Below are 65,918 nucleotides of genomic sequence, written 5' to 3'. Positions count from 1 at the left end.
TGTTAATATAATTGGACAAGTGGTGAACAAAATAAAACTAGCCGGTCAGTTCGCTTTGCAGCTGGATGAAATGACAGACGTGAGTGGAGAAGCGCAGCTCCTGTCCTTCGTGCGTTACAAAGATGCGTCGGACATAAACGAGCATATTTTATTTTGCAAAACGCTGCCAGGAAAGACAACTGGGGAAGAATTGTTCCAGGTTATCGACAGCTTCGTCAGAGAACATCATCTGCAGTGGAAAACCTGCAGCCACATCTGTACTGATGGAGCAGCTGCGATGACGGGGCGTGTAAAAGGACTTTTTGGGCACGTAAGAAAGGTAAATCCCGACATTAAATGGATGCATTGTATTATTCATCGTGAAGCACTAGCTAGCAAGAGGATGAGCCCTGATTTAAGTGCTGTTATGGATGATGCTGTGAAGATGATAAACTTCATCCAATCTCGGCCATTGAATCACAGGCTGTTTGAAACTCTTTGTCATGAGAACGGCACAGAGCACGATCAGCTATTGCTTCACACAGACGTGCGCTGGCTGTCTCGTGGGAAAACGCTACTGAGACTTTATGAACTTCGCAATGAAGTTTTTGTGTTCTTGAGGGAGCATCTGCATCCTCTTGCTGTGCAGCTTGAGGATGACAAGTGGGTGGCGCTCATGGCATATCTTGCTGATGTGTTTACCAAACTCAACGAGCTCAACCTATCACTTCAGGGCAAGCAGTCACATATCCTGAAATTGTATGACAAAGTTCAAGGATTCACCAAAAAGCTCAAACTATGGGAGAGGAAATGTGATGAGGGAGACGGCATACTTGCCAACCTTTAGACCTCAGAAATCGGGAGCATTTCAAAATGCAAATGTGTGGGGGGGGGGTGCTAGTGGCTCACCGGAGCTGTTAGATTAACATAACATGCTTATTGTAGTTGTAAGTGCACTGCCTTCTTGCGGCCTGTACACCGTCCTTGATGGAGCATATGTGTGGGCTGGACCTGTATTTTACAGGAAAGGAGTGAAAATTGGGAGGGTTGACAAGTATGGGGAGACGTGAGCTGTTTCCCACTACTCAATGCCCATCTTGCCACAACTGCTGTTGCCAGGGGTCCAGTGGTCAAACTAACTCTGCACTGATTTCAGCCATTATTTTCAGGACATTGAAAATAAGTCAGAAAGACTGGATTGGGTGAGGAACCCATTCATTGTGAGTGAGAGCAGCAACAGCCTTCCAGCAATGCTGCAGGAGCCTCTGATGGAATTATCATCTGACCGTGGTCTGAAGATGGCATGCTGAGAAGTCATTGACTGAGTTTTGGTGTGATGTGGAGGAGGAATATCCTGAACTGGGAAAACATGCACTGATTGAACTTTTGCCGTTTGGTTCTACTTATTTGGAGCCTCCATGGGACCCCGGAAGCGGAAAATTATACATTGAAGTCAATGGAGAGAGAAAAGTTATCTTTTGATCCCGTTTGAATTGTGCCACGAATGACACATAGGATGTTTGTCAATCTTAAACAATCATTTCCATGTAAAAAAAAGTCACAGTTTGTCGTAAAACTGTTGAAATATAAGACTATGAAAAATACGCAACTAGAAAGACTACAAATCCCAAATGCATTCTGGGTCGCGTAAGTGATGTCATAGGCGATAAGGCTCCAAGACTGGTTGCGACCTCTGTCGAGCTCATTGCTTTTTGCGGCTCTCTGGGAGACTGAGTAGACGGAGATAGGAGTGAACGTTGAAGTGAGTGCGAGATTGAGAGCAGCTGGTGGAATGGCGTCTTTGAGTCCTGGAGAGGAGGATATGGAAACTGCATTTGAAGGAGGATGGAATGAAGTAAGGAAAAAGACTTCAAGAAAGAAGATAGACATGTCAAGTGACAGTCTTAGTGAATCTGATTCACAGAATGAATTGAAGAAAGTAAAGAAAAGGATTGAGAATGAAGAATGGAAAGTGATTGTGGAGTTTGGTGAGCAATCCGCAGCTAAGCTACATCCAGTGGCCCTGACTAAAGCAATTCACAAAGAAATTGGATCGATAAAACAAGCAAGATTTCTGAGCAACGGACGGATGTTGGTTGAGTTGATTAATGCAAAACAACAGGAAAAGTTACTGAAAAATGAAGACCCTGAATGAAGTTCGAATTAAATGCCATGTTCCTGGAGCAAATCGGAAAATACTTGGAGTTATCAGTGGAGTTCCCATAGAAATGGGCATAGAAGAACTCAAAAAGGAAATTAAAGGGGGGAAAGTGACTGTAGTAAAGCGTCTTCCTACTAGGTATCAAGGTAAGATAGTGGATAGTTTGTCTGTTCTTCTTCAATTTGAAGAAATAATACAACAGAAGATAATGATCGGTTGCATGAGCTTTCCAGTAAGAGAATTCATCCCTAAACCTCTGCGGTGCTTTAAGTGCCAAAGGTTTGGGCATGTGGCAGACAAGTGCAAAGCAACTAAGCCCAGGTGTCCAACATGTGCGGCGGAACATGAATATGGTAGTTGTACTGCAGGTGCTAAGGTGAAATGTTGTAACTGTGGTGGGGAACATAGTGCTGCGTATCAGGGCTGTGAAGTGCAGAAAAAGGCCAAGGAGGTGCAGAGATACAAAGTGCAAAATAAAGTCTCATATGCTGAAGCAACAGAAAAGGTTTCACTAAACATAGCTAGGAAATCCCAAGTAGCATCAAGTATGTTCTCTTCAAAAGATTTTCCCAAACTCCCACAGGCAAAGGAAAGCCCCACAAAGTGTTCACATAAGTGTGTGATAGGAGAGGATGCATTGATTGTTAATAAGTACAAATTTGTGGCCTTTATTGGAAAAGTGGTGAATGTTGCTTTACAACAAACAAAAAAGAGGTCAAGACTGAAAACAATAGTGGAAGCAGCAGGTGAATTTTTGGGGATAAAGGATATAACCGTTGAAATGATACATGAAATGCTAGCCACCAATAATGATGATTCACAGATTGAGTAGATGAATGTTTTTTCTCATTCTGCAATGGAATGCTAGAAGCCTTATTGCAAATGGACAAGAATTCAAGACCTATATATATCAGTTAAAAGAAAAACCAGACGTTATTTGTATTCAAGAAACATGGCTGAAGACTCATTTGGACTTCATAATTGGGGGATATACTGCTATAAGACAAGATAGAAATGATGGCCAGGGAGGGGGATGTGCAATCTTTATCAGAGAAGTCATGTCTTATAGTAAGCTAACATTTAAGAACAGTCATGATTTAGAAATAGTGGGTGTAGAAGTTTGGATTAATAAAAGGAAAATTAGTGTCCTGAATTGTTATAATCCATGTAATAAACTCAAAATAGAGGAATTAGACAGTCAAGGAATTAGACAGTCAAGGAACCATATTATTTCATTTCAAGGAAATGAAATAATATGGTGTGGTGATTTTAATGCACATAATACAATGTGGGGAGGGAGATCAACAGATTACAACGGACAGGTGGTGGAGGACTTAATGGAGGCAAAGGAATTAGTTTGTTTAAATAATGGGCAAGGTACAAGGATACATTTTAGAGATGGAACAGAGTCTGCGATCGACCTAACTCTTGAATTAGCTTCTGGTAGCAGTTGGGAAGTATTGGCAAATAACAGTATTGGGAGTGATCATCTTCCGATTATAATCAAGTTTGATATAAATCATGTGGTTGAGCTAGACGGTATCATGAGATGGAATTTTTCTAAAGCAAATTGGGAGATGTTTGCTAAATTGTGCGATAATGAATTGGATCAGATTGATATGGCAGAAAGTATTGATGAAATAAATGAGCAATTTACTTCAAATATAATTAAAAGCACTAATCAAACTATTGGGAATAAAACTGGGAAACTTAGTAAATGTGTTAAGATGGTACCGTGGTGGAACAAAGAATGTAATGATGCAATCCGAAACAAAATCAGGCTGTTTGGAAAGCTAAGAAAGACACATTCATTAAATAATTTATTAGAATATAAAAAGGCACAGGCTCAGGTAAGGAACATTGTTAAAAGAGCAAAAAGGGAGTGTTGGAGAGGATTCTGTTCAAGTATTGGGAGAACTACACCATTAGATAAAGTATGGGGAATGATTAAGAAGATGAGGAGAATAAGACAGCAGAGTAACCTGCCAGTATTAGAGATTGGAGGGGAAGTTGCCACTGGTGCTTTGGAGAAGGCTGAAATTCTAGCTAAAATGTTTGTCAAAGTTCATTCTTTGGAAAATTTGACAGAAGAAGGTAAGATCAGGAGGCAGGAAGTGTTAGATGAACATCCTAATGTATATGAAGAAAGACATTCGTCGCAGAGTGTTGTAAATATACAGGACTGTCTCAGAAAATTAGAATATTGTGATAAAGTTCTTTATTTTCTGTAATGCAATTAAAAAAACAAAAATGTCATACATTCTGGATTCATTACAAATCAACTGAAATATTGCAAGCCTTTTATTATTTTAATATTGCTGATTATGGCATACAGCTTAAGAAAACTCAAATATCCTATCTCTAAATATTAGAATATCATGAAAAAGTATACTAGTAGGGTGTTCAACGAATCACTTGAATCGTCTAATTAACTCGAAACACCTGCAAGGGTTTCCTGAGCCTTGAAAAACACTCAGCTTGGTTCAGTAAACTAAATCACAAGTATGGGGAAGACTGCTGATCTGACTGCTGTCCAGAGGACCGTCATTGACACCCTCCATCAGGAGGGTAAGACACAAAAAGAAATTTCTCAAAGAGCAAGCTGTTCACAGAGTGCAGTTTCAAAGCACATCCACAAAAAGTATGTTGGAAGGGGGAAATGTGGCAGGAAACGCTGCACAACCAAGAGAGATGACCGCAGCCTTAACAGCATTGTGAAGAAGAGTCGCTTCCAGAATTTGGGGGAGCTTCAAAGACAGTGGACTGAAGCTGGAGTCCAGGTATCAAAAGTCACTGTTCACAGACGTGTCCGGGAAATGGGCTACAATAGCCGTATTCCCATGGTCAAGCCACTTCTGAACTCAAGACAACGGAAGAGGCGTCTGACTTGGGCTAAGGAAAAGAAGCACTGGACAGTTGCACAGTGGTCCAAAGTCCTCTTTTCAGACGAAAGCAAGTTTTGTATTTCATTTGGAAGTCAAGGCGCCAGAGTCTGGAGAAAGGCTGGAGAGGAGCAAAATCCAAGTTGCTTGAAATCCAGTGTGAAGTTCCCACAGTCAGCGATGGTTTGGGGAGCCATGTCAGCTGCTGGTGTTGGTCCACTGTGTTTCATCAAGCCCAGAGTAAATGCAGCTGTGTACCAAGAGATTTTAGAGCACTACATGCTTCCGTCTGCTGAAAAGCTCTATGGAGATGAGGAATTCATTTTCCAGCATGATCTGGCACCTGCCCACAGTGCCAAAACCACCAGTAACTGGTGTACTGACCATGGCATTACTGTCATCGATTGGCCTGCAAATTCCCCTGACCTGAACCCCATAGAGAATATGTGGGGTATTGTGAAGAAGAAGCTGAAAGACACCAGACCCAACAATGCTAATGAGCTAAAGGCCGCTATTGAAGCATCCTGGGCATCCATAACACCTCAGCAATGCCACAGGCTGATTGCCTCCATGCCACGCCGCATTGATGCAGTAATCCGTGCAAAAGGATTCCCAACCAAGTACTGAGTGCATTAATGGACATTTTCAAATGTTTGATTGTGTTTTGCTGTTATAAATCTTTTTTTTTTACTTGGTCTGAGGAACTATTCTAATTTTTTGAGATAGGATTTTTGAGTTTTCTTAAGCTGTATGCCATAATCAGCAATATTAAAATAATAAAAGGCTTGCAATATTTCAGTTGATTTGTAATGAATCCAGAATGTATGACATTTTTGTTTTTTTAATTGCATTACAGAAAATAAAGAACTTTATCACAATATTCTAATTTTCTGAGACAGTCCTGTACCCTTTCTCTATTCAAGAGTTGAGAAGAGCATTAAGTAAGTGTAAAATGACTGCTCCTGGGAAAGATAATGTATGTTATATAATGTTGACCAAATTAAGTGATTTTGCATTAGGAAAGCTGCTGGAGATTTACAATAAGATCTGGGAGAAAGGGAAGCTGCCAATAATATGGAAAGAGTCTGTCATTATTCCTATTAGGAAACCTGGGAAAGATCCAACCAGTCCAGGCAGTTATAGACCTATAGCTCTGACATCACACTTGTGTAAAGTTATGGAAAGAATGATAACAGAAAGGCTGACATACTACATTGAGAAAAATTAACTAATGACTCCTTATCAGAGTGGGTTTAGAAGAGGGCGGAGTACTTTAGATCCACTGCTGTGCCTGGAGTTTTTTTTGCAGATGATGGAGCTATTTGGAAAAGGGGCAGAAATGTAAAATATATTGTAGCTAAGATTCAGGAAGCCATTAGGGAAATTGAAAGCTGGTCTCTGACATGGGGGTTTAGATTGTCGGTGGAAAAAACTGAAACTTTATTTTTTACGAGGAAAAGGATAGGTGAGGAGGTTAGGTTAAAACTTTATGGACAAGATCTAAAGAAAGTGAAGACATTTAAATTTCTGGGAATATGGTTGGACGAGAGAGTCACATGGAGTACTCACATTGATAAAGTCGTAGATAAATGTAAAAGGGTTTTAAATGTTATGAGGTGCTTGGCAGGCACTAAGTGGGGGTCTGATAAAGCTGCTTTGAGGAACGTATACACGGCCTTAATTAGATCAGCCATAGAATACGGACTAATAGTGTATGGGTCAGCTGCATACTCTTCTCTTCAAAAATTAGATAGAGTCCAGGCACAAGCACTAAGGATATGCTGTGGGGCAGTAAGATCTACACCAGTGTCGGCACTTCAGGTAGAGGTCGGAGAAGTACCTATTTCTTTGAGGAGAAAGCAGTTAATTGTTAATTACTGGGCAAATCTACAGGGTCATAAAGATACTCACCCTACTAAACAAACTGTACAAACAAGTTGGGAAAGTAACAAAATAAAAAAAGAAAGTTTTTGTTTTTGTGTTTCGGAAATATGTAAGGAATTCAAAGTTAAGGAATAGAATATTAGTCTGACGGTGTTGTTATCAGCTGTTCCACCATGGTTGCTACCTCAACCTATAGTAGATTTATCACTATTGAAACGGGTACATTCAATGAAAAACAAATTCAATGTATAGGCTTATGTGAACACTGTTCTACATGAACAATATTTGCACTTTATAAAAATATTTACTGATGGATCCAAAAATCCAGAAAATGGTCTAACGAGTTGTGCATTTTATGTTCCTGAGTTAAAAGTCAAAGTGGGAAAGCGTACAAGTGATCACATTGCAGTATATACAGTAGAGATGATGGCTATCTCTCTAGCACTTCAGTGGGTAGAGGAAATACAGCCAATGCGAGTGGTCATTTGCTCTGACTCCAGTGCAGCTCTGGAGAGTATAAACAACTTCTCTTCAGAATGTCGTCAGGATATTTTACATGAAATTTTACAAAGCATGTTTAGGTTAGTTCATCTGGGAATTGTTGTTCAATTTGTGTGGGTTCCAGCGCAAGTGGGTATTAGAGGGAATTAAGTAGTGGATCAACTGGCAAAATGTGGTTTGAAAGCAAGCCAGATTGATATTATGGTACCCATCAGTAGAGCAGAAGTCAAATCTTTTACAAAAGTGGTTATCAAGCAACAATGGCAAAAACTATGGGACAGTAACACCAAAGGAAGACATTTATATCAGATACAAAGGGAAGTAGGAACAGGAAGCACTTGGGGGAGTAGTAGAAGAGAACAGAGCATTAACAGCAGGATAAAATTGGGACACTCTGGACTAAACTCATCACTGCATCTGATTGGAAAACATCCAAATGGCAATTGTGATGGTTGCCAACAACCAGAGACAATACATCATGTATTTTTTAGCTACCCGGATTATAACAGACAAAGATTCATTCTGAAAACTGCACTGGAACAACTCAACATGAAGGACATGAATTTCAAGGCAATATATGAAAGTAAATCAAGAAATGAAGCAAACAAGCTGATCTTCAAATTCCTCAAAAGCACTGGTCTGAGGACAAGGATTTAATATGAACATTTAATAACTCAACAGTAGGTGGCGATATATGCTCCAAGTGGAAGCGATTCGCCATTAAAAAGAAGAAGAAGAAGAAGAAGACTGGTTGCGACTCGCAAAGCAAAGAGGAAGAAGAAGACTGATTTATTCCCTCCAATAGAGCTCCTGCGGTCACGTGACTTTTGGTTATCAGCCACCATTTTGGCAGTAAACATGACGACCGGCGCCAGCGTTTTCCTACCGTGCGAGTATACATCTCATTTTAATTCAAGTGAAATTCGGCTTTATAGTACAAAATTAGAAAGATTAAATATAAGCGACCCATATAATGCACCCGGTGTGCTTTTCAAGAGCATAACCTCCTGCTCTGAAGACGATGTACCCGACTTGCGCTACGCGGACATCCACAGCTATCTTGTAAGCTTTCCATCAGTGTACTCAGGAGACTCCCTCAGAGCTTACAAAAGCTTGGAGGCTTACAAATGGTGTCAGTCCGGCTTCGTAAACAACATTCAACTGTGGAGTCTTACATCCAAAAACTTCGGCATCATCACTGCAAGGGTAAGTATTAAATTATTCCAGTTTGATAGGCAGTGTCACGTTAGCATTGTTTGTTTATTAGCTTGTCTAGCTACGGCAGTGTCACGTTAGCATGTTTGTTTATTAGCTTGGATAGCTACTGCAGTGCGTCTGAAACTAGTTTGTATTTTTGAACGTACTCAACCAAAGTGGCTGGCGTTTTTAACCTTTATTTATCTATTTTTGAATTTCATATATAGGTTAATCACTCCCAAAGGCTTAATGAAAGTCAACTAAAGCCATGGGTGGTGGTCAGGAACGACGGTGTTGTGCTGGGAGCCCACTGCAACTGCACAGCGGGACTCGGGGAGAGCTGCTCTCCCCGAGTCCCGAGGAATATTTTCAACACGGGTTTGTTTACCACTAGCTTGCTACAAGCTAACTGGCTAGGCTGCACCAGAGCCACACTTGTTGAGTTAAAAAGGGACATCACAGAGTCCGTTAGCTATAATAACTGGGTGCTAGATTCTACTTCGGTAAAAATTAAACTGACCAGAAACTTTTTGTAGCATTGTAATGTATTCCTTCACCCACCTGATATGAAGTGATCACTGCATAAGCGAAAGCAAACGGCCGGGGGGTCCCATCTTTCAGTCTTGTTCAGACGGCTCCTGGCTCTTTTAATCGCTGCGATCCACTTTTCCCTCCTCTCCGCGTCTTTTGGAATGCGATAATAAGATACACCTTTCTTCTTCCCACGCCTATTTGTGCAACCTGGTGCACAGCAGTTATCCACCATCCTCGACAGTCTGCCAGTGCCTGCCAATGAATTTACTAACGCGATTACTGCCAAAATGGCTGCCCCCTTCGTTTCTCGTCACGTGACCAGCATATGTGACATCATCCGCAGGAGCTCTATAAATATAAGATTGCTCCAATAAATTCACTTTTACAAGATGCCTGTGTACTTTGTACCAGGTTGTAATCACAGAAGAGATCATACCACTTGCTCGTTCTATCGCTTCCCGTCTGATGAAAGGACCAGGAGTCGTTGGACCAAACATATCAGATAATATACATGTTTTGCATGGAACAGTCAAGTTAGCTACCTAGCTAGTAGCGAGCATGTTAGTTAGCATTACATTACATTACTTAGCCTTGTCATTTGTATTAGCCTTAACATGAAGTAAACCAAAATGTTAAACAGTAAGAGTAGTCATGATGGTAAGTATTTTGTTAAACATTTGAAGGGTAGCCTATCGCCCCCTCCACCAGGTGCTAAGGGGGCGGGAGGTAGGCTCACGCCACATTAGCATATTTTCTACTTAATGCTATCTGCACAAATGGTTAACATTGAACATTAAAAGATCAGGCAGTTCAGGGAGAGTCGAAGGAAGGAAGGAAGGAAGGAAGGCAGGCAGCTTTGCATGACATTCTTCTGGACGTGTTTCATTGGGATGATAGTGAGAGTGAGTCAATCTGTTTGTTGGAAAGACAGTAGTTGAGTGATTACTGAGAGAAAATTATTAAAAGAGATAATTATAATTCAGTGTTGTTACTTTAGTGTTGTTACTGACCTTTTTCTCTTTTATTTTTCTTTACCTCACCTGTAACTGCTGAGACCCTGAAGAACATGCACACTGGACTGACCTGCTCTGGCAACCTGATTTCCACTGTACGTAATAGTATTTGGTTATGGTGTATTATTTATATACATCAGAGGCACAATGCACCCCCCAGAGACACACATGTATTGAGTGTGATATTTTGCATTGGTCATGTGAAATCATCTTTACATACTAGAAAACTGTAGGAGCGGCAACTTGTTTTGAAATTGAATTTTTAATATCCGATAATAAAGTTGATCTGTTTTCTTTATTCTTCTCTCTTCCCAGCTCCATCCATCACCATTCTCTGTTCCTGCAGGTCCTGCTTGCTAATCAATATTCATATATTTTTACACAATTACAAATAAAGTCAATGTATTGTATGACATGAAGTTGTGCTTCATTCTGAGTCAATAATAAATTCATTCTGCCTTCAACTGCAAAATTATTGTGGACTGCACCGACATCCATGTAGCTGCCCCCCAGTAAGATGAACCAAGCAAAGTTGACATACTCAACATACAGCTGTGCTCTTAAGTTTACATGAAGAATTGGTGAAATATTGGTAATAACAGGTTTAAATGATTAGTAATTAATTATATAATTGTCTCATTGTAGACGAGCAGACAGGGAGCCAGATGAGAAAAGCAGAATATGCAGCTGCCATTTTCCACATGGAAAAGAGAAAGGGCCAAGTGTATTTGAGTGGACAAAAGAGAAATCCCAATTACGAAAAATAAAATTATACAATTTACATATACACATACATACATACATATATATATATATATAACAATTAATTTGTTAATATGTAGCTATTTAATTGTTGTTTTTTTCCTGTCCTTATATTGTAATCATTTTTATATATGATATATATATATATATAGTTTATTTAAATGTACTCCTCTCTACTGGCCAACACAGGGAGCATATGCTGGGTGTAGAATTGTTCCAGGAGGAGGAGATTTCCATGCCATGCAGGGTCTTTGGGGATGGGGATGATAATCGCCTCCTTTGTGGTCCACAGTAGCAGAGACTCCGGTCTGTGATGTGCAGCTGTTATATAATATACAATACATTTTTTAAAAACATTTGTTCAACAAAAAAGGATTTGGTCAGGATCTAGAGTCAGTGTGTAGTTTATTAATTAATCAATGCTCTCTACATTAGGAAAACACATACCAGTGTACCAGAGGGAGTCACACACAGCTGTGCCTCGATAACCAAACAAATTGACAACAGGGATGCAAACTCATCAGGTATGAAAAAGGTGACAAGGATCCGAGCCCCCTGACCCCACAGAATATCGGCTTTAAAATGAGGAATAACAGAGGATTTTAGCAGTCAGAACAACTAAAGCAGCAGTGTTAATAATAAAAGAAACACCATAGAGTCACATCTAATAGAAATATATAAAAAGCATTTATTTTAATTGTGTAGCAGTCAGTTTATAATTTTGGCAGCACTGTTGAGCATTTTGAAAATGTATTTTCATGCCTCTGTGCAAGGCTTAGTCTTTCTATCTTTATAGCCACTGGTGTAAAGTAACTAAGTTCATAAACTCAACAAGTAATATAATTGGGCACAATTTTGAGATACTTGTACTTTACTTAAGTATTTCAATGTTTTGCTACTTTGTACTTCTACTCCACTACAGTTCAGAGGTAAATGGTGTACTTTTACTCCACTACATGTATTTAATCCCTTTAGTTACTTTACAGATGTGGATGAATGATGTGAAATATAATCAAGTGTTAAATCAGACTTTAGTTCCACCTGGAGTAAATCCACAAGCTACCCTGCAGTATACAAAGTCATTCAAACTAGCTGCACCTTTACCCGCTTTGATAACACTTTAATGATCAATCATTATAAAACATATCATATTATTCTGAAATGGACCAATCTGCAAAATGACTACTTTTACTGTCGCTACTTTCACTATATTTTGATAATAATACTATTCTACTTTTACTTGAGGAACATTTGGAATGCAGGACTTTTACTGTAACAGAGTATTCCTACACTCTGGTACTTCTACTTTTACTCAAGTACAAGATCTGAGTACTTCTACTTTTACTCAAGTAGCCTACACGATCTGAGTAGGCTACTTCTACTTTTACTCAAGTACAAGAACTGAGTACTTCTACTTTTAATCAAGTACAAGATATATACGTATACCACCTCTGTTTATAGCCTATGAGAAAGACGATTAGAAAACGAAGGCTAAAGCTAACGTTAGCAGATAGTGACAATGTATGCTAGTTAGCTAGCTCAACGATAATATTGCGACGGGAAAAAAAAACTTTTCAATGCACATCACGCTCTGCCGCTCCGACAGGGAGCTCTACTCTGAACACCCGAACGGCCCGTTCTAACAGCTGTTCACCAGCGGTCCAGTCTGTGCCACAGTGACTCCGGACGCACAGTTAACTACCAACGCACCGTAGGTAATGTAGGTAATGTAGCTGCTGAAGATAGACCATCATCGCCGAGCAGCAGAGGCTTATTATACATCATGAGCAGAGCCGACAGGCAGGAAGACTCGAGCACACAGCTCGCGCTTCATTATAATATATAAAAAAAGCTCGCGGCCGCACATTAATCCGGGTCCCAGACCCCAAAATATTTTTATTACAGATCTACATGAATCACACAAACGACCTATTTTGGATTCAAAACGTAGAATTTCGCCGAAAGGTGACAAGTTTGCATCCCTGGACAAGATAACCAAAATCCTTGAATCTACACACAGCAAATAAACTCAAATGACACAACGAGATGTAAAAAGGAGATCACACATATAGTCGATATAAAACTGGCCGCTTCAATCTGAAGAGCAACTAAAACAAAACACGGGAGTGTATCTTGTTCTTGTGAACACTAATGTTATCCACAGCATACACAGACACCACGAAGTTCTTAAGGAGAAAACTAGTTGCTAAAACAAAACACGTTAGTGTACCTTGTTAGCTAGCTGACATTAACCTTAAACATTGCACTCATATTACTCACTGAAATCAATCAATGTTTATTTATATAGCCCAATATCACAAATGTTACATTTGTCTCAGTGGACTTCACAGTTTGTACAGAATATCAGTATGACAATACGACACCCTCTGTCCTTAGACCCTCACATCGTACAAGGAAAAGCTTCCAGAGAAAACCCACAGTTTAAAGGGAAAAATGGGAGAAACCTCAGGGAGAGCAACAGAGGAGGGATCCCTCTCCCAAGACGGACAGATGTGCAATAGATGCCGTGTGTAAATTGAAAAGATAATACATTTGCAACATAGGTAGTCCAAATGTATGGAAATGCATGTGTGTATAATAGGAAGATGAATCCACGAGTATATCCATCCAGGACTTATGATCCAGGACCACAGCCACGACTCGCGATCCAGGGCTCGCGATCCAGGACACAGGACCGCAGGATCATCCATGACTCCGGATCCCGGTGTATATAGACACCAAAAAGAAAGAAATTTGGGGAAGCTGGGTTAATCGGAACATGAGAGTACACAGGTATAGACAGAGAGAAGGAAGAAGTAAGAAAACCTGAAACCTTGTAAAGCCGGTCCCGCATGCTGGCTCTTACAGAACCGCTCCCTTTCGTGTATGTACAGCTCTCAACATGCCCAGACTTGTAGTGATTTTCACCTCGTTTTATACTTTTTCGCCTCATTCTGAAAGAAACAGGTGAAATTTGCTAACGTGACAGCCATCTTTGTGATGGTGACGCGTATTGTGCGAGCCCAGAGACCTGTAGTTCACTGAGCGGTTTCACACAAAAATTGTAACTTCACAGTTTTACGACACATTTTTATTTTTTTGACTTGCAAAATGTTCTTTTAATTTGACAAACATCATATGTGTCATTCGTGGCACAATTCAAACGGGATCGAAAGATGACTTTTCTCTCTCCATTGACGTCAATGTATAATTTTCCGCTTCCGGGGTCCCATGGGTCGGAAGTAGATGGGCGGGACTTCGCCTCTCTATACCACCAGGCCTACAACTACGCAGCTATTTAGAGGGAAAAATCAACCTGACTTTACCTACCTTGAGGAGGATACTCAGGTCCCATTACCAAGAAAAAGGAGCTACAGAACTGTACAAACTGATCTCAGAGGTCCAAAATAACAAGGAGACTCCACAAAACTTCCTGATCCGCACTCTGGATTTAAGACAGAACATTCTGTTTGCTTCACAGGGGGCAGAATCTGGTCTAAGATATGATCCTGTCCTCGTACAGAGTATGTTTCTCCACACTGTTCTCACAGGCCTGCAAAATGACAGCATTAGAAGTGATCTTCAGCCGTATCTGCAACAGACAACATCAAGTGATGAGGTGCTCCTCGAAAAAGTTAACATTGCTTGTGCCAACGAAGCAGAGAGACAAAATAAAAATAAACTACTTACCCAGCAGTGGCCAACCGCAGTGAAAAAACGAACAGAAATTCAGAAAATGTGCATTGTGTAAAGAAGACTGCTCTAAAACCTGTCAAACTGAACATTGGCCAAAACATTACAAAAAATGCAAGCAGCCCCCTCACACACATGTTAATCAGTGCTCTCAACCAAGTGCAAGCACAGCCCACACCAGAAAAGAGGAAAGCCATTCTTGTCTTGTGGCGTTGGTAGGAAAAAGGTGTATAGTTGAGTGCTACATCCAAGACTGTAAAACTAAAGCTTTGTGGGATACAGGCTCCCAAGTCTGCATTGTTGATGAAAAATGGAAAAAGAGACATTTGCCACATGAGAAGCTAAGAGATGTTTCAGAGTTACTGGATGCACCGGATAATTTGAACATCACTGCTGCTAGCGGAGAGAGCATGCCTTACACAAACTTTTGGATTAGCTGCAGAAGGAGCTGATCCCAAAGAACTTATTGTCCCCATGCTAGTGATGAAAGGCAGATCTCTCTCAAAGCCTATTCTAGGCTACAATGTCATTGAGCGAATAGTGAAAACCAGCACTTCAGAACAGATGGATGTTAGAAGAAGAGAGCAGTTGCATGAGACTTTAACAGCAGCTATTCCCAGTCTTGAGAAAAATAATGTCACAGCCTTCATTGACCTAGTGACTACAGAACAGTCATGTGACTATATGGTAAAAACCACAAAAGGTAAAGTCATGGTTCCTAAACACTCTTCTGTTGAAATTGACTGTAAAGTAAAGACACAGCCACTGAAGAAAGACACTACACTCATCTTCGAGCCTGACATAAATCCTCAGTGGGCTGAAGGCCTTGAGTTTTGTGATACATTGGTGATGCTTAAAAGTGGTGCTTCATCTTACATTATTCTCGATGTGCAAAACCCCACCGATCACGATATTGAGTTGGCAGGAAGAACTGTTGTGGGCAGAGTGCAGCAAGTCCAGGCTGTGTATCCCACTACAGTGTTAGAGAAATCAAATCAGCATCCTCCAGTGTCAGTCAATCAAGTGAATGCAAAGAGTGAACATGATGCTGACATTCCATGGGATCCACCAATTAATCTGATTCATCTAAGTGAAACCGAGAAAGTAATGGTGCAAGACATGAGGAATGTTCATCTTTTTCAAAGTCAGATGATATTGGATGTATTGAGAAGCTGAAGTTGAGCATATCCCTTACAGACACAGATCCTGTAGCACGAACGTACGCGTCTGTTCCAAAGCCACTATATAAGGAGATGAAAAACTATCTACATAACCTTATTGCACAAGGATGGGTAAAGAAATCCAGCTCACCATATGCCTCACCTGTTGTCTGTGTAAGAAAAAAAGATGGCAGCTTACGTCTTTGCATAGATTACAGAGAGTTAAACAAAAAGACACACCCTGACAGACAACAGATACCCCGAGTGCAGGGCATCCTTGACAGTCTTGGCGGTCATACTTGGTTTTCATTGTTAGACCAAGTGAAGGCCTACCATCAGAGTTTTATAGATAAAGACAGCAGACCTTTAACTGCATTTGTGATGCCGTGGGGCCTGTATGAATGGATAAGAATTCAATTTGGGCTGATGAATGCACCAGCAGCCTTTCAGCGGTGCATGGAAGAGTGTTTAGAAGAAGTGCGAGACAACATCTGCATCCCCTATTTGGATGACACACTTGTGTACAGTCAATCGTTTGAGGACCATGTGAACCATTTCAGAAAAGTGCTACAGCTGTTGAGAGGATATGGAATCAAATTGAAGCCCAGCAAGTGTGAACTTTTGAAGCGTGAGGTTCGATATCTGGGAAGAGTTGTTTCTGCCGAAGGTAGCAAAATCGATCAAGATGACACCATCGCTGTGAGAATATTGAAAGATAAGAGACCGAAAAATGTGGGTCCTGCCCATGATAGCTTCGAGCTATCATGGGCTTGCTAAGCTACTACAGACAATACATACAGAACTTTTCCCGAATTGCTGGACCACTTTATGACTTGTTGAAAGGTACAGCAGAAGACAGCAATGTCACAGAAAGCAGGAGAAAAACAAGACGAGTCACAGAAAAAAAGAAAGGAGTGACATTCCAGTTTATGAAATCAGACGTGAGCAGGGAAGAGGAAGATCGAGAATAATGCATCGCAATCTGTCGCTACCTTGTGATCACTTACCTCTGGAAATTCAGCCAAAGACAGTGTCCAAGCAAAATAATGAAAGAAGGATGACAGAGACAGCTGCTGAAGACACAGCTCAAGAACAAGAATATGACGAAGAGGAATTTGAGTACTACTACAAGCCAGTAGAACATTCTCAAATGCCCTTTATTGATGTAACCATGGAGCAGTCTAACTCACAAGATGGTGCTGAACAGAACACACCAGTGTTGAGTACAGATGAGCCTGAGGTTAAAGAGATGCCCATAACAAACGCACAAGAGTCTGATACACAGCAAGAAGATATGCTGCCAGAGGAAAATTGTGAGTGTGGAGATGTTCAACCTGTTGAGGAAGCACAGAATGAGAACCCAACATCCCCATACTCAGATTCAGGTGGAGATGAAAGGGAGCAAAGAGATGATCTACCAAGGTGGGAAGGGCGAGCCCTTAGATTCTTCACTTATGATCAACTTGGGACTCCAACATGCTATTGCGCAGCACATGCTAATGGAATGCTTTGCCAGTATCAACCAAGTTTATTTAGGGAAGGTCAACTAGTGACAATGTGGACAAATCCATTTCAAGTTTCCCTACCATATGTGCAGGGATACTAGGCATAAAACAGACATGGACAGTGTATTATAGAGAATGGTAGGACTGAGACCATTTGACACAAACAGAAACAGTAGATTTATTGTGTTCATGCCAAAATTGATCACTTTATTGACACACCTCAAGACCAAATTGAACATTTCAGGTTTAAAATCTTTAGTTTATAGATTTGGAGATGTCGGGGCGACATCAAATTTAACAGGGGAGTGTGTAATAGATTGTTTTCGTAATATTGACAGTATTTAAACTGTTACCTTTGACCTTTGTTAATGTATTTGAATTTTAGGATGTTTGGAAAGGATGAGAAGGTATTCTGTCTGTGATTGTTTGTGTTCGTTTTGGAGACGTGTGATCTGTTAAACTGTGATCGACTAGATGGCCTTGATCTGGGAGACGGAGATTGATTGCTCTTGTCTCCGCCCACATATCTGGGGGGTTTCGTGGCACTTTCCTCACTCGAGTAAAGTATCGGAGAATGAAACCTAACTTCTTCCCTTTTATCAGGGGCGTAACACTTACAGTGTATGCTCCATCTCGCTGGCTGTTGACTAGCTCCCAAGGTTCCAGTACCTTGGATGCATTTGTCCCAATGAGTAGGTCAATGCCAGAGTCAATTGATTGAACATTGTTGTCTTTCAAGTAAGGCCTATGTGTCAGGTCCTCTTGAACAGGAATGGTGTGCTTGGAAATGGTATGGGCATGGTCTTGTGTGTGAACACACCAGGTTGTTGGTTGAAAGTCTTCTGCCCTGGAATAGAGGTTTGGGTTTGATGAGGTAAGTATTCAGTTGAATGTGGATTGAATCTTGCTGTTGTGTTTCTGAAGTAAGAGTTCATCCCATCTGATACTCTGGAGGTGTTTCTTGAACCCATCCTGAGCACATTTATCCTGGCATTGGCTGCTGCCAGTTCAGTTTGTAATTCCAGTTGCTTTTTCTTTCGTTTTAACTGTTATTGGCTTTGTTTTAACTGTTCCAGTTGGGCATCCAGTTCATGTTGCATATTCAGTGCTGCAGCCCTTTTGATTAAAGCAGCTCTTTCTGCCTGAGCTTTAATTCGAGCAGAGGATATAGATGATGCATGTGATGAATATATAGTTTTGTGCTTTGAAACACTGTTATCAGGTCCGATGTTATCCAAGTTAACACTTTATTTTATGGCACTTCCCATAATAGAGTGTGTGTTTGACTGTCCACCTTTAGATAACCACACATTTACATCTTGTATGAATGCATCAAATATTTGCATCTTTTGTTGCAGCCACTGCTTTTGCTTTTCCATTTCTTCATGCAGTGGAAGGTTCACCAAAGACTCGTGACTTTCCTTTAATTCATCACAGAACTTAATCAATGCATCCAGTTTTAACTGTATTTCCTTTGCATTGTCCTTTTAATTCATAAGCTCTTTCAGTCTTTCCATTAACTTATTAGCTTGTTTGCATTTTAAGTTTCTTCCTTTTTCAGAGTTTACAATAAACAATTTCCATCTCTTGGCCAATCCTTTTTTCCATTACCGATCCCATTCCAACACCGCCATCTGTTGACGTAACGTCAGAATTGACAGGCATAATGTTCACTGTGTGTTATGAACCGAGACACAGGACGCAGGACCCAAAAGCAGGACTCGAAGACAGTTGTCCAAAAATAGAATGTTCTTTAATAATAAAAACTAATTTCAAAAAATAGAAAGCAGTTAAATAACCAAAGCTAAGTTGTACAGCAACACAAAAACTCACTTGGCAAAAGGTCTAAATCTCAAGGTAGGTATCAGGAGTAAAAAAGGCCCAGGTTCTCACGACATGAAACATAACAAACTTACAAAGGAACGCCAGGGCTATATATAGGTGAGGGGGATGGGCACAGGTGAAAACTATCAGGGCAGGAATCTCACGGGCGGGAAACACACAAAGGCAGGAAATGTGGGATCTGGAATGAGAGGAAAGATTACTTTCAAAATAAAAACAGGAAGTGACAAGAACCAAACACAAAACTAGAGTAAAAACATAACTAACATAACCTAACCTAACATATCTGTCGAGTCACAACACTGTGTAGTGGTTGACATAATTCACTCATGGAACTACGGGTTGGGGGTATTGTTCCGCACGGACACATGTTGTTGACTGTACTTACTGTGTGCGCTCCTTTCTTCTCTACCCTTCTCTTCCCGGGCTTCAAGCTGACTACAGGTGTGTTTCCGATGCTCAATAAACCTAACTTTATACCTTCGTTACACCGACTCCGACTCCCGTGGCTCCACTGGCTCTCCGACTCCCGTTTCTCGGCACTACATTGGTGACCCTCACATAAGTCTGGCAGAAGTATCCGAGACTGAACCGAACATGGCAAAAAACGCAGTTTTTCTCAAACTGCCGGAGATTTTTGGAGACGCCTGCGGCTGCATCGTTCACATGGACTGAGGCTCGGTTCGCAAGCCTTCTAACCACATGGAGATGATGCACGACCTGCTAGGTACGGAAGAACCCAACTTCTTGTTCATGGAACTGTTTATTTGGGACATGCGGCCGCATGACCAGCCAGCGCTCGCTAACACGGCTAGTGTTGAGCCCCACGCTTTAGCCGAAGAAGCTGACCAGTTCTTCCTGGCCGCCCGGTGTTTTACCCCTGAGGTGCTGGCCCTGACACGCAGTGGCACCTTCCCTGGTAGAGGCACCCCACCTAGCAGAGGCTCTGGGGCCGACGACAGCGACAGCTAAGAGCTTACAGCTAATGGCTAACGACGACGACTAACAGCTAACGGCTAGCAGCCAACGGCTAACGAGTCTTTGTTGAACCTGTCCACCCTTCCCCTGAGGTTCGCAGCCTGGGCGTCACTCTGGACTCAAACCTCACCTTCAACTCCCACATCAGGTCGACGGTCAAAACTGCGTTCTTCCACCTTCGAAACATCTCCGGACTCCGGCCCTCTCTCCCCGACCCCGTTGCAGAAACATTCATTCATACATTCATCTCCTCACGCCTGGACTACTGCAATGGAGTCCTGTTCGGGGTCACCAGCAAAGCCCTGGACAGGCTCCAGTACGTCCAGACCTCTGCAGCCAGGCTCCTCACCCACACTAAGCCCTGGCAACACATTACCCCCACCCTCATCCACCTTCACTGGCTCCCGGTCAAGTCACGCATCCAGAACAAACTCCTCCTGCTAACTTACAAATCTCTCCACTCCCTAGCCCCTGCTTATATCTCTGACCTCCTTCAGCCCTACACCCCCTCTCGTCAACTGCGGTCCTCCGACAACGGGCTGCTCTCCATCCAGCGCTCCAAGCTGAAAACCTTTGGCAACAGGGCTTTCAGTGTCGCAGATCCCACCCTCTGGAATGCTCTCCCCTCTGCTATCAGGAATGCCGACCCTCTGGACACTTTCAAAAAACAACTCAAACACCATCTGTTCACCCTGGCCTTTGGCCTCAGCTAAAATGCAGTACCCAGCAACCGGTTATTTTTATTTTTTTTATTTTTTTTATAACCTGTGTATCCTTGTGACTATTATTATTTTGTTGTTTTGTTTCCCATTGTAAAGCATCCTTGGGTCTCTTGAAAAGCGCTATAAAAATTGAAATTATTATTAACAACAACGACTAACAGCTAACGGCTAGCAGCTAACGGGTGACGACATCCATCTGTTAACATCCATTTGTTAACCCTTTTTTTTGTGGTGCCGGAGAGGAGGTTTGGCCATGTCTGGTCGAGCTCGTGTGGAGTCTCTCACAATTTCACCTACCTGTTTTTGATCGTGGACGGGACGACCCTTTTGAGCTTGTTCCGGTGCCTGAGAGGAGGTTCGGCCATGTTTAGGCTGGCCTCGTGTGGACCCTCTCACTGTTTCAGCACCTCGATGGCGGTTTCGGACGTCGGCCACGCTTTCGTCGGCGCCTGGGTGGCACGCTTCGGGACCCCGTTTCCCCTCGCCTCAAAGGTTTCGGACGTCGCCCATTCTTCCATCGGCCTGTGGGTGGCACGCTTCGGGACCCTGTCTGGCCTCTTCCCTCGCCTCGACGGTTTCGGACGTCGCCCATGCTTTCGTCGGCCCGTGGGTGGCGCGCTTTGGGACCCTGTCTGGCCTCTCCTCTAACCGTGGCTCACGGTTTGCCTCGACGGCGGCTTCCGACGTCGCCCACGCTGTCATCGGCGCCTGGGTGGCGCACTTCTGGACCCCGTCTGGCCTCTCCCCTGTCCACGGCTCTTTCCTCCCCGGGATACTGCTCCTTCATACACGGTAACTTTAGCATACATGCTAGCGTTAGCCATACTAGCCTGTATAAATGCTTATTGCACAGCTAGCATTAGGTATATTTACCTTGTTTACACTTATCGGTCCTATGTATTACTCTGTGTATGCTACACTTGCATGAATGAGATCATTACGTGCCTTGTAACTTCTTCTTTTTTATAGTTTCACTCCGTTTAAATGTCAGTGGACTACAAATAATTCAATAAAGGAGCATGGCTGCTCATTCCCTGGCTCTCAAAAGAGTTTGGCTGGCTGTTTAATCTATGTTCACACTGAGATAGCACAACACATAGAGAGAACAGTACACCTAGTGTGTAAGTACATACAAGCAGGTCACACAGTTTGATCACAAATGCATAACATCGGTTAAAAATCGGTTTTTATTAAAAAAGTATGTGTTCTCAACCTTGGTGAAACTTGATATGTTTTGGTACATGTGTCTGAACCTCTCTTTAGTGGTTCATTAATAAAACAGATATTTCAACGTGTGCCTACTTTGATCATGTACTGTTGAGGTTAATTTCAGTAGTTGTGTGCTATAATGTACTTACAAAGTGTAGCAACTTTTTCAGCAGGCAACTTTAGAATAGGGAACCTGTTCAGGTCAATAAGAGTCAAACTACTACATATTGGTTATGAACAAGACTTCACTTTAAAATAGGGAACATATTCTTAGATAGAAATACCTAATTAGATTCAAACTACTAGCTTATTGGTTATGAACAAGACTTCACTTTAAAATAGGGAACATGTTCTTAGATAGAAATACCTAATTTTGAGTTATTTAGACTTAATTAACACTTATAGTTTCATGTCTTGTTACATAAGAATAGCTCATATTTGTTAAGTGTTATTATGGGACAATTACTATTCTTGTGGTACTACTGCCTTATTAGGCCCATATTGAGCAGAGCATATTAAGACCGAAACTCATGTACAACAACTTCATTACTTGCAATAAATAAGCACTAATTAGAGGGTTATTGAGGAAAATCTCTCAGCTAATGGCTTATTACTTGTGGAATATGGTCATGTATAATAAGGCGTTAATAAGTGTTTTATAATGACTAATAAAGAGCCAATATACTGCTAATATGCATGTTAATGACCAACTAGTTGATGGTTAATTTGTGTACCTTAATATAAAGTGTTACCCAGTTTTTTACACCAGGCTGTCAGGATGCTGAACTCTCTCCCCTCCCTCCCCTCTCTCCCCCTGGACCTTAACACACACGGCTGCACGATTTTTGGAAAAAATCAAATTTTTCTGACAAATATTGCGATTGCGATTTGCAATACTTGTTTTTAAGCGACCCAACAGAAGTTTATTGTAAAATGCGGCCATATCTCCGGCTAGGAAGGTCGCATCAACATGCTCCCGTCTCTAGCACCCCCACAGCCCGAGCTACGAGTGAAATAACTAAACTTACATGAAACTTCCATTGGGTTGCTTTAAAGTCAAGCTTCAGTTTAAGATTCACCCTGTAATAGATGTAAAACATGTGATGGAGCATTACTAACCTGACTCAGATGCTTTGTTTCACCAAACCTTTCAAAAATACTTGGCGGGTGATTGGATCAATCTGTCTATCACCTTCTATCATGGGCCACTTCTGATTGGTTAAAAATGTCTGGTACATGTGGAGCACAGCACTTCTGATTGGTGTGGATGACTGACACACAAGAAGAAAGATTTTTTTAAATCGCAGGCTTTGCGATTCGATAATCGCATCATTGCAAATCGCAATTTCGATTTAAAGTCGATTAATCGTTCAGCCCTAAAGCACACGCGCGCGCGCACACACACACACACACACACACACACACACACACACACACACACACACACACACACACACACACACACACACACACACACACACACACACACACACACACACACACACACACACACACACACACACACACACACACACACACACACACACACACACACACACACAGAGTACTGATGCTGCAGTATGCATGTTTGCATACTGCAGCATCTCTCACACCTGCAAACATCACCTCCCACACACATACACGCACGCACGCACGCACGCACGCACGCACACACACACACACACACACACACACAGTATAACTGTTGTAATATATCCATCCTCATCCATTTTAAAGTGATTGTTATTTGTTATTTTGTTTATGTATAAATTGTCTGTTGTGCCTTCTATGTATGCCTCTTAAAGGTGGGGTAGGTAATTTTGGAGAAACCATCTCGAGTGCGCTAGAATTTGAAAATACACAACCGGAAAAAATCTGCTTCTTACAGAGCCCCTCCACCAACACACACGAACATGCACATGACCAATGAGGGCACGAGATAAGTTTGTGCACAGATGGAAGGCTGACAGGCAGGTAGGCCATCCAGTTATTTTAGCCGGTCCGGCTAAAATGATTTGTCGTGCTTTTTACAGCACTACTACGGCTTCCACAGATGACATTTTTTAATGTATTTTTTGTCAAAGCACTTTAGATATTCATTGCTATCGGGATGTTAAGAGCATTCCATGGAATATAACAAAAAGTGTATCTCGAGCCGGTTTCTCAAACGTACCTGCACCTTTAATGTGTGCATGTGAAAATGTGTGTCTATGTTTGATTATGTATGTGTGTACACTCACTGGCCACTTTATTAGGTACACCTGTTCTACTGCTCGTTAATGCACATATCTAATAAGCCAATCACATGGCAGCAACTCAATGCATCTAGGCATGGAGACATGGTCAAGGACCTGGTGAAGTTCAAACAGAGCATCAGAACGGATAGGAAAGGGGATTTAAGTGACTTTGAACATGGCATGATTGTCGGTGCCAGACGGCCTGGTCTGAGTATTTCCAAAACTGCTGATCTACTGGGGTTTTCACACACAACCATCACTAGGGTTTACAGAGAATGGTCCGAAAAAGGGGAAATATCCAGTGAGCGGCAGATCTCTGGGAGACAAGGCCTTGTTGATATATATATACATAGTCTATAATGTTATACATAAGAAGATTGACAATAAAGTTGAGTGTACTTTGATTTAAGAAAAGGTATCTGCATCCATAGTATTAGGAACAGTGTCATAGTTGATTTGATGGTGATATTCAGTATATTATAATCTGATTCTGAAATAGTCAAGTTAAAAGTACACTAATTAATCTGAATTGTAGTACAATGATGTGGTTTACAGTAAAAGCTGACGACTGCAAAAACCAGAATGAGTGAGAGTTATTACTGAGTTGTGTTAAGGATGTGACCATGTTTTTACTTATTAACATTATTGAGTTATTTTTAAGTAGAAGAAAGTGATTTGGCATCAACTAGACAGGTTTTAGTGATTGATATCTGATAGCATCTGTACCTTACACTTTATATTCACTCACATGTTATTTTTGCACAATATTTGAACTACAACAAATAATAATTATAAACTTAAAATAAAATAGAATACAAATAACCATGAGAAACACATTTAAATAAAAAGCAGATAGGAAAAAGATGCATTTGTGTATGTAGTTTGCCAGTTTGGATTACTTCTTAAAAATGTTTTGTCCACTAGGTGTCTCTAGTGTCTCATGTAGCATTTACTGCCAGACATAATGTATTGTTCTTAAATACCTTTTGTATTTTATTTATAATAATAATAATAATAACCTTTATTTGTATAGCACCTTTCATACAATAATTGCATTTCAAAGTGCTTCACTTCTCTTAAAATACTCACAGAAAATATCACATAGAATACAGTTACCAGTAAAAGACATAGAAACAAATTTAAAATAGCATAGAATAGAAATATAAAAAAATTAAAGTTACAACGATAAAATTGTGCATTTAAAGGAGGATAGTGCAAATACAACACACAATCTGAGACCCCAAAACAACAAGGAAATTAAGCCAATTCAACCAGACACAACAGAAAACAGATAAATGAATTATTCCCTTGGGTTTAAGCTTTCAATCTTCGGCACTTTTAGTCCCACACAGATACTGTCCACTAGATGTCTCTCCTGTCACATGGAGCGTTTGCTGCCATAATGAGTTTCTGTTCACAGATAACCACTCTTCTCTAAGAAACACTCTGCTGTGATCTCCTGAAAACGAAGCTACAATAATAGAGTCATGTCTGTCTTAATAAAGGCAGCTGATGGGGGACAGGAAACCGGATGAGAGTATGTTAACGATCCGATCACCACAGCACATACAAACAAAACAATAACATCATAGCCTCGAGGGTCCACTGCAGTGCAGTCACAGCCAAAAGTCCCGACAAGAGACCACAGATGTGACTCACACAAGATGTCCAGGGATATAATTGGACTTCCTGTTTCCAGCTACCCCAACCAGAAACCACAATTTCTTTATAATCCTATGGGATTTACTGTACGTCTATGGCATCCTGTGGTGAGTTTGCTTTGGCTCCATGAAACAACAAGTCTCTTTAACACAATATTGTTTTTAAAATGTATCAGTCATTTTTTGTTTTTGCACAAGCATAAAAACAAAACATTTATTTTACTTTACTAACCTACCATCAGCTACAGTGGCAATGAGTTTGTGCATGTGTGTCTTTAAACACATCTTTCAAAAGCTAGATTTAAAATAACAAATGCAACATATAGAGTTAAAGTTACACTCTAAAATGATTGGTTCAAAACTTTCCAAACTCTCCCATACGTCTCTCATTGCAGTATATATAGTTAGAGCATTTGGGTTATGTATACAGACTAACAATTGTATGGTTGTTCCTGTTTGAACTTATAAATAAAGCATAACATAGAAATACTCAAGAACTATACTAAAGTATTGATTACATTTTCTTGCTACTGATCTGACATTATTGTATATTATATACCTTTAGTTTAAAATGCAAATACTAAATTACTCAAACTTTTACTACAAATGTTCTTACTGTCCACGACTGATGTGACATTATCATATCTAAGCTTTGCTTTAAGAAAAGGTCTCTGCACCCAGGGAGCAGTGTAGGAACAATGCTTTGCTCAGGGGCCCCTCTGTCGTTTCAGGACTTGAACCTGTCCCAGTGGACTGAGCTACCCCCACCATACGTTGATGCCTTGAGTTCAACCCAAAGGTGTTTTTTCTTTGATTTGGTATTATATTATCTAAATCTGATGTAGTAAAGTTAAAGGTACATCATCCCTTCTGAAATACATGGAATCGGATATAAACAAGCACAACAAATGGGAATTGGCCACTCAAGAAAGTAGTAACATTGTTACTTTAAAAAGTACTTTCCCCTTTCTTTATTAGTAGTAAAGTATAGATATTTCGCACTATACTGTTAAAAGGTTCCTGAGTTGAGGCTTATGAAATTGTGTAGTTTGAAATATTTAAACCTAAAGAACCTACATCAGACGGAGATGTGTTTGTTAATGTGCGTGGGAGGAAACTTCTGCCTTGGGAGACCTCCACATCTTTTTGCATTCTCCCCCCACCCCGCCACCTCTCTTCATTTCCTGCGCGGTGCCGGTCCTCCCCCTCTCGTTGTAAACACACCCATTGATCCAGTGAGGAGGACTGGGAGCGCAGGAGCCGCACCGCCACACAGGAGCCGATCAGCCGCCTCCAAACAGCTCATCCTCTACTCTAAAGCACGTTCATTTTTACGGTTCCTTTATCTATACTGACATTTCCAGATTTTCTACACACTGTTGCGCGTTATCTGACAGAACCGTCCTCATCCTCCCTGATTATTCGCCAGCAGTTTATCGGAAATTACCAAGGAGTTGTGACTCCCGAGCGCAAGGCGGCATCGTGGCTCTGTCAGAAGTGGCATGTTCGAGGGATACTGCGGACACAAATGAACTCCTGCTTTCACCCAAAGAGGTAAATTGAACAATTACTCACATCTCCCGTTATAGCTTATTATTGTATTGTAACATTCCTTTTTAATAAAGGAAAACTCCGGTTTTGTGGCAGAGAAAGCGCAACAGAAAGCAGGCTTATGGACAAAAGATTGTTGTTGACATTCCTTTATTAAGAGAATATAGCTATCATTTGGTATCGATTGTCTTTATTTTCATGAGATTCCATTTCAGTCCTTTGTGCTCTCTTCGGCCTCTCATCCCTGCATGCTCGAGATGTTTTGCATCTGTTGAAGGCGACATCAGGTGTGACACGCTCTTCTTGGTGATGATCAACACTATTTTCTCAGTGCAGGCATGGGGCTTTGGTACAAATCTTGCTCAGATGTGTGTGGACACTTGGGGTTGGTCTATACATTTGAGATTAGGATTGATGCCGACATGCAGATCAATAGCTGCTGGCTGTGTCCCCATGTTCTGCATCTTGCTTAATTATTTCTTCCCCCTCCAAGTGGCAGATGCACAGATCTGGCCTTGTGTTTACTTTAGACGTCTCTCCCACCAATCCCTCTTCCTGCGTCCATGGTTGACTGTGAACACCTGGCAATGATTTTAAACAGACTGCAGCCAGGCCTCAGATAGAGAGACCAGAGGCGGCATGGCTGTTTCTTTTTTAACTGAGTGCTTAGTGAGTGTGCATGTATGTGCTCTGCTGCTCTGTGGCTGTGGATCTGTTTTCTGTGAGGATGACAAATCTCACAGACATCCAGCCAAGCGCTCGCTCTCACACTGATGGCATATTTTCCTCCTCTCAGGGCACGTCGGTGTGAATGCACTCTGTTACTGGGACATAACATAGATAGGGGAGTAACAATACCATTAGCACTTATTTTTTTATAGATGATAATGATTATAAGTATTGATTTGAGGTCTGCAACCAAATGTAATTGGCATTTAATAAATATTTTCATCATTAATTAGCAATTAATCTTATTTTCTTTAATTAGTTGGTTAATTTTTTTTTGGTCTAAAATATTTTCCAATTTAGTGGGTGATGTCTTCACACTACACATTTGTCTGACAAACACTCCCAAAACATAAAGGTCGTCCGACTCATGATATGAGACAAAGAAAAGCAACACATCCTCATATTTGAGAAGGTGAGAAGAGGATGTGTAGCGCTTTTGGATAATGAAACAATTTTCAGATAAGAAAAAAATATCCAACCTAGTGCCTCGAAGTCTTCTCATATACTTTCCCTCATAGAAGTAATGCAACACGTAATACCATTGTAAATCCACATGTAAACCGAGGTAGGGTGACCAAAATGTTAGGGTATTACTTTTTCAAGATTACAAACTTGAAGATTTTTTTTCTTATTTACGGCATTGGTAAACTTTCATTTCAAGAGGAGATATAAGACTGACAGCCAGTGACAACAGTTAAGCAAAGTTGTCAACAAATGTTTTCCTTGATGGTCCACAAATAATATCAATAATTTTCATTTTGCATTCATCTTCCAGGATTTAACCAAACAATTACGAGATAACAAAATGCCAGAAATAGGGACATAGTAAAGTGAATTTATTTACTTCTTTCAAAATCCGAGTCCGAACAATGGACGAACTGGAATACAATATAAACCAGAGTTAAAAAACATTTATGATTTTTTATTCTGAAACTATTCAAGGTCCGATCAGATGCTATTGGCATTTATTAAATCATGCCTACAGGAGGGCCGATGCCGTGGACAAGCACATTTATAACAAAAGGACCATTCCAATTTAAATTACAAATAAAAGAACACAGGGTTTTCAGGTCCTGCAGGTTTAGTTGTTAATCCAGGCTTTATCCTTTAATATGCAAATAGCATAAATCTCTGCTCTTCTTCTCTTTGTTCAGCTGCACTGCACTCACTGTATGAATGAGTGAGCACGTTCATCCAAGGACAACTTTGTTTGGTGTTAAATAAATGCAAAACACCTTCAGTAATGCAGAAATGTTTTAAATAAATATGAAATCATTGTATTTTCACTATTCCTCCTACAAGCAAAGCATTATCATACTGCATCATTTGATCACATCTGTTGATTTGTCCTCAACTGTTTCACTGGCAGAAGTGAATTGAAGTGTTTATCTGCCAGTCAGATAGTGACCTGACAACTGGAGGTTATTTTGTTAACATGCTAATTATTAGTATCTGCAAAACCTCCTCCAAGTGGTGATTTATTAGGGCCACTTATTCAAATCAAGCCACTTACAACTTACAATTAACAAACATGCATACTGCAGCATCAGTACTCTCTCTCTCTGTGTGTGTGTGTGTGTGTGTGTGTGTGTGTGTGTGTGTGTGTGTGTGTGTGTGTGTGTGTGTGTGTGTGTGTGTGTGTGTGTGTGTGTGTGTGTGTGTGTGTGTGTGTGTGTGTGTGTGTGTGTGTGTGTGTGTGTGTGTGTGTGTGTGTGTGTGTGTGTGTGTGTGTGGGAGGTGATGTTTGCAGGTGTGAGAGCAGGCTAAGGTATTCTCATTATAGCTGAGCCATAGCTGGAATGCAATAACTCCTGTTGAACCAAGGCTGCCGTTGGATTTGTATTTAATCAACTTGTGATAAAGGAAGATCTTGTTCTTATTATTATCATTAAAGTACAGTGTGTTGGATGAACAAAACTTCTAAATGGAATACTTTACATGAGAAATACATTTAACTATGTTTAACATAACTACTGCATGGCTTTAAACTGAATAATGATATTAACGTGAAATTAAAAACCAACATGGAATTATATTTGTTATGTCATCAAATTAAATAATGTATCAAAAGTAATATGCTATTTTAAACCAAACCATGACCATTTTCTAAACCAAAGCTAGTCATTTTAGTCGTTGTTTTGGTATTTTTGTTTAGTTGCAATTTAAACCGTTAACCACTTGTTTAAAACTGCGACCATAATGAGATGGAGAATTCGTTTTTTTTATGGGAATGTAATTAAATGCCTGTACTAAATGTCAAACTATTCCAAGTAATATTGTTTGAGGCTTTTCAAAACATATTAAAATTGGCTTGTAAAGAATGGTAACACACACACTTTCTTATTATAGCACTTCCATAAGACTGCAACTAACAATTATTTTCATCATAGAATAATCTGCAAATGAATTACTTATTCCTCAAAAGGTCCAAGGTTGTGTCTTTGAATGTCTTGTTTAATCATTACAAAAAACAATGACATAAATATTAATATGATTAAAGCAGAAAAAAATTAGGAAATACTACTTTATAATACTACTAATACTAAATACTATCTGAAGAGCTGAAAACTTTATTTTCTGACATTTTATGAATATTCGATCCTCAAAATACATGGTATTTTTCCTGAGAATGTACTCATGGTTGTAGCTTCATATAGGATTAAAACAAGTTATCTTCTATCCTTGCAAGCTTCCTGACCTGTTTTGAGTGTTTTAAAGGCTTAGATTGGAATGCAATGCAAGTGGTTTAAATACCTTTTGCTAACACAGGTTGTGTTTTCCCTATGACAGCTGTAGCCAAACGGCCAGTCTGGGTTGCAGCTGGTTTTGGAAGTTAGTTTAACTGGATTTCGTCATTTCCCAGGAACTTGTAACATAAAAATAACATTTGGTTGAAGATAAAGGATTGAACAACACAGCTCAGCAATGAATTTTCAATTGTTAGTGTGGGTCACACCTGATTGTCTATTCATGAAGCAGCATTCTGAGGACCATGAGCAGATGATGCAATGTAAAGAAAATGGAAACTCTCATTTTTGCAGCGAGGTTGTAGATCACTTATGACATCTGGGATCTTTTGAACTCTTTAAATCTTGAAGTTTTAGTTGACAAGAAACACTTTATGTAAGGTGTAAAATGCCAGAGACACTAGGTGAAACACCTTTAAAAAAGAACCAAGCTGAAATGACTGAAGCTGATAACTATTTGAGAAAACTAGAAACATCTCATGCCGGTTTGGATATGTAAACGGCAGATTTTGGAAGTATCATTTTTCTTTAAGTATATATACTTTCAAAGGAAGCAAACTTCTACAACTCCTTAAATCATTTGGAGTGATTTACTAGGTCATTCAGGGACACATTACCTGTCGAAACATAGTGCCAGACCCTTTTGACAATCCTAGAAACTGGTTCAAATGAATGTGAGTTCTGAGCGAAGACAGGGCAAGGACAGTGAAGATAGGCTGTGACTTTCTGGAGGGGAGTGGAGTCAATTCTGTGCATTACTCAGAGGCTTAAAGGAGTCCCGCTGTCTCCTTCTCTCCTCACTTTATAAAGACCTCTGCAAAGAGAGACTTACTTGTAAATCATGGTTTCTCTAAAAGAAGGGGATTAGTGCTGCTTGGGGTTTGAAGCAGAAAAGCCTCTTGGTAGTGTGAGAAGACAATAGTTATCTACTTGACCTTCATAACTCCCAGGCGTCTGCTGTTGTGCAACTTGTAATCACGGATCTCTTGCTTAATGTATCTCTGGGGAAGGATTGCAATACTCACCAAAAAGGCACATCATCATCATAATATGGATATTACAGTTGCAAAACGCAATATTTCAGCATCAATATCCCAGTGTCATGGCTGAGATTAGGCAATAACACTTCTTCAGTGAATATAGATGGATCCAATATAGAACATCATTTCTCATAACACTATAATCATCCAATTTCCTCCCTTAAACTGTGTCTTGACGGGAACAGGTTTCTATATCATTATTGAAACTTGCTTCCTCGTTACGGGAAACTCAATATCATGGTGCTAAACTCTCAAAATGTTCTTCACCAAGCAGATATCATTGATGTGTGTAATTTTACTTAGAGGAGTTTGCTCTTGTTGTCTTACTGACACATCAAAGGCACCCCTTTAGCTGATGTTGAAGGGGGTTGCGCTCTTTGTTCGACTGTCTTTACTTTGAGTCAGTAAGAAGGACCCTATCAGCTTATGATCGTAGCAACTTCAAGATAAAAAACGAAAGATGATTGTGAACTCAACGAGTGAACGAGCACCGACAGTAAAGCCAAGAAATTAATTTGAAACCATTTAATTTACCTCCTGTTTGAAAAGACAAAAACCACATGAACACAAAACTTAACCTGAACCCAATCCTCTACTCAGCAAAACATTGAATAATCTTGTGTAATGGCAGTGTTTCCCACAGAATTTGATTCTATTTGTGGGGGCAACACATCTGAATGGACTTTCATTATAAAACGTATTTAAGAAATCTTGTCTTTTCTTTTTCAGGATTCAATGAAAATGTCTGTGTGTGTCCATGAGAACCGGAAATCCCGAGCCAGCACCGGCTCGATGAACATCTACCTGTTCCACAAGTCCTCCTATGCGGACAGTGTGCTGATGCACCTCAACTCTCTGAGGCAGCAGCGGCTCTTCACAGACGTCCTGCTTCATGCGGGGAGCCGCTCTTTCCCATGCCACCGCGCCGTGCTGGCCGCCTGCAGCCGCTACTTTGAGGCCATGTTCAGCGGCGGGCTGAGGGAGAGTCAGGCCAGCGAGGTCGACTTCCGTGACTCCCTTCACCCGGAGGTGTTAGAGCTTCTGCTGGATTACGCCTACTCATCACGTGTGGTCATCAATGAGGAAAACGCAGAGTCTCTACTGGAGGCTGGGGACATGCTGGAGTTTCAGGACATCCGGGATGCCTGCGCTGAATTCCTGGAGAGAAACCTGCACCCGTCTAACTGCCTTGGCATGCTGTTGCTGTCTGACGCCCACCAGTGCATCAAGCTGTCAGAGCTCTCCTGGGGAATGTGCCTCAGCAACTTTCCCACTATTTGCAAGACAGAGGACTTCCTCCAACTGCCCAAAGATATGGTGGTGCAGCTTTTGTCCCATGAGGAGCTAGAGACAGAAGATGAGAGACTGGTCTATGAGGCGGCCCTTAACTGGATCAACTACGACCTGGAAAACAGGCACTGCCACCTTCCAGAGCTCCTGAGAACGGTCCGCCTGGCCCTGCTGCCCGCCATCTTTCTCATGGAGAACGTTTCTACAGAAGAGCTGATCAACGCCCAGCCTAAGAGCAAGGAGCTGGTGGATGAAGCTATCCGCTGTAAGCTGAAGATCCTGCAGAACGATGGCGTGGTTAACAGCCCTTGTGCCCGACCAAGGAAGACCAGCCATGCCCTCTTTCTTCTGGGAGGGCAGACTTTCATGTGTGACAAGTTGTACCTGGTAGACCAGAAAGCCAAAGAGATCATCCCCAAGTCTGACATCCCCAGCCCCAGGAAGGAGTTCAGCGCCTGCGCCATTGGCTGTAATGTGTACATCACCGGTGGCAGAGGTTCAGAGAATGGTGTATCCAAAGATGTGTGGGTCTATGACACCGTCCAAGAGGAATGGTCGAAGGCGGCACCCATGCTCATTGCCAGGTTTGGCCATGGCTCTGCGGAGCTGAAACACTGCCTCTACGTGGTGGGAGGCCACACAGCTGCCACCGGCTGCCTTCCAGCCTCTCCATCGGTATCTCTCAAACAGGTGGAGCAGTTCGACCCAGTGGCGAACAAGTGGACAATGGTGGCTCCTTTGAGAGAGGGTGTGAGCAATGCAGCGGTGGTCAGCGTCAAGCTCAAGCTCTTTGCCTTCGGAGGAACCAGCGTCACCCACGACAAGCTGCCCAAGGTGCAGTGCTACGATCCGCAGGAGAACCGATGGTCTGTACCCGCATCCTGCCCGCAGCCCTGGCGCTACACAGCCGCTGCCGTGCTGGGAAACCAGATCTTCGTCATGGGCGGGGACACAGAGTTCTCTGCATGCTCGGCTTATAAGTTCAGCAGTGACAGCTACCAGTGGACTAAAGTTGGCGACGTGACGGCCAAGCGCATGAGCTGCCAGGCTGTGGCGTCGGGAAATAAACTGTACGTTGTGGGTGGGTACTTTGGCACACAGCGGTGTAAAACTCTGGACTGCTATGACCCCACGCTGGATGCTTGGAACAGCATCACTACTGTGCCATACTCACTCATTCCCACTGCTTTCGTCAGCACCTGGAAGCATCTGCCCGCTTGAGCCACAAAACCCTCTTCCTACACCCTCTCAATGAGGTAAGTTTGACATCTCACTTTTCTTTGTCTGTTTATAGGTCTTGGGGGGTAAATATGTCAAAAATAATTGGCATAAAGTTGGGTCTGAAGACTACAAATTTCGAAATGAAAACAATCTAGAGTTTGGGAAATTAGTTTACCAGACTTATGTAGCCCACTTCTCATCTCTGCATGTGGTTAGCCGCTCAAGGCTACTTTTGCCAAGTAAGAAGAATGGGATAAAAGCTCTATTCCTGCAGCCTTTTAAACTGCCCATAGTGAGTCTGTCTTCTATATAATACCAAGGCAGTAACAGTTTGACAGGTTTTTTTTCTTTAGCTAACGGTGCAACATTGATGTGCATTTGCATTCTTAAAGTGTGCACAGTTTTTGTTTGTTAATTAATTACAGCCAAATCAATGGGGTGTTTTTGAGGCAGATTCAAATATAAGTATTCCATATCTTGAATATATACAGCGTATTTATATAATAATAATAATAATAATAATAATAATAATAATGAATATAAGCAAATATATTGGCATATATTTCATTTTCACACTTCACCCCACATAAACAGAATCAGGTTGGCAGTGATGCTTCTAATCTGGCAGAGACACAGAGATAAATAGGTCAAACATATTTAAAAATGCAATCCATAAAACATTGATGTAGGCTGTATTTGCACATTTTTCAACATATATGACAATCTGTGATACCCTGCATTGATGTTGGTATGTGTGTTGCTGTTGGGTGTCTCATATTTTCAGAATAAGAGAAACACTGACAGTACGTAAGTGGAGTATTCTCAGAAGAAGCGAGAAAGGAGCTCTAGCGCAGGCAGGGTGGGGGGATTGATGGGGGCTTGTGTGTGTTAGTTAAGTGAGTTATGCTGATGTGGGGATGGGCTGAAGGACAGAGAGGGTAATTGAAAGAGAATAGGATACTTTTATTGCTCCTGTGGGGGAAATCCCTCTAAGAGGGAAATGGGGGTCTACCAATTAGACAAGCCACACACCAGCAGGCTACAACACCCTGGCAAGGATAATCCACTCTCTCCCGCCTTCCTTTGACGAGGTTATGGTCTTTACGGCGGTGAGAGGGAAGGCAGGCCGGCGACTCATGCAGTGTCGGAAACCATTCATCAGAGGTGACAGAGATGTGGCAGGAAAGGAAGTGAGGAGGGAGAATCGTACACCTCCTCCCCCTCAGCCCTTGTTAGCGGTGGTCTGAACATTTCCTGTGATACTCTAGTGTCTCTTCTGCCTCCATGTATGTCTTCTTTACCTCAATGTAACCCTGCTCTCCTGCTCTGATGATGATCAGGCCAGACGCATGTGGGGCATTGGGTAGTCAGCTGGCAAAGCGGGTCGTTCTGCATGCTGCAGGCTCATGATCAAATCACATCAAACTATCGCTACACCCCACACTGTTGCCCCCACACATACCCATGCAGGCAGTCTTTCTCAATTTGCTGTATTTATTAAAATGGCTCGGGGCTCTAAGCTCCTGAGAAAGCCAATGAGAGAAGAAGAATGACTCCCCAGCTGTCCAGCAAAGGCACAGTTTCACATGTGATAATGCCAGGAAGCAGCAGAGCAGCTCCACATACTGTGATGTTCCTCCACTCTCCACAGGATGAAATATTTGTTAAGACTTATTATTCCCTTTCTTTTCAGTGACTCATCTCTGAAAAGGAGAGAGTAGACTGAAGGTTTAAACTATCTCTAAGCCAATGCAACACAGTGCTCAGTGAAGGACATAATCCTGCTACTTATTTAATACTGAATTTGTTTTTGGTGCGCCTGCCTGTCATGGCAACTGACAGTCTCCTCACTGAAGGCGTTGAAAAGACGAAATGTGGAGGAACGGAAAAGAAGGCCGACTGTTTAGGAATGAAAGGGGAAGGAAGTATGTTAGACCTCACAGAAGGAGATTGTAGCTGAGAGAAAGAAGAAGTTCTCTCGGTTTTTCCCAGGGGAACAATCCTAACTTGTCTGAGTTACTTCCTTTTTGGATTTTTTCCCTTTGGAAAGCATTTAGTGGGTTTTGAGAGAATACAATAACGAAGTATTTTTGACTGCCTTCCGTGTTGATAATGCAGTCCTATTTCCGGGGTGACTGAATGTAATTGTAGATATTTGGAGGTTAAAAAACAAAGTACCAGAAACCAAATACATGCCACCACAGTGTCTTTGAGCACCTGAAAAAGCGCTTAGAAATCAAATGTATTATTATTATTATTATTGTTTAAGAGTCAAACTAAAAATGCAATACCAGAATATCCAAAAATGTGTGCACAAACAAGAATGTTCACACAGTATTGAGGTCAACAAAAATGATGGAGGTCAATACTATCATGTGATACATCAACATTTAAAGGCCTAGTAACCAAGCAGCTGTATGCCTGAGCCTCGTGTATTGTCCTCTGTTTCTAGGATTCCTTTTCACTTTGAATAATTAAAAAGTCACCCTTTAACTGTTGAGTTAAAGGCGTCATACCCATTTAACAAATGATTCTTTTGTCTCCCTCAGATCTCCCTGTTTTGCATCATCTACTGGACTCCAACTGTGAAGAAGCACACATCCTCTTCCTCTAGAAGAGAAACTAAGCAGTGATGTACAGACACCCGCATTCATCTTGTTGTCGCAGAAGAGGCAGAAACTGGACAATAGCTGGACACTTTCACTGGAATGATGTCGTCCTTCATTTCCGAGAAAGAAGCTGAGGCATACAGTAGCTCGCGCAAACAAAATTCTGCTTGCTACATGAGGCACAAACTATCACCTTGTGTACATATGGCATATCAGACTCCTGCTTCCATGCTGCCATAGAGGACTGCAAACATAACACAGCCTGCATTTCTCCCATTTAGTCATGACAGGCTTGTGCGGATCTGTATTGATGTTTTTCTCCATGATAAAAAAAGAAGAAAAAGAATACTCTATTCATCGAGGTTGCAATGTATAGCATGATGGATGTTCTACTTAGATTGAGGGATGGAGAATGCAATGTTGGTGTGCTGAGGAACTGACTGAATATAGCTGATTTAAAAAAGGCACAATGAAGGAGCAATTCTCCCCCTTTCTCTCCTCTAATAAGCTCTTTTGTTTGACCCTTGTTTTTTCCTTCTTTCAGAGACGTTTCTCTTAACAGCTCTGACACACAAAAGAAAACCTTTAAGTGTTCCTCTCATGAAGGCTTTGGCCGTTTGCTGTCACTTGCAAGCCGCGAGGTGTTGACGACCAACACCAGCTGAAGTTGAGAAGGGTGAAGGGGATCTGTGGAGAGGTGCTTGGGGTTGCGACCTTACATGTTTGCTGTTTTGCAGCGAAGCATTAACGCCCGCTGAGTGCCGGTTAACCAACCCACTGTACACAGAGGCGGTATTCATAAAGAAAACTGTCACATTCAGCTGTACACTTAACGCAGCTTCTGTTGTTCTGATAAAAAGCAGTTGCTCGTCTGCTGAGTCACCGCTTAACCTTCCTACAGCATGTCCACTCATAGTGATTCAGTAACTCTGGCATGAACCCTTCTCTTGTCACAGAAATATTGTCACCTTAAACTGAACTGAGAATTAATCAGTTTCTTTTTTTTAAAACCTCGCTGCAATGTAGTATTAATTTATATGACAATGATGATTACTCTGTTATTTTAATATGTTTGATCCTATTTATTTCTTCTCTGCCTGCATTCTTATGTGAATGTATGTTCGGCTTGCGTCATGCATGGCCAGGTGTTGTGTTTTATTTGATCTCAGTCGGGCTGCATTTTGCACAATTCATTCTTTACCAGGAGGAACTTGTTTTTTAAAAAGTTAAAAGAGTGTGGAAGAGGAAGAATGGCTAGGATTACTGATGGGGTGAATCAGTTTAGGCTGCTGCCCACATAGGAAGACTGAACGGGTTGAAATATTATCCCTTTTGATAGGTTCTTTTTAAGCTCACTATTGGGTCCTAGCCTGTCTTAAATTGTGCCGTCGGGGGGCCAAACAGTACCAACAAATCAAGAAAGTATCAAACCTGGAGAAAGTGCAGTATGTGACCTTGTAACTAACCCTGACATGGTTCAGAGTGGGACATTCCTCCAGCTGTCTCAAGGACAACTGGAGGACTGTCACATGTGTTAACTTAACTCATCGGGGTGTAAACCCAGTCTTCTTCACCATTAGGTTGAGAAAGAGTTGAATCCATTAAGCTGTGCATTGATAAAGGCAGACACCGCAGTGCTTTTCGCCATAGTGTTAATAATGCACATTGAAAAAATATGAAAAAAACAACATTGCAAGTTCCTAAAGACCAAAAAGAGAGAATGTCTTAAACACTTGCATAACACTTGTAACTCAAATCAGTGTTTTCTGTGTGTATGTCTTTCTATAACTGCCTGAACCTTTGGTGTTTTACATTTGAATATTAATGGGATCATTGAATTCAATGTAAGAGGTTATGTTTTGGTGGAATATGTATACTTTTTTTTCGTCCTTCCTCGTGGATTCATGACAAAAATGTAATCTGTGGGAAAACAGCTCTATAAATTCCTGCTCTGTTCCTGAAGCCACCCAAAAGATGTTTTCCTTTTATTGGCAATTTCAGGACTTCTTTGGAGACCCTTGGGGCTTCATAATGTTGACCACCTCCAACCACTGAGCACAGGGTCTCTGGCCCCACCAATCAGAGGAGCATTGCTTTCCCATAGAGCGCAAGTTTCCCTAGCAACAGCGAGCAATGAATGCCCCCTCAATTTGCACCTAATTGCCGAGTGGCACTTCCCATTTCTACTCTTGTCCTCCGCTTATCCTCGGATTTATCTGGAAATCCAGCTGGCTCAGATTGGAGCGCAGTGTCCCGCTTTGCATAATGATGTAAAATTAGACAGAACTGACTGTCAATGTGTATCAGTTTCATTTTCTTTGTCATGTAAGAGTTTAATTTCAATTTTTTTATGGCATTATTTTGTACATTTTTTCACAATGTGAAATTCATGGCTAATAAACATAAGAGTTTTTTTCTCTTGACTGTAAAGCATTGTGTCTTTGTCTTCAGTATGGATATAATTTATGTTTAAAAGGAAAAAGCAGCGTGAACACAGCATAAGGTGCGCTCTCATTACTGCATGTTTCACATATTCAGGCAGCTTTGGAGTGAAAGCAGCAGCCAGGGTGTCCTGAGGTATTTAAGGCAGTATATCATGCGTACAGCTTTTGTTCTGTGGAGGAGGGACTGAAATCATCTTATCAGTGCCTCTGGCTTCTAAGCTTCCTGCACAAGAACAGGCGAAACACAGCCAGATACTTTTCCTTTCTCTGGCAAGTCACCTTGGCAACGGCAGCCATTATCTGCAAACTGTGGGGGCTGGAGGAGAACACGACCTCTCAAAAAGCACCTCTCTCCTTTCGCCCTCCCTGACCTGCCTCCCTTTTAACTGCCCTACACCCCCTCTCAAACTTTCATCAGTGAAATACATCGCAGAGTGGTTCCCAATGGAGGAAAGTAACTAAGTACATTTACACAAGTATTGTACTTAAGTACCTCTTTGACATATTTGTACTTTACTTGAGTATTTCCATTTAATGCTACTTTATACTTTCACTTGGCTACATTTCAGAGGCAAATATTGTACTCCACAACATTTATTTGAACACTACTCTCTACATATAAAAACACATGATATGCTGATGTGGTATAATGCAGTACTATACACGGTGTTTCAGGTATCTACATTTGGTCCACATTGACAATACAAAAATACTCTATACTTTAAAAAAAAACAGGATAATATAATAACCATAATAATATAAAACTGTGAAAGGAGCCATTCTGCATAACGAGTACTTTTTACTTTTGATACTTGAAGTATATTTAGCAGGCAATACGTCCGTATTTTATATTATTCTGGATGGGCCATTGTGCAGAATGAATATATTTTGATGATAACACTTTTGTACTTTTACTTCAGTAACACTTTGAAATCGGGACTTTTACTTGAAGTGGAGTATTTTAAGACCACTGGTCTTTTACTTAACCAATGGATTAAAAAAGATCCTTAGTTAACATTCCTTATACCCCACCTTGGTTTACCAGTGGTTTTACAACCGTCTTACGATTTGCATTTGCAGGAAAGCCTTTAAGAGGACACATTTTTAAGATCTTTAAGATGGAAAATGTTTTCTTATCGGACAAGTACTTCATTATTCAAAATGCTAAATATGATTTTATTAGCACCTCAACTATGATTTGCTGTTCTTTGATATCAGATCTGACTGTCTTTAGTTTTTGGGATTGTTTTTCAGACAAATATGTAGTTTGAAGACATCAATTACTACGTTTTAACAATTTTTTGACCAAAAAATAAGGATTAATTGCTAAATAAAGATGAAAACAATGATTAAGTAAAGGATTTGACTACTTCCTCCAACACTGGTTCTTCAGTTAGCGTTCTGTTTCTGACGCTCTCTGGTTTGTAAGAAGTCTAAGATCCCATTAGAGTGCCTGCAGAACACACTGCCACTTGCTGCATTCCTCCAGGAGTCTGCCCACAGTTTACATTCCTCTCCCTGACAAGGCTGCTGACCGGTGACATGAGCCTGAGAAACACCAGTTTTACTGGATCCAGACCCTCATGCACTCACAAACTAAACACACTAACTGGAGGGGGAGGGGGGATTAAACACACACTCTTCACTTTCACAATACGTGCTGACATGTTGTTAGAAATCTTATCTGTATTGTTTCAAGATAAGATTTTCTCAGGCGGATGAGAAAGAAAATGGTTGACATGCACAAGGTGAAATGTGGGAGCTCTGTGTGTGGGAGGCCCCTCAGAGAAACCCCTGTGAGATCCAACAGTCCCCCCATTAATCAAGACAGGAAGTTGAATTTCCTGTCCGTCAGGAAGAACCCCTCCCCCAGAACATACCCCTGATAGCTCAACCCTTCAATGCTGTGAATCCTCCGGGTGCTGTTAGCTTATGCATAGCTTGGCTGAAACAGTCTAGTGTTTTGTGTGGGAAGTGTGTATGTGTGGTCGAGTGTGATAAAAACAATGTACCTACAAGTCGCAGTCGCCTGGCAACACAGCATTAACCGTAACTCAGTCATGCAAGTGTGCACACACACAGAGGAGACGTTTTCCAGTACATTTAAAATTAGCTGCAGATGTCCTTACAATGCACTGTTTGTGCCGACTATCAATATATGTCACGGTTATTAATCATGTCCAGATTTAGAAGCACGTAGAAAATATTAGTGAAAGCATCATTCGCTACAGTATACATCAGAATAAGAAATCCTCTGTTGTCTCACAGTGAGGACAGTGTGGGAGAGTAAACTAGTTGGGATTTTAGCCTTTGCAGACCATTTACATGCACATAAACCTATAAAAAGCTATATCCCTGAACAAAGATACACATTCTCCCAAGTAAATCTTAGAGGAAACGTCTGGTGTTTCTCTTGTTTTCCTTTGTAAACAACTCCCAGGAACAGACTAAACCCAGCACTGTGTGTTAGTCTGTCCCTCAATACTTAATGACTTCCCCTCTGCCTGTGGCACTCGCTCAGCACAGAGAACATTGGTTACTACTGAGGAAGGAAATCATTAAAGGAAACATTATTTTTATGACTTTGTCTAAATATTTTGACTTTATTCTGAAAGCTGCAATCTTTGTGTGGCTTTAAACCTCTTGCATGATACATAGGAAATACATTTAAGCGAGATACAATCATATTTGGTTTTGGTCTTTTGGTTTTCAAAGGATTTGTTGACAAAAGGAACAAGTTACAGATTGTTTCCAATAGCAAAATAATACTGCAAATCCACCAAAAAATACAAGATATCAGGATAGCGCAACTAAAGAAAATGCATTGCAACATAGTCAAGCAATATGTGCTCGAGCTGCTCTGCTCACTTCTGTTGATTATGGAGACTTGAGAAATTACACAAATCCGTTTCTTCTCCCGTCGGATTTCACAGGATTTCATCAGCCGGCAGGAAGTGCAGGTAGGTTGATTAAAAAAAAAAAGTGTGGTGCGTGTCTGAGCTTTTACCCAGCTACAAAATAAAAATCAAACCATGCAGGGCGGAGCAGGTTTAAACCATTCCAGACACAGACACTGTGATCATGTCAGGGATGTTTTCTCAAAATGAGAGAGCGTCCGCTGGGCCGTGCTCTGACCTCTGAGTTACATCAGCATTCAGGCAGCAGACCCTCAGGCTGTGTCAGGGGCCAGTGTGTCACTGTCAGATGTCCGGAAATCGAGTTTAAATCAAAGATCTTCTTATGGCAAAGTTTACTTTACATTTCATTTCATTTGAAGATGTTCTTACTGCCGACTCCATCTTCATCTGGTTTCTTCTCAGTGCTCAATTTCATTTTGTTTTCCTGCTTTGAAATGCAAACTTTAAAGAAAAAGTTTACTGTCCTTTCCAAAGCCCTGCAGCCGGCTTATCTGGACCGCAAGGCAGACTCTGGAGATAACAAACTGAGGAAAAAATCTGCAGGACTGCTAAAGAAAGAGCCATGCGAGGCTCAGATCACACAATCTGCCTTTATCAGAGCTTCCTGTAACCTGCAGTGCGGTAAAGATACATGTCTTGCAGCAGAGAGGTTTGCAAACTGATATTATTACTTTTGTTTGTTTCTAGAACCTTATTTTCTGTTTTATCTCTTAAGTATTTAAACAATTTCACCATGACTTCAAGTCCTCTGTTTATCCTCCACTGCATGCGCCCTTCGCTTGGTTATCGTGAGGGGGCTGACTGAAAATGGATGAGAGGTAATTAAGTCTAAGGAGGTCTGCTTCAACGCACAATGGCTCCTCTGTTCTTCCTCTTTTCATTCTCTGCCTGAACCCTTTGTCTCTCACTTGTGTCATTACTTTGGCCTCCTCCCTTGATAATCCCGCTGACCTCATCCTTGTAAATGTGTGTCGATCCCTGAGAAAGATACCCCGCTGATTGGGTTGCTTTGCAGCCACAAGCTAATTTACTGCTTGAACATCACCTGAAGTGATTTTCCATCAGATGAGGACATTTAGAAAACGGCTGTAATCAAACACTTGGGAGCAACAAATACGTGACTGACCTTGACCATTTTTCTCTTGACTGCTTTGGGAAGAACTCCACGGACTTTGAAAGACAACAAACTTAACGTAAAGGCACAATAGGCTTTTTAGCGTTCTTCCAATGAGAAATATCGATACTTTTTAATGTGTGTTCTTTAAATATGATGCTACAACTAAATGTGCAAATAAGAGACATGCTGGTTGTTGTTATTTTTCTTTTTTTTTAGCTGGGATATCTTTCCCCCTTGTGTCCAGTCTTTATGCTAAGCTGAGAAAGGGCAACTAGATGACGTAAGGTTTTTCACACACTGCAAAATAAGTCGATATATGGACTTAGAATGTTTGCACAAGAGTGGGAATACATCATAACATTGCACCCTACTACAGTATTTCTACACTCTTGCTCATAAATCCACAGAACAAAGGATTTTGAGTCAGAATAACATGCACACTTGCATATACAAAATGCAAACGTGCATCCTTGTATTCCTGGTATTTGTTGACATACTGCATTTGGCATGAATTATTATGTTTTGGAATTTTTCGGACAATTTATCAGTTATTTTAACTTAATCCTTACCAAGTATTTATATTGCCTTAACTACGGTGGCCCTGAAGTGCAAGTCAAACCAGCATTTCAGGAAACGCTACACAGCATTGTTTTGACTTGCACTTCAGGGCCACCGTACTTAACCTAGCCAAGTTGTTTCTTGTCAAGATCGAGTTCATTTAAGAGAGTCTGTATGCATGTAACAAGCTGAAATTGGAATGTGTTGCTAGACATTCATAGAAGAATGGATTGAAAATGTAGGAATAACTTTTGCTAAGATATCATGGAAACGTTGAATGAGGATTCATTGACGATTCATTAGCATTAGTATATTGTTCAACTTGTCTACCATCTCAGTTTCACTGTGTTAGTCTTTGCTAATCAGCCCTAGAAACAAAGGGCTGAGGATAAGGAGACTGATTTTTTTTGATAAACAGCTGGTTCACTCCTGCATGTTGGAACCTTTCTGAAAAACCTACACATTTTTTTCTGACAGCAGCAGATTTATGAGCCAGTGAATCAAAACACCACCTCTCCCTTTTGGATATCCTGCAGCGTTATCAGGCTTTCATGTTGATAAGATGTGTTTGGGGGTCATTAGTACATACTTATTAACCGCTTAGGGATGCTTTTAAGGCCACTTAGCTTACCTCAGCGATCTCAGGCTTATCTCGTTGCTGAAAACCGCAGCAAGATGAAACGCTGCGCAGCTTCATAAGGTAGATGTAATAACAGTTTGGGGTGAGTCACTGCAGGCGGTGATCTCATAACATTGTTTACGTTCTCTTTGAAATGAGGCTGTTGGGTCTTTTAATCAGTGTGGCTCAAAGGCATTTGCCCTGCAATTTCTGCTGTTACTGTATATGGATTTTCACTCGGGTGTGGTTTGAGGTTGGGTAAGGGAAGAGGGAGGTGGGGGAGGGCTCAGCGGGTAAACTCTCTTTAAAGTAGCATCGCTCGAGTGAAGTCTGTTAAACAGTAAACATGATTCTCTCCTGACGTGGATGGCAAGCCAAAACAATCAATTAAGTTTAGCCTTCTAATTAAGGAAGGGGATTCACAGGAGGGGGGGCGGATGTGAGCCTGCGCTGCCGTCTTCTCCCTTTCCTCGTCAGCTGCCCTTTTCAAACAGACAACAAAGGGAACTGCTATGATAGCATGTCAGCATTGACCTATATCACTCGGACATGATGTATGCGGTTAGAAAATCATTCAAAAAATAATCGGGTATGAGGAAGAATTCAGGGCATTTCTTCAAGTAACAATACAACAATCAAATGCAGAGAAGTATTATCTGACACATGTGTATTTAATATAAAATATGAAAGAAAAACAGACTTTTTGAGTAATATTATGTTATCAATTATCATAATTAGGTAATACTGATGGATCAATGAGTAAGTAGGGTTTTACTTTTTCAGTTGGTCGAGTTGCAAACATTTTAAAATAATTTAACCCGATGGTTCTCAACCTAGGGGTCAAGCCCCTACTATGGGTCACAAGATACATGTGTGTGTGTGTGGGGCGGGGTTAGGGGGGTTGAGGGTTGAGGGTCGTGAGATAATTACCAGCTGAAACATTAGACACTGAGAACAATAACACCACTACCATGTGCAATATTACTTTTCAGCCTCAGGTGCCATAATACTACTTTCCATATCATGCACAATATTACTTTGATGAGTTATTTAAGTTAACTCATCTAGTTTACTACATTTATCTTGCTCTCATTTTGATTCTATAATAAGGCTCATGTCAGCCTTATTCTGTCTTGTAAGATAATGCAGTATGCACCAAGGATCAGTGTGTAAGTAAGTATTAGCATAAGTATTAATTGTTATACGCTTTATATGTTTTACTGTTGTTTTTATTGCAATCTCTTGCCCAATAATGTCCTGTAGGATTAATAAAGTTTAATGTTATCTTATTTTAATAGGAGAGGAAAGGAGAAAAAAATTGACTTTTCTTAAAATTAATTTTTACTTTTCACTATTCTTTATGCTTTACATTGGCTTTTACCAAGTATCTCTTTGGACCAATAGTATGTGAAAGACATTCGAAATGCAACAAAGGTCAACCAATAACACACCACTTTGTAGGGGGTCAAACGCCAAAACGTTTTGGAATTGAAATATGTTGTATTTATAAGGACTTGACCTTTAATGTTGAAAAGTAACTAGTAGCTGCAGCTGTCAGAGATAGTGTAGGACGGTATAGAGTGAGAGCAGAGTGACCCCCCCCCCCCCCCCCCCCCACACGCTGAAGCTACCTGTCAGTGAAAGGTCTGATCTGCTTTCACTCTGACAGTCTGAATAAACAACTCCAGGCTAAGACCTAAAGCTGCAAAACAAAATCACTGAGAAAACAATATAAAAAGAAATATAGCTGAAGGAATGGAAAAGCCCCGCTCACAATGAGGCTGATAAACGATGATGAGAGGTAGTCTGGCCCCGGCTAATTAATGAGCGCAGGGCGTGTGCGGAACTACAATCTCTCAGGCATTTTTACGAGTCAAACTGCGGTTTGAAGTTGCATTTCTCGCTCTCTTTCATCCATTAGGAGAGCCTCCTTAACTAAACGCCTGGCTTAAAGATGGGAAAGAGGTAAGCCTTAGTTGGGGGGGGGAGGAGGGGAGGGGGAGGGGGGGGGGGGGGGGGGGGGGCGAGGGGATCAGAAGGCCCACTAAGTTTGTAATTAGCAGAGTAATGCAGGACGTCTGACAGCTGGTTAGGATTTTGACTGTTTTTATCCTTTGCATGCCTTCCCCCGTGGCAAGTTGTTCTCTGTGTCTAACCAATGTTTCATTGGCTCCCACTGCCCCCCTGATGGGAGCTGGGAAGCCACATCTCATGCCCCGACAGCAGGGGACCCCCTAACTTTTAGTATTAATCACACAAAAGGATTCCTTGCCCAACTCAGGCATGTGTTCCCCATTGGGGTCTCAGCAAGCCTGAGCGGAGATGAAAGGCCGCAACCCCCCCTCTCCGGCACCCGACGTGTTGTGCACACGCCAACTCTGCTGTTGAGTGTCCGCTTTTGTTCTGCACCGGACCACACACGTACATAAACACGGCTAAACCTCACATGCGCTTGAAACACACTTCCAAACGCCCACAGACACACTCAGCTAGCCGCAGTCACTCAGACACCGAGGCCTCAATGTACTGTGAAAACGTTTCAAAAGTGATGCTGACATTTCAGAAGAGCTGTGTCACGCGGATTTGCTGATAGCGTTGGTGACCACAACAAACTCTGGTTCTGTTTACAGAGGCTTTCCTCTATATTTTGCTTCATATGGACTGAATAAGGAGATAAAAAGAGGATTTACATTAGAAAGTCATCTCTTCAAGTGTCTCTCAGATGTACGACACAATGTTGAAATGTACACCCGTTAAAATCGCCCTGAGATTAATTCATTTTCCATTTTTTGTTCCTAATTTAGTTGCAATGCTGTTACAGTAACAGCATTCAGATTTTAACATTAACTAGAGTGCGTGATGTCACAGCTAGAGTGTAGGAAATCTTGAAATTTGCCTTCATATTTTTTTTAAAAACTGCCATAATTCCCAAACCCTACATTCCTGAGGCATAATTTTTCATGACAAACGTAGGAAAACATCTCATAGATTGAAAAATTACAAATAATTAAGCAAAAAATAATTAAATGAAATGCCTCTTGAGGGCATGGCCTGACAAAAACCTTCAACATGCCTCCATTAAAGCCCATTGTATTTTCAGGCTGATATTTCCTCACAGCAGCAGCCGTACACCTTTAGTTAATCTGCCAAAAAGGCCACATTATTACATTACATTACATTGCATTTAGCTGACGCTTTTATCCAAAGCGACTTACAATAAGTGCATTCGACCAGGAATATACAACCTTGAAGAAAACAGAATCATATAAGTCCATCAGGTTTCATAGAGCCAAACATTTCAAGTGCTACTCAACTGGCTTTAGAAAGCCAGCCCTTTATTAGTATATAAGTGCTTTGTTAGTAATTCAATCGCTCGAAGTGGAGTCTAAAGAGATGAGTTTTCAGTTTGCGCCGGAAGATGTGTAAGCTATCTGCTGTCCTGATTTCAATGGGGAGCTCATTCCACCATTTTGGAGCCAGGATAGCAAACCCACGTGTTTTTGCTGACGGGAACTTGGGTCCCCCTCGCTGTGCGGGTGCAGCGAGCTGTTTGGCCGATGCAGAGCGGAGTGCACGTACTGGGGTGTACGGTTTAACCATGTCCTGGATGTAGGAAGGGCCAGATCCATTCGCAGCATGGTACGCAAGTACCAGTGTCTTGAAGTGGATTCTAGCAGTTACTGGAAGCCAGTGAAGGGAGCGGAGGAGTGGTGTGGTGTGGGAGAATTTAGGAAGGTTGAAGACCAGACGAGCCGCTGCATTCTGGATGAGCTGCAGAGGTCGGATGGCACATGCAGGTAGACCAGCCAGGAGGGAGTTGCAGTAGTCTAGGCGTGAGATGACGAGAGCCTGGACCAGAACCTGCGCTGATGTCTGGGTCAGCTGGGGACGTATCCTCCTGATGTTGTAAAGCGTGTATCTGCAGCAGCGGGTTGTTGCAGCAATGTTTGCAGTGAAGGACAGTTTGTTATCTAGGACCACACCCAGATTCCTTGCAGTCTGAGTCGGGGAAACAACAGAGGTGCCGATGTTGATTGTTAGGTCAAGAGTGGGACAATCTTTTCCCGGAAGGAAAAGCAGTTCAGTCTTGTCAAGGTTGAGCTTTGATCTCTGGACACCTCGTTAGCTCTAATATAAACACCTGTGTCATGGAACACAATGATGTCATCGCTCCAACTGACATGCTCAGAGCAGCAGACTTCAGATAACGGTTAAAGGTCCATGCCTCAACAGCTCTACGCCAAATCTGAGATCTCACCATATGTTGTTTCCATGGAAACGCATCCCTCGCCATACAAGACGATGTCGCTACTCCTATGAAAATGTTCAAAAAGTGCTCAAACTTCACATGTGTGCTAACAGTCCAGCTGTGACGACATCTACGTGAAAGTTTTGAGATAGCAGTTTCTTCAGGAATTGCATTCTCTAGTCTTGATTTGTTTTTCAACACGATTGCTGGGAAAATCCCAAATGAATTATTGCATTGAATCACACTGGTAGAGCAGATGTGATCCACATATGGAAGATGTTTGGGGAAATGACTGGTTGAGCACTATAAGCTACTCTTTTCAAGCAACCTGCATCTGGACGGACTACAACAACAATGCAGTAATTGACATAACAGACGAACACTAAGGGAAACAATGTGAAAGGTCTTCTTAACTTCATCAGTCAACAAGGTTTTTGCACACTTAAATTACGAATTATGACCCACCTTTCTAGTCCCTATTGTTCTTTTTGGGGGGTTTCCTTTTCCTGTAGTTATATAGGTTGTTGTGCATGTAAAATGGTCTGAAAAGGCTAAAGTCCCTGGCCCTTTCTTATTTCACTAATTTTCCCTCCTCGACTCCTCGGTCCTCCGGTAGTGACCCGGAAATGGATTTCAGCGCGCCATGTTGAAGGAGATATTTCTCTAAATGCACATCGAGGACCGAGCATCGAGGAGGCTCTCTGGGGGAGCAATAATCGAGCATACACTGATGGGTCTTCCGCGCCAGTCCGCCGGCAACAGAGATGTTTAAAAGAGTTGTGACGCACGGCCAGACTTATCTCAGCCGATGACAGCTCTGGATATTATTTTATTAACTGCTTTCATCGCGACGCGATGTTTCCAGAGGGAACAGCTGTGAGGTCCGTGCAGAAAGCAGAGCAGTGTGTAAAAGATATACCACTCAGTATAACAAGCCTACATTACTCTCTTTATTTGTATGCTTTAGTTTAGTAGATATCTACAAACAAGAGTCGATATTTTTCTAAAACCATTTAGTGCTTCACGTAATAAAATACGTAATGGCTGTATCCTGATATATATTATGCTTTAGGAGCTGTAGGTGCGTATTGTAGCCTACAGTGTAGGCAGGGCCGTCCCTGGCCAACTTGAGGCCCCACACAAAGTTATATGATGAGGCCCTCTGTTTCGCGAGCGTCGTCGACGGGGGGATGCTGCTATTGGAGCCTCGCAGCGGCGAAACCATACCGTGCCGCGCCACACTAATTGCGCCGCATAAGCGGATCAGTTGAGGCCCCTTCCGCGAGGTGAGGCCCCCTCGAGCTGTGGTACAGTGTGTGTGTGTGTGTGTGTGTGTGTGTGTGTGTGTGTGTGTGTGTGTGTGTGTGTGTGTGTGTGTGTGTGTGTGTGTGTGTGTGTGTGTGTGTGTGTGTGTGTGTGTGTGTGTGTGTGTGTGTGTGTGTGTGTGCGTAGATAAGGCGGACAGACAGGTCTCAGTTGGTTTGGTGTCCATATGCTTACTTTTAATACTTGTAAATTAAACTTTTGGCCCGTAATTTATTTTCGTCATTGTTGCGACCAGAGAGGGGGGGGGTTATGTTATGATAGTGTTATGTTATTATGTGCTCTCATACTTGTTTGAATCTGCTGAAATTGTATATATTTATATAAATATATATATAAATATATATGTGTGTGTGTGTGTGTGTGTTTATACTGTATGTCCGCATTGTAGCCTGTTATTAGCCTCATTATACCGCACTGTCAATGAATCAAAGTAAATATATAAGTCATCATGAACACAGTTCTGTCCATCAGACAGAATGCTGCTGTGCCCCCTGTCATCATTGATGGACGTCTCTTTAAAATTACCGCTTAGAGGAGAGGAGTTCTCATTTCTCTAACCGCCTGCTGCTTCTCTCCTCGGTTCCCCTCCTCGGCTCCTCCGCTCGCATCTCCTGTGGGCGGGACTAAGACACGAGGATAAGAGTCGAGGAGGGGAATTCGAGAAAGGAGAAAGGGCCCCTGTTCTCCCTCCAAAGGGAGTTTCTCTCCCACACACACACACCGCGCTGCCTGAAACTCCTCCATTGGACTCCTTTGTTGACTTCTTTAACATAGTGACATCACTGTGTAACACTTGCGCTTCTATTGGCTAGCGCTCCAACACATTGTACGTGATATGCTAAGGGTCGGGACATCTCTAAGCGGTTGACCAATCACAACATAGCCGGCCAGCTAACCAATCAGAGCAGACTGGGCTCTGGTTTCAGACAGAGGGTGAAAAGAGGTGCTGCAGCACAGGCAGTATGAGAAAAATAAAGAGCTTTTTAAACATTAAAGCATGGAGACATGTCAAAGTAGAGGCACTAAATACTAATATACAACTATTTTGCCTTTGCAGTCAGTTTTGAATCAACGCCATCACATGCTTTGTCCAATTAAGCAATGGCTATATAAACTTTGTAGTACAGTATCAGGCATGCTGTTAAATGTACAGTCATGAGTCACAAAGGTATTAGATAAATAACAGTTGGAGCAGAGCAGATCCAAACACAGAGACTCTAGGTTTAGCCACTTTTTTCCAGGGCAATAATTATGATTGGCCTATGCCAGCTACTTTTCAATCCTCAGACCTTGTCATCTTAATCTCTGCTAATCCTCCTTTGTGTTTGCAGAAATTAGTTTGTGAAGTAGGCTCAATCTAGGTCAATCCTTTGGGCACTTTGGAAAGAGTCCGATGGGGTTTGTGCATGTTTGTGTGTGTGTGTGTGTGTGTGTGTGTGTGTGTGTGTGTGTGTGTGTGTGTGTGTGTGTGTGTGTGTGTGTGTGTGTGTTTGTGTGTGTGTGTGTGTGTGTGTGTGTGGAGTCCCCTGTGACGGATTTGTTGGGAGGTTGCAGGGATGGAAGACGGTACAGGGGTGCAGTGGTGGGCACTGAGCAGGGCAAACACCTATTATCACCATTTTAATTGGAGATTAGCGGAAGGATTTAGCTGCAGAGAGGCAGACGGCAATGGGTGCTGGCACCGCTCTGTTTAGACACTGTACCCGATATAAGCCTGCAAATCTTTATATTCTCAATGTAGAGAAATAAGAAATACAAAGAGAATATACTGGGGAGAAGAATCAAATTTTCCTCTTTCTCCATCTCAAAACTTAGACAAGATAGAATGGGATGACAATTTCAATTATGGTGCGAAATGAGTTTGCCCTTTGACAAAGTCACAGGCAATATTCTCTCGGTGGATTCCTGAGGCACTGACGTAAATGGGTCAGATCATGAGCAGAAAAATGAGACTTAGACGAGCAGAGAGAAGCATTTGTGACAATATGGGGGGGAGGAAGAATGAAATATATCAATCATTTACATGATAGCCGTGCTTTTGACAGACCTGTTCACCTGCCCAGAGACAGAGATTTGAAAGGCCTGCTGGCACTACTTGTCGCTTATATATTGACACATTGGGTCTATTAAGCAATATTATGTGTTAAATGAGAATGCAATTCCTGAAGACATTGCTAGTGGAAATGCTTTATGCTGAAAAGCTGATTCTGAATTGCTATGCTGAAATGTAATGTTTAAGAAGAAAGTGAAGAATTTAGATTGAAATGATACACGAACACTGGGGGCTTGAATGTGTGATGAAAGAAGAAAAGAAAGTAAAAAGGCTTGGAAAAACAGCAGAATATTTGAACTGCAAACTTTTGAACTAAATTGATGGTGAATGATCTGTCGCCATGCCAACAGCCATAATACGCATGCGTTGATGGCTGCATCGTTACCAAACCTGTGAAGTTTTGGGCCGTTTGGAGTATTTTCACTGAAGTTATGAGAAAACCGTGTTTCATGGCGAGCATTGTGTTGCCATGGCAACGGCATTTGAACAAATCTCAAAACTGTCTCTTAGATGTCTTCACGGCTGGACTGTTAGCACATATGTGAAGTTTGAGCACTTTTTGAAAATGTTCATAGGAGTTATAGCGACATCGTCTTTTATGGCGAGGGATGCGTTTCCATGGAAATGGCATATGATGAAACCCCATAATTGACGTAGAGCTGTTGAGTGCTGGACAGTTAACCATTATCTGAAGTGTGGCTCTGTTTTGACCCTTTTCATAGGCGTTACGACAACATCGTGTTTTATGTCGAGGGATGCGTTTCTATGGAAACGGCATATGGTGAGATGTCAGATTTGACGTAGAGCTGTTGAGGCATGGAGAGGTGATATACAGGTGAAGATTGTGGGACGACCGGACCGTGTCCATTGGAGCTACAGCAACATCGTGTTTTATTGCGAGAGATGCGTTTCCATGGAAACGGCATATGATGACACCACATAATTGACGTAGAGCTGTTGAGGGCAGGACCATTAACCATTATCTGAAGTCTGCTGCTCTAATTATGTCAATTGGACTTATGACATCATCGTGTTCCATGACACAGGTGTTTATATTTGAGCTAACACATGTCCAGAGATCATAGGTTTCTATGGTGATCAGTGAGAGGAGAGCATTTTCATTGTTCTGAATGAGAGATAAACCTGTTACATGTGAACGTTTTGTTGAAGAACCGTAACAGATATTGGTGAAATTTCAAAGCGTGAAGTATGTCAAGGAACTTGAGCATCTGAAGTGTGCTTTTTGTGTACTTTCGGGTCAATAATGTGGCATTTTTGGCAGATTAACAAAAGGTGTGCGGCTGCTGTGGTGGAGAAAGGTGAGGCTGAATTTACAATGGCGTTTAATGGAGATATGTTGAAAGTTTTTGTCCCTTCATGCCCTCAAGAGGCATTTTTGTTTAATTATTTAGCTTAATTTTTTTAATCTTTCAAGCTACGAGATGTTTTCCTACATTTGTCATGAAAAATTATGTCTCGGGAATGTAGGGTTTGGGAATTGGCAGGTTTAAAAGAAAATAGGAAGACAAAATTAAATCTGTCCTCCACTCTAGCTGTGACATCACGCACTCCAAAATCTGAAGAAGCCCTCTTTACCAAGGTCTGAACAATGTTTAATATGTCTAAAAGTAAGAATCAGATTTAAAAGTTGTATTACACGAATAATGTCAGAAAGATGTGTAACATTTTAAAGTTGGAATGAGGTTTCTGAGTGAAAGTATGAAGGAGCAGTTTGCAGTTGAAGTTGCATGAAGATTGCTGAAGTCTGAAGATTTCTCCATTGACTTCAATGGTTAAAAATGTGATGAATTATGGGATTTATCTCTGGAATTATGAAAGTTATGAATGATAGAAGTAATAGCCATCGATTCCCGACCGAGCTGAACGTTTTGATGTTTGAACAGAGTTTCTGCGATGTTCAATGCGGGAGGAGAAGTGGCGCAAAATAACCCGGCGGAATAATAAAGACTTTCATGCGTAGCACTAGCATAACAGATAGTTGGAATGCTGTATCAGCATTCCCACTAAATTATTTAGCATAGTGACAATCTATATCATGCCCCAGTCTATAATGGAGTTCAGTAATATTGTTTATGCATTATATTCTGCTTATAGCATTGTTTTATCATAGCTATCTCCACTTTAAAATATTCCTAAGTCTTAAAACAATGATCCCAACATATTATAAAGCATTTTATAACAATTTAAAAAATAAAGTATCATATTAATTGCTTTTAATTGCTTGTCACTGCTATTAAGGTTAAATGATATCCATTATTTGTCATATACTTACAAAAAACAAGAGTATAGTCAGTGACTCATAACCAGCTTGTAATGCATCATAACGGTGATTATAATGAATAATAGCGATGAAATAAGAAGACATTATGATTCTTGCACACAAATCAGTGTTAGAAATGTGCAATTAAGAAGTATTGTGATATTTGAGTGTATGACGAATTGTAGCCTTTATTTAACCAGGTGAAAGCCCCTTGAGATCAAAAGATCTCTTTTTCAAGGGTGACCTGCAGGACATTAGTTACACATGCAACATAAAAACAACAGAACAACAATAAGGATGACATACAACATAATGTACAGGGTACAGTTTACAAACTCTATTTACAGTGACAGGTACCATGAGCATCAAACAGCATGTCACCCAGCCGAGTTTTAAAATGATGCAGGGGAACCAAAGTGCTCAGTTTTAAACATGTTTGCAGACTGTTCCAATTTAGTGGAGCTGCACAACTAAAAGCTTTCTTCCCTAAGACAGTCCTAGCACTTGGCACATTTAATAAAACAACATCATGAGATCTCAGGCAATAAGTACTTTCAATTCGTCGAGAGATCAGAGACCAGATATAAAAAGGTAGTTTACCCAACATGGCTTTATAGATGAACATGTACCAATGACTGAGCCTCCGTACAGTTAGTGAAGGCAGTCCTGCCCTGGTATACAGGGTACAGTGATGAGTAAGTGCTTTACAGTTAGTAACAAATCTCAGGGCACTGTGATAGGTGGCATCTAACTTTTCCAGGCAATGGGCAGGTGCATTCATATAGATCAAATCACCATAGTCTAGCACAGGTAAAAAGGTCACAGTGAATAGCCTTTTCCTGGCTTCAAATGAGAAACAGGACTTGTTTCTGAAAAAGAAACCTAGTCTAACCCTCAGCTTTTTAAGCAGATTAATGACCTGAAGTTTAAAAGTAAGACAATCATCAAGCCAGATACCAAGGTATTTGTAACAGGTAACCACTTTGAGTACTTGTCCTTGCATAGTAACAATATCCAAAGCAGTGTCTGTAGTCTTTTTAGCTTTAGAAAAGAGCATTACATTGGTTTTATCAACATTTAAAAGAAGCTTAAGCTCAGCGAGCTGAGTCTGAATAATGTTAAAAACAGCCTGTAATTTAACACCAGCCTCCTGAATGGAGGGACCTGCACAGTACATCACGGTATCATCTGCATAAAAATGTAAAGTAGCTTCATCCACATTTTCACCTAAACTTTTGATATATATAGAGAATAAAAGTGGACCTAAAACAGAACCTTGAGGAACACCATTAGCGATGTTTAACCACTCAGAGGACAGCCCATCAAAATGAACACATTGGGACCTTTCAGAGAGGTAGTTCACAAACCACCCCACTGCATGGCTGGATATGCCGATACTGAGTAGCCTCTGCTTCAAAATGTGATGATCAACGGTGTCAAACGCTTTGGACAGGTCAATAAATAGAGCTGCACAACTCTGCTTATTATCTAAAATACTCGTAATGTCATTCACCACTTTCATTGTCGCAGTGATGGTGCTATGTTGCTTTCTGAAGCCTGACTGATGTTTAGACAGGATATCATTTTTACATAAAAACTCCTTTACCTGTTCACTAATTGGGCGTTCGAGCACCTTCGCCAGAACTGACAATTTTGAGAATGGCCTATAGTTATTTAAAATAGTTGCCTCCCCTCCTTTTAGCAAAGGCAAGACATAAGCTGACATCCATACTTTTGGAAATGCATTTGTGCTGAGGGAGAGGTTAAAAGAGTAGTAAGAGGAAGAGCAATAAAATCTGCAGCTATCTTTAAAAAGAAAGGTTCGATGTTGTCCGGGCCAGCCGGTTTCTTAGGATCTAGCTTAGATAAGGCTTCATGAACAACATTGACAGTAAAAGGAGTAAAACTGAAAGGGTTTTCCAGACCACAAATAAATGTGTGTGAAATGTCGTGATTATTGTTATTCAGCACCAGAATATTTATGAGTTCTCAAAAATACAGTTATTCTGAGCTTTGTGCTGCCTAAAACACGTTTTAAGTATGTTTATAATGCATTACAGACATAGAAAGTACTATGAGTTATAATGGTAGTGGGTGAATATTAATTTGTTTGGAAATACACATGCTATCTGTGTCCTCGGTTTCCAGTTTTTGTGCTGAGCTAAGCTAAGATGGAACTAGTTTTATATTTACTTCGCAGATATGAGAGGTATCGACAAAGTAATTTAACTGCACATTAAAATGTTTATGTTGAAGAAGATATCTCAGGACTTCATAGGCTAGTAAAATATAAACTGCAAATATCCAGTTTATATTACAGCTATTGAGCCAAAGATTAGGTTAAAGAAACACTGAGTCCAAGCGCACCCAAGCTGAATCTGCACAGCCACGGTGCAAGTGCTAATTGATAAGAGTTTTTATTTGACTACTGTTATCTCATAAGCACAGCACCATAGGGTGTTCCCTTGAGACTACTGTCATGGATCCAAGGTGAAAACTGGACTGTGTTTAATCTTGCGTGGTTAAATAGCTGGAAAGTGCACTGCCATATCAAATGTATAGGGATATAACCTTGACCAGAATGTGTTGGAGTGTGATAACACACATGCCTCTCAGTGCTAATGGCTAATAGGCAGGGGAGCTGAGGGGGGATTTAGCATGATATAGTGTAGCTTAACAGGTTAATGTGCTCGAAAGAATGTCTTTTTATCTTGCTTATTTTGCTCTTTTCTCACAACTGTCTCTTCTCTTTCCGCCTCTCTGCTTCTCATTTATCACTGTCCTCCCAACGCTGTGTTTCTCAACTCTGTTACTTCCCTAATGTTTGATATGCAAGGAACAAAAAAGTGTGGATCTTTTCTTCTAAAAGTGCAGAATTTCAAACTATTGCTGAAAATATTTCAAGCTGTATATGAAAAGTAAAATCCCTCTGGTAGGAAAGGACATCGCGTTCCCAGCCTCATAGTGTTAGTTGGAGAGGGAATCAGGGGAATGTAAGTATTTTATTAGGTGAGATGTGGCAGTATTAAAAAATCCCTAGTGTAACACCTTACCCTGCAGTTCTCATCCTACCCAAAAGCTTCACAGCCATTAATCCTCAGCCGTTAGAAACTAAAGCATGTTATGTAGAATGGGGAAGGGCTGGGAGGGAGCAGACATTTTAAAGCACAAGAGAAAATATATTTTAGTCGTTACTAAATCCTTTAGGCCATTTGCAAATAATCTCGCTGACAGTTTGTGGTTTGTTTTACATTTGCATTTTTTATTCCTCTCTACACCTTGAATTCCTGCGCTCAAAATATGGCTTCAAAATACCAACAGACAACATACTTCTCATTGGCCGTCTCAGGACATTTCTCTTCTTTTCGCATTGCATGCCAAGAAACACCACTTATCAACTCCTCTTGACTTTTGTCTGTAGCAGCAGCAGAAACTCTCTCATCATCCATCATATGCAGGGAACACATAACCCCCCCTCCTCTCTCATGACTAATCAGCTGGAACAGTTTTCCTTTTTCCCAAAACGCTGCTCACCAGCCTCCCCCCCACGGACTGCAAACCCCTAACAATAAGCCCACCATTTGTGATTGACCTACTGAGATGTCCTACGTGGGAGAAGAGCACAATTTCACAACTGCATCATCCGTCTTTGAAAAGAGTACTACACCGACTTAGCATTACACTCCTACAGCAGTGTTGGATTTGCAAGGCGATAAAATAAAAATAAAAACAATGCAACTTAACATTTAAGATTCTTTCACTTTATCATGGATATCTTTGAGTGCTGGATAGTTAGTCAGAAACAACATGCAATTTAAAGCTAAAACATTTGGAACTATGGTCTTTTAATTCACATAACTATCATTTGGAAAAATCTAATTAAGAAATGGGATATCTTTTTTAAACAAGAACTTCAGTAGAGCTCCATAACTAGCAAGTCCTCAAAAAGCATAAAAAGACCCCAAAATGTGCATGCACTTTTATGCCATTACATGTTGACATGTGTAAGATATTGCTGCCATGAATCCTTGAAGTAATTTTTTCCAGGGCCATTTCTCACAACTGTGTCCAATGACATAGACACTTCACCTGCTGATGAAGGCCGTGAGATGTTCCTGAAAGTTTCAGAAAAAAAGAAGAAAAAGCTACTGTGAGTTGACCTTGAGTTATTTTTTTAACATGTGTTAAACTTCTATTTCCATGGACAAGAATGAACTAAGATGAATTGACTAATCAAAAATAACAGAGAGGTTATACCATGAAATAAAAAAATTGTAAGTTAAACCCAAAAAAACTAAACATCATATCACGGTAACAGAAACGCCTCCATTCCTGAACATAATGACATCACTATGTAAGCCGTGCACTGCTATTGGCTAGCAATCCGACACATTGTATGTGATAGGCTAAGGGGTGGGACATCTCTCAGCGGCTGACCAATCACGCTAGTTGATCGCCGGAGCTGTATTAGATTAACATTGACATGCTTATTGTAGTTGTTAGTGCACTCTTGCGGCCTGTAGCATGGAAAGGAGTGAGCAGAGGGTAGAGTTGTCGATTCTCGTTCAGTTTACTGTGACTATCTTCCTCACCCTCTCAGACTGTGAGCGCGCGTTACTAAAGAGACGCGCTACCATGGATACCAAACAATGGTGTAGCTGTATTAAAGTCCGAGTGGAAACAGTCCTGAGTAAATCTGATTTTGTCAGAAATCGGGAGAAATGCGGGAGAAATATGAAACCGGGAGAGGGCAATGAAATCGGGAGTCTCCTGCAAAAATCGGGAGGGTTGGCAAGTATGGTTGACCGGCGAAAAAAAATCTAACTGAAACTCTGCTGCACGGTCCCCTCGTCCCTTGGAAGAGCCGGAGAGGTGGGTGTTTTTCATCTGCTGGTGGACTACCGGAGAGATTTACAGCGCTTGCCTCGGGGAGGGAGAAAAAGAGCCAGAGCGTCCACAGCGGAGAATAAATAGAAGGGCAACCATGCGCGGGAAGTCTTCTTCGCTGCTTTTGTAGCAGGACTACAGCGCCACTTACAGGCCTGGCATATGTACTACAGCGTCTCCAGCGCTTTCGAGCGGTCTCGTGTGACCGGACACGTTTCTGGAGCCTGTTGCGTGTGGAAGGAATACTTTTTTGATAATGATTGCGGTCCGTTTGCGTTATCGTCCTCGTGTGGCCGGGGCTTAAGGATCTTTCATATCATTGGATTGTCCTCCTCTCCTCTCCATGAGCCAGCTCTAAGTAAAGTAATGTTGACCTGATGACAGAGTCACCACTTTGGCTCGGGTCCAGTCCAAATGAGCCCACTTTGTCCCTGGTTCCAGTATAGATGGCTCTGCCCTGGCATTAGTCCATTTGTGAAGGAGCATGGAGATCATTCAAGGTCACTGCTCAATACTCACATTTCTGTTTCCTGAGCCGGGTCATGTACTGTGTTTTTTTCTTTTTCTTTCTCTTTATCTGACCATGGACAGAATTGAACTTGGAGCTGGAGCCTGAAGGCTGACATTCTTGTGGGTTTTTATCTTCAGGTTGTGAAGCCAGTTTGATACGGTATGACTGTGTGTTGTGAGCATCTGTTATCCCACAATGCCCCTGGGGCTTTCGGTCGCTCCCTGTGAATGACACTGGAATGTTAATTGACCTAGAAATCACTAGGTGTTTTTTCCGTTCAGCTCCAGAGACTTTAAGAGAGATATACCGACATAGATACAGAGTATATTTTACCCACTACTTTGCAACTTTATTCCAGCATGAACAATGCCAGTTTAAAACTCTGCTTTTGAACTGAGTGTCTACTTAAACATGGCTTAAATATGAATCATACAAATAAATGCGTCTACTCTTAATGTGACATTTACGCATAGTATTTTACCAGAAAAATGTTGTTAATGCCTCATTTATACACAGTATATACTTTATGATTTTAGTCACAAATACTGCTAAAGGTGGCTCAAAGTCCAAGTTAAACTATCTGGTTATATTACTTCTGTTATTGTCAACATATCTTATGAAAGAATAAATACGTACAACTTAAAAAAAAAAAGGCCATATAGAAAATGTCTTTGATGGGAATTATTCAACAGCATTTCTCAGCAGCAGTTTTAAACAGAATTAGCATCAGTAACACCAAACAGCTAATGCTGCGTTCACACCGGACGCGATGCGAATATTCGCTTCGCTCTAATCGCTCAAGTTTCACCGCAGCTGCCAGTTGTGTCTACTCGCATCATTCAAAGAAGACGCGCTGGCTCCGGAGCTACAACTACAACAAAATGAACATATTTTACCGTGATTAAATTGTAATACACGTTTCTAAATGATGCAGAAGTAACAACATACTGATACCGGTTAGTAAAAAACATGAATTAATGCTTGACAAGTCTGCAGACGAGACGGCAGGCGAAAAACCTTTTAAATGCTTATTTTCTGAATGGAGATTGGGTCGACCAGGCTAAGCTAACGTTGTATATGCTCACTCCACACTCATAACAACGGCCTACAGTAAGGTGACCAGATTTTCAAAATTAAAACTGGGGACATTGAGTTTTGCGGTCAATATATCATTAACATATCCAATTGTCTTCACTGTTAAAAAAAAAGGGGGACAATTCTGGTTTAATGTAATTCGAACATTTGAACTGTTAGATACAAACAGAAGGAAGATAGCTCATATATGAGACTTCAAAGGTCTTTTATTTTGAAACTGTACATCAGATTGTCCAGATTCTCTCTGAGTGACTAGATGGGGTGTCCTACTATCACCTTGGAGTGAAATAAGTCTTTGATAATTTGACAGTTTTTTATTTATTCTTGTATAAAAACAGAAGGACGATAGCCCATATATGAGATTTCAAAAGTATTTTATTTTGAAATTCTTCATCAGATTGTCCTGATTTTCTCTGATTGATTAGATGGGGTCTCCTGCTATCACCCTTAAGTGAAATAAGTATTTGATTGACTTAAATAATAATCAAAATATAGATGGACAATAGATCTAATTTGAGATTTTAAACAACATACATTTTAAATTGTGCTTCAGAAAGTAATGTTATTTTAGGAATGTTGTGAGATGGTGTCAACATCAATTGAAATTAATCACCCAGTGGAAATGTCAGATATGTCTTCATAACTGTATACTTACATTTTACATTCACTCAGTTATAATGTGGTAGTTATACGTAGTTTGTTTTAAATTATTATTGATTACATTATATAGTACATATTTCTTAATTTAAGCTCCAGTATATGAATATGTTTGGTGTGTTTTTTAGGTATATTTGTTATTGACCGAGTAAACGCTTTTATTTTGAAGGCAGTTTTTACAGGCCTCTATCTATTTTATTCGCGCACTGCAATACTATGTGCGGGGCTGCCTTCACTGTGTTTTCTGAAGTGGGGGCTGGCTCGACCACTGTCTGTTTACCCAGTGTTTCCTGACATGAAACGTTTTATTTCACATTGCTATGTGTTTTTAACGTATATTAAAAAACGCGGACATTTCCGGGGACAGTTTCAACCGGGCACAGACCAATACAAACGGGGACTGTCCCCGGAAAACGGGGACGTCTGGTCACCCTAGCCTACAGACATAAATAAACCAGCGTCTGTATTCGCCATGACACAGACAGTCTGTGGTTTGTACTAGTTTAACTTTTGTACAGTTTCTGAACAGATATGAGGAGCTGTGATCTCTGTGTGCTAACTGCTAACAGCTAATGGCTGATGTTTTCTGGTTGAATGTCAGTAACGGCAGGCTGAGATCTTCACCACTGATTGGCTTCCGCAAGAACGCGTCACGTGAATTTGACGCTCACGCGTTTGACGCGGCACAGTTCAATCACCTCAATCGCGTGATTCGCGCCGCGTCCACCGCTTCATGCTCGCCGTCGGAGCGAATTTGCGTCTGTCCGCGTCTCTGCATTGACTTTACATGTAATCGCGCCGCCCCCAAACATTGCCTCGAGTCCGGTCTGAACGCAGCATAATACTACGTTCACACCGGACCCAATGCGAATATTCGCTCTGCTCTAATCGCTTAAGTTTCACCGCGGCTTGCCGTTTCACCGCGGCTTGCAGTTTGTTTTATCGCGTCATTCAAAACAGACATACCGTTGACCTGCTGCGCCGCACCGTTGACGGACAGTTGAGGTTGTTTACACTTCTATGCAAGATCGTTTTGGTTATTTCTGTCGTTGACTATGGAGGATATAACAACTATTGCTGCTTTGTACCTTCTGTGGAAGTCCTACAAACGTAGCAACAAACGCCGCTCTGTCTGGGTTCACAATGTAATCAAGCGTCGCACACAGTTTGGTGAATATCATTGTTTAATCAAGGAACTGCGCCTGGATGACTGCCGTTTCCAGCGGTATTTTAGGATGACCTGTGTCCAGTTTGATGATCTTCTAGCTCGGGTGGGTGTCAGGATTTCCCGGATGGACACAAACTACAGGCGTTTCCTATCAGCTGCGGAGCGCCTGTCGATATGTCTCCGATAAGTAAGGATCAACAGCAGGACGTCAGAGGGACGTCAGAGGGAATCCCAACGCTGATTGGCTTCCGCGAGAACGCATCATATGAATTTGACGCCCGAGTTGAAAAAATTGAACGCTCGCGTTTGACGCGGCCCCCTTCAATCGCCTCAATCGCGTGATTCGCGCCGCGTCCACCGCTTCATTCGCGCCGTCGGAGCGAATTCGCGCCGTCGGAGCGAATTCGCGTCTGATCGAGTCTCTGCATTAATTTTAAGGCCCTGACACACCAAACTGACACCAAAGAACACGTCCCGACGAAACACGACTGTTATGTCGCCTCACGTCTCCTGCTTCTTAGCCAACAGTCGCACTGGAACACACGGCAAAGACTTTAGCCGACGGCCAAGTAGCACGTACGAATTGCGCATGCGTGAGTGGCAATAACTCTCCTTACCAGCAGGCTGCGGTAGTGTGTATTCGTCATTCAAAAGAGGCAACAACCGGAAGACAGAGAAGAAGAACAGACTCCGTGATATAAACAAACAACAAATAGCGTGTGCGTTCCATTTTCCCTCTTGTCCATCGAAAACATGTCTTGTGCGGTACTGGAGCTATCAGCCATTGAGTGTTGCTTGCGGAAGACATTCTTCGTGCCTTCTTAAAGCGTTTGTTTACGTCCCTCACTTCCGTTTCGCTTCTCATGCACTGATTCGCCAGCTGAACAGCCAATCAGAGTGATTTATTTGGCCCGACTGCCCGACCCGACGCATGGCCGATTCAACATGAAAGGCCAAATAAGGCGTGTCACGGCCGACGGTGCGGGACACACCAAATCGAGTTTTGGCGACAGGGCACGCTTCGTCGTCCGACTAACACCGACGGCCGATTTCGGCCTGGTGTATCAGGGCCTTTACATGTAATCGTGCCGCCCCCAAACATCGCATTGCGTCCGGTCTGAACACAGCATAACACAGCTAACAGAGCCCCAGAAAAGCACAACAATTGATAATGGATCATCATATCAAATTGATATGTCAGTTGATATTGTCTTGAAACTCACAATAATCTGTGTCATTGTCCTTTTTCACAGGGTGTTCATATTATATTGTCTACCCCCTAGTACTTTGTTTTGGTGTTCAATTACACCTCTCTCCAGGAGTTTTTTCTTCTTCAAGTGAATTTATTTTTGTGTTAAAGAGGTGTTGATGAAATTCTATGGTAATGTGTGTTGCTGCTGTTTGCTGTATTGACTGATTGTAGACGGAGGCTTCTCTGTTATTGTCCTGCAGCTCTCAATCTGGATTTAGAGGCTTAGAGAAAATGCTTCCTCCAAACTACAGCACACATTCTACTGTTGGCTCTCAGTAACACCTGGTCCATTTGGTGAAACACTTAAAATGCATCACATTCATTTTGTTTGTCTGAAGATGCTGGGCCTACCACAGGAATGTTGTTACACACTAGAGACTGTGACTTGATGCACTCATATGTGTGTTTACCATAGACTTCATAAAGGTATTTACAATGGTGGAATGTAACTGAGTACATTGACTCAGCTATTATGCTCAGGTAAAATATCAAGGTACTTGTACTTTGTATCAAATAACTTACTTTCAAGCCACTTTGTACCTCTGCTAAACTACATTTAAATACAATACTTACTTGTAATTTAACATACAAAAAACATGTCCTGGTCTAATATCTCAAATGTGAAGATTTCCTGTTTTTCCTTGATTTATTTTAAGTATTTATTTTCTATCTTTAAGGTTTAGACTGTTGTTTTGACAAAACAGCATTGTAAAGTTGTCATTTGGGCTCACTTTGTAAAGGTTTTCACATGTTTTACAACTCAAAAATAATAATCTTATATCTACAGTCAAAGGGACATTTTCTGAATTGAGTTGTGTACTTTTAATACTTTAAGTAAATGTTCACAATACACTCAATAAATATACTCAAAGTATTTTACAATGTGCAATATACGTTTCTTACTCGGCTAAAGGGTCTGAACACTTCTTCCACCACTGGGTGTTTATTAGTTAAGCAGTATACCGCACACACCTGCCAAAGCGCTTCAGGCTATTTCCCGTCCAAAGATGTAAATTCACATCTCATGCAAATCAGCTGGTGTAGCTGATGCTGAGAGGGTCACAGGTTGCAGTTTAACCCCGCTTGTTATAGCAGTCGGGTAGCTGCAGAAATGTTAGCCAGCTCATTCATTCCCCCCCCCCCTCCTGTGCTGCGTTTCCACACCAAAATCCTAACAAGCCTATAGCGATTCAGGAGAAGGCGTTTAATTTGCACCGGAGCCAACATCTTTTCCAGTGTGTGTTCACTGTAATGAAATTTTCCACTGCATTTCCCCGAGCTGTGAAACCATTCTCACCACATATGAATGAGGGCGAGAAACTGCAGCAATTCCCCAGAAATAAAACTTTATGGTGAATAACAATAAGTACCGCTGGTGGGTTGTCTGTTGGTTTTGCATCATTCCACTGTGCCTGGGTCCCAAGCCTTTGAAAAAAAGACGTCATCTAAAGCCTTGTTTACTCATTACCGGTAGTCTTCAGCTGAGGAAGGATGAAATGAGTCACTCCGCAGCACTGTGGGCACTGCAGCTTATTGTCATTGTGTTGTTTATTGGCCTTGTTTGGTCTAGAAAGTATTGCTAATTCCTGTTCGCAGAGGATATAAATAAATTAAGCAAATTCCTTATAAGCCATGAAAAACAAACTTAACAAGACAGCTTGTGTCAGTAGCAAAGC

At 41.4% G+C, this 65,918-nt stretch overlaps 1 protein-coding gene and 1 long non-coding RNA gene across 2 annotated transcripts; both read left to right on the top strand.

The window, feature by feature from the left end:
- The first annotated feature begins 9,494 nt into the window (after nt 1-9,494).
- On the top strand, nt 9,495-10,615 carry LOC307025516. The gene is made up of 2 exons (XR_013804182.1): nt 9,495-10,246; nt 10,467-10,615. It is a non-coding gene; the product is annotated as an uncharacterized lncRNA (long non-coding RNA).
- Nucleotides 10,616-27,342: 16,727 nt separating this feature from the next.
- Nucleotides 27,343-39,537, top strand: enc1 (ectodermal-neural cortex 1). Its single transcript, XM_079659134.1, has 3 exons — nt 27,343-27,474; nt 32,717-34,533; nt 37,048-39,537. The coding sequence occupies exon 2, from the start codon at nt 32,723-32,725 to the stop codon at nt 34,496-34,498; it is 1,776 nt and encodes a 591-aa protein (XP_079515260.1). The 5' UTR covers nt 27,343-27,474; nt 32,717-32,722; the 3' UTR covers nt 34,499-34,533; nt 37,048-39,537.
- Nucleotides 39,538-65,918: the final 26,381 nt, after the last annotated feature.

The sequence above is a fragment of the Notothenia rossii genome (assembly GCF_949606895.1).
Source record: "Notothenia rossii genome assembly, chromosome: 11".
In the NCBI taxonomy this organism is placed as follows: Eukaryota; Metazoa; Chordata; class Actinopteri; order Perciformes; family Nototheniidae; genus Notothenia; species Notothenia rossii.
Note: the sequence above shows the minus strand (reverse complement) of the source record. Positions and strands in the feature narration are given on the sequence as shown.

Coding starts and splice junctions, on each gene's coding strand:
- enc1 (XM_079659134.1), top strand. CDS start 32,723: ATGAAAATGTCTGTGTGTGTCCATGAGAACCGGAAATCCCGAGCCAGC.